This window comes from Phascolarctos cinereus, unplaced genomic scaffold (assembly GCF_003287225.1).
Source record: "Phascolarctos cinereus isolate Bilbo 61053 unplaced genomic scaffold, phaCin_HiC Scaffold_1;HRSCAF=81, whole genome shotgun sequence".
Lineage (NCBI taxonomy): Eukaryota > Metazoa > Chordata > Mammalia > Diprotodontia > Phascolarctidae > Phascolarctos > Phascolarctos cinereus.
Genome location: NW_027555514.1, coordinates 77,151,566 through 77,223,654, shown reverse-complemented (window position 1 = coordinate 77,223,654; position 72,089 = coordinate 77,151,566). Strand labels below are relative to the sequence as shown.

The 72,089-nt window shown below is 36.7% G+C and overlaps 2 pseudogenes; one reads left to right on the top strand and one right to left on the bottom strand.

Annotated features, from left to right (window-relative positions):
- The first annotated feature begins 15,019 nt into the window (after positions 1 to 15,019).
- Positions 15,020 to 17,750, top strand: LOC110211181 (bombesin receptor-activated protein C6orf89 homolog pseudogene; annotated as a pseudogene).
- Positions 17,751 to 21,650: 3,900 nt separating this feature from the next.
- LOC110211204 (stress-induced-phosphoprotein 1 pseudogene) lies at positions 21,651 to 23,443 on the bottom strand (annotated as a pseudogene).
- Between the last annotated feature and the right edge of the window lie 48,646 nt (positions 23,444 to 72,089).

The following is a 72,089-nucleotide window of genomic DNA, read 5'->3' as shown; positions in this document are numbered from 1 at the left end:
AAACTTACAGACACTTTCATCTTGCCCTTGCTCAGTAATAAATTCCTTCTGTCTTCCTGTGAACCTGGGATACTTAATTGTGTGCATCTACGAGGACTCACTGTGACATGCACATATGAGCTCAAAGTGTATACCATGTTTAGATTGCCTGAGAGTTATGCCTGGTGAGATGGAAACTAATATTTTCTGTAGTCTTTTTAACATTTCTAGTCTTTCTTAAAATGACTCTGCCCTCTTTGGAAAGGTTTATTGAAACAGAGGATGGAACTCAAGGAAGATCTATCTGCCGAGGCTCCCCCACTCAATCATCTGCGACTTTTCCCTCTTCCTCACTTGCCACATTCAATTAGCTCCCAAATATTGTGGATTTGCCTTCGAAATGTATCTTGGATCCTTCCCTTCCTTTTCATGTTTACTATAGTTACCTCAATTCAGGCCCTTATAAGCTTTTTTCTGATTAGTTGTAATCATCTCCCACATGACATTTTCCATGGTCTCCCATCTCTCTCCTCACTATTCTGTCATCTCCACCACTGCCTACAGAATTTTCCTAATGTGTGGATCTAATCATTTGACATTACCTTTTTCAAAACCATCAGTTGTTCCCAACTGCTTAACAAACAGAGTACAATTTCCTATCCTGGCATACAAGGCCCAACACAATCTGTCTCCAACCTATTTTTCTAATCTAATACAGCTGTTCTTTCAAAGGCATTCATGTTGTATAAAAGGCCCCAGGACACTCTTCTTTCTTCACTTTTTTGTTATGTTATCCCACACAGACAATCTGGGAACATAACTAACTGGCATCATCCAATTTGTTGTTCAACAATTCTTCTGCAAGCAAAGGGTTCACAAAATCCAAAAACTGAAGAGGTTTATTTCTAGGTCAAAGAAAACAAATAGGGACTATCACAGACAGAGGACTGGACCCGCGGTGTATAGGGAATTCTTGAGTGAGAAAACTTCTATCAATATGGGTTGAGTAAAGGTTCTTAACCTGGAGTCTGTGAACTTTTAAAAAATATTTCTTGAGAATTTTATTTTGATGTAAATGGTTTTCTTTGTACCCATATGAATTTCACTTTATTCATTTAAAAGCATTATTTTGAGGCTTTTTTCAGATTGCCAATGGTGTCCATGATACAAAAGAAAAACAAAAGTTTAAAAAAATGTCTGAGATATTCCTAGAGTGCTGAGAAGTTAAGCAATTTGTCTAGGGTCACACAGCCAGCATGTGTCAGAGTTGAGGATTGAACTTCCTGCCTTCAAGGCTAAGTATCCTTTATGACACACTATCTAATTACAGAGTTTATGTAAAATAATTACACCTATGTTACTACCTGTATCCTTCTTTACCAGTTTCTCTACCATTCAGTGCAGAGACACCTGCCTGTATTTTTTTTTTGTTTGTTTGTTTTTGGTTAGGCAGTGGGGTTAAGTGACTTGCCCGGGGCCACACAGCTAGTAAGTGTTTTGTATCTGAGGCCACATTTGAACTCAGGTCCTCCTGAATCCAGGGCCAGCGCTGTGCCACCTAGCTGCCCCTAAAGTTTCTCTGATTGCATGGGAGCTTGGTTAGCTAACAATTGGCCATGCCCCTGGAGGTTGTTTGTTTGTTTGGTGAGGCAATTGGGATTAAGTGACTTGCCCAGAGTCACACAAGCTAGCATTATGTGTCTGAGGCCACATTTGAACTCAGGTCCTCCTGACTCCAAGGCCAGTACTCTATCTACTGTGCCACTTTAGCTGCCCGTGTGCCTGCAGTTTCCTAGTGACAGCATTGGCCTTCTTTTTCAGCTTTCAGTGAAAAGTGTCCTAACCAAACCCCCTCCCAAAGCTTCAGGAGATATTCAAGAATTCTTTTGCTGGCCAAAGACATTTCGTTTCTTTGTATCTAGGCCTAATTTAAGGGCAAACAAAAAGATCTATTCTGGATTACTCCCCCTCCTTTTTTTTTTTTCACAGTTTTGCCAACTTCTGGATTATATGAGCCCCAGTGATCAGAAACACACCTTCCTCTACCTATTCTAAATAGGATTTCATTCCCTTATACCCAATTGACTGAAGGTAACTCCATGGTCCTATGTCTCCTCTCCCTAAGCACCCAGATGGTATGAATGCTACCTGAAATAACAGCTCCCATAAATTATAGTTTCAGTAGAAACCCTTTTTTCCTCACTGCTGACATTCATATATTTGAACCAGTAACTACTAGGAAGAGTTATTCAAATTACTTAGAGCAATTGATCTTGATATCCAGGATAGGGAGGTTAAGTAGGGTTGAAGCAAATTTACCAATATACAATTGATATATTTCCCTTACTCCCACAATAAGAATCAAGAAAAGAAAACATATTTTTGGTCTGCATTACGTTTATCTTCTACTTTTTTATTGTCAAATACTTTATGCTCCAAACAAACTGGACCACTCTCTAGTCTCATGTTGCCTTCTCCCATTTCTGGGACGATGTTCTCACTGCTTTCCAAACCTATAGTGAATTCCTTCTTCCCACAATCACATTTCCACCTACTGACATCTTTTTCTTCATTCCAGGCCTATCTTATGTTCTCTGATTCCCCCAACCAGAGATATTTCTCCCTTCTTAAATTTTTCACAGTACTTTGATAATATTTCTCTTTTGGAGTTGTCACATTGTATCGTATTGTATTGTATTACATTACATATTATATTGCAGTATATTTTATCATATCATATTATATCACGTTATTATATAAGAAATTGTATTCCATTGTAGTCATTTATGTCACATTTTCCCTATAAGATTGTAATATATACCATACCAATGTACCATGATGACCTCTAAATTCAACTCTCCTAGTTCTAAAGCAGGTAATTTGAAAAGATCAAGAGAAAAACCACACTTCTATTTGTGGGATTAAAAAGAAAGACATTAGGTCATGTTTTCTACATAGTCCAAGATATACTCTATCAGAATTACCTAGATCCTGAAACAGAGATTTAGACTTAGACAATTGGGAAAGGAAAATATTACTTTGAATAAAGAAATGTATTGCCCTGAAAGAGATTTGAAAATTAAGTTAAATTTTTCTGATTATTTTTACCAAAATCATACGTTAGGTCCTGCATTCCTTTTCGACACAAAATGACTTCAGTCCTGAGGATAATGAAAAAACCAACAGGCTCAGCACAATGCATTATCTTCAAATGTATGAAAGTCTTCTTTTAATAATGTGATCAATATGTTGCTTGGAACAGAAACTCCACCTTGTAGCCTCTGGCTTATTTCATCAAACAGCCAGTTAGCCATATGATACACAGGAGAACAAACCTATACTAGTGAATACCATTCCAATGTGTTTTTTTTAAATGTCCCTCCCCAAAATGCCTGTCCAGTGACTTTAATGTTAGCCTCTATAATTTCATAACTGTATTATACTGCTTTCCAGCTTTCCTCAAGGATATGATTGGATTTTAATTGGATTAAGTCAGAAGGACCCGAAATGAGCAGGAGTGGTATCTGAAATTTGCCCAGTTCTTCAATAGAAAAGATGGACCCCCTCCTTCTCCCTCTTAAGAAAAACATATTATTACTTGGCCTTGAAGTATTATGACCATAAACTGATAAAATTATCCAGAAAGGCTGCGGAGACATCAGAATATTCCCAGTTTAAATAGCAATATGTTGAAGAATAAATTTCCATTTTTAGTAGCTTGGTTCCACTTTCAATAACCCCAAAGGGCGATGCTGCTCAATATATCTTTGTGGGGACCAATTCATGGCTCTTTAGTATGTTTCTTTAAACAGCTAATGTTCACTGGCTTATCTGCCTTTTGAAAACACAAATGCTGTGTGATATCAAATGTCTTTGGTTGATTGGTACCTACAGGGAAAGGGGTGGGGGGCAGAGAGAGGCTGGGGGGTTCTGCACAGTTTGTTGGAAGCCCTTAGCTGGCACATTTTCATGATAAATGGCTTCATGAACAAACAGTTAAGCTCTATTCTTAGTCATTAAAAAGTGGGAGTGTTTTAAATTTATTGACTTTTGAGACATCTCATACTTCCAGTGAAACAGGTATTATTAACAGGTTGTAGTGTTTCTCTGCCCAAGAAATAAGTTGTGGCAAATTGTCCCTTTAGGAACACAAGCTCAAAATCAGACCTAAAAGCATTCTCAAGGATCACCTACTCCAGTCCACTCATTTTACAGAAAAGGAACCTGACACCAAGATATTTGAAATAACACAGGAATGGAGACTATAACATTGCAATTCATCAAATCTAGTCATAATTTAGCCAGCAAAAATATTAGAGATGTTTATATCCAGTTATTTAGATTAAAGACATGAATTCCACAGCCATCTATCAATCAAATATCATTCTCCACAGTTTAAAGTGCTATAATAAATTATTCAGGTTATCCCTAGTGTGATTAACTGGGTAAAGCACAGTATTTCTCTCTTGAGTTCAACTACTATGGGTGGGAAAACCTGAGACATGGAGAAGCCAAGTGACTTCTCTTAAATCACACAGTTTTTTACAATACTTGAAACTGAATGCAAGGCAAATTCTTGCTACTGGACTCAATGGGGCATCCATCTAAAGGGGGGGGTCTTAAATTTCTTGTGTGTCATGAACTCTTTTCCAGTCAGAGAGAAGCTATGGATCTCTTCTCAAAGTAATGTTTTCAAAGGCATAAAATAAAATATACAACACAACAGAGAAAACCAAATATACTGAAATGCAGTTATCAGAATGTTTTAAGTTCATGGACCCCTAGTTAACCTTGCTCTAAAGCAAAGGTGAAAAAAAAAAAGATTTCATGCTATTTAAACTTACACATACTGGAACTTCACTATAATATGGTTTTTATTTAAAACCTTAGTTTAAAAACTTAGATCCAGTCCATAATAGATTCTCAGTTTAATAAATAACCAACCAAATGAACAAACTTTAGAAAGTGGCTTTGAAAAAAAAAACTACTTAAAAAGAAAAAAATGTCTAAAAAGCTAGAGCATCATAATGTTCATTTCTCTCCACTGACAATGCATCCCCACTAATTCACACCCTCAGTGCCTCTCTTGTGGAATATTGATTCTTAATTAATCTCTCTTATTCCAATCTCTCCCTTCCCAAAGATCTGGGGTGTGTGTGAGTGTGTGTGTGTGTGTGTGTGTGTGTGTGTGTGTATTTCTGTTTGCATTTCAGAAAGAAAGCTAACTTATCCAGATCATATAGTACAGTATGAGGAGTGATATCAAATAAAACTGGGGACTTAGATTTGGACAAGTTTGTGAAGGGCTTTAAAAGTTAGAGAGGAGGCTTTTTCCCCTTGAGACAACAGGAAACCAAAGGAGTTTAGTAAGTAGATAATTGACATTACCAATTATGTACCTACAGAAAATCAGTAGAAAGAGTAGGCATGCATGTGTTCTCCATAGGTGTAATGCCTCTGATGAACAGGTCATGCCTTTGCTCTCCTTCTGTAACCTGTCCTTTGAGGTTCACTTGCATAGCTAAGGCTCTCTGTTGGGGATGATTTCTCCTATTGGTTGAGGTGTTACAAGACAGCATCAATACTAGTGGAGGAGGCAAGAGGAATCCCCTCCATTGTACTCTACAGGAGACTCGAGGGAAAAAGAGAAGGTCAATTATTCCTAAAGAGCTGGCTCTCCACCCATAACTATCTTTTTGAAAATTGCTTTTGCTTTTTTTTAAATAGGTTTTTATGTCTATTGTTTTCTATATTATCATAGTTTTCCTCAGTGTACCTCTTCTTCCTCCTTCCTAGAGAGACAAAATTTATAACAGATGGTATTTTTGAACCAAAGAAAATGAAAGAAAAAGGAGAAAACCAGCACAGAAATGTGTCCAATATGCAAAACTTTTAGACTTCTTACATCTGTGAAGGGATGGTTTGGGAACCAAGAAAACTGAAGCAACTCCATTTGTCTATAATTCCTCTATTTTGTCTCTGACCCTATTTGCAATGTAGCCCCTGCCCTTGCTTATGATCTTCCTTGTTGATGAAACAGCAAGTATCTGGGACAATTCTATTGATGAAGGCAGGGTTATAAAAAAAACAGCTAACTCAAACCACTACCTTTGCTGTTACATGTCCCCAACTTTATCCCCAAGTTCCCAGTAAGAAGCCCTGTCTAATCAAGAGGTGTCAATAACAAATTCACCTCCTGCCTAATTAAAACCTATATAAGCCTTATCCTTTTGTTCTTTCAGGGAGCCTCTGACCCTACAGTTTGGGCTACCTTTCTGGTAAACTCAATAAACCCTCAGTGGTTCCTAAACTTTCTGGTTCTGATTTTGGTTTGTTCCAGGACCAACAATTTTACCCAGAGAAGTGTTCTCCTCTACCTCTTTTTTCAAAGAATGCTTGTTTATTATTTTGCAAAATTCACTTTTGATTTTTTGGTGTGTGGATGATATAGTTACTGGGCATATTGTTTTCTTGGTTCTGCTGTAGTTCATTCTGCTTCAGTTCATGTAGATCATTCCACTCTTGTCTTTATTCATCACATTCATCATTCCCCTATAGTAGAGTAATATTCCATTACATTCATGTACCACAATGTGTTTAGCCATCCCTCAATGAATGCAATTCTTTGCAATTATAAAAAGTGCTGCTATAATAAGGTTGGTATTGGTGTATATAGGGTATTCTTCCTATCATAGATTTCCTTGGGGTAAGAGCCCAGTAATGGAATCTCAGGTCAGAGTAAAAACATTTTAGCTAACTTAATTTGCATAATTCTGAGTTGCTTTCCAAAGTGGTTGTACCAATTCACTGTTTTACCAACAAGGCATCAATGTGCCTATCTTCTGACAAGCACCCCAATATTGACTACTGCCATTTTTTTTGTCATCTTTGCCAGTTTACAGAGTTGAATTGAGTTGAAACCTCTGGACTGTTATAATTTGCATTTCTCTTACTTTTAGTGATTTGCTTGTTTTTTTTTGAAAGGCCACTAGGTGCATGGGTAATCCTTCAACCAGCCAATAACCAGCCTACAATCAAATCAAGTGGATTGAGAAATTTTCATCCCCTAAAGGAGCAGAAAACTATAAATACTTTTTATACTTCCTCACTTTCCTCAAAGTATGAAAAAGGTACAATCTGTAGAATGTGCAAATTGACTACTTCAGAGTCTCAAAGGAAAGGACTCATTCTTGGGTTTACCTGCCTATTGCACACAGAAATCTTATTACTCAGTCAGTCAACAAACACTTATTAAGTGCCTACTATGTGCTACAGAACTGTGCTAAATCTTAAGGATATAAAGGTAAATGACAGCCCTTGCACTTGAAGAACTCATAATCTAAGGGGAGAGATAACATACAAATAATTATGTACTGAAAAGCTATATTTGGATTAAGTGAAACCTACACATAGGGAAGATTAGTAATATAAAGTAAAATTGGGAAGGTAGAAGAGAACCAGAAAGCAGAAGGTTTTGAGTGCCAAAATGAGTTTGTATTTTATTTCAAGGACAATTGGGAGCCACTAAAGATTTCTGAGTAGGGTGGTGACGATTCAGACCAGTGTTGTGAAATACCAATTTGACAGCTGTGAGTAGGGTAGATTGGACAGGAAGGAACTCAAAACAAGGGGATGAATTAGAATGCTATTTTAGTAGTCCATTGGAGAGTATAAAGACAAGGTAAGAAAGGTAGAAGAACCAAGGGCGATTGGGCCACAGAAGCCAAAGAAGATAGGGGAATGTAGACAGAAGGGGATGTTGAGGAGCAGATAAAGAAAGTGAGACCCTGAGAAGTTGAATTTTACATAGGTTCACAAATAGCCCAGTACCTAACCGTAAGTCCAGTTTTCTAACTCCTCATGCTTCTTCTCCAAATTCTATATCATCAGATCTTTAGGTCAAAAAATGGATATGTGAATATACTAGTGCCACCAAGACTTTTAAGCAAGCTCCAGGCAAAAGTAACTAATCATTTACCTGATTCCATACAAGATTTACTAAGGTTCAGCCAGTCTTAACCCATTCTCCAAGGCAGCTAATGGCTTCCTAGTGCTAGTTTGAATGGTGCTTGATTTTTTTTTCCAGACACAGCATTTTTATTTCCAAAAAGGAAGAAAGATTCAAAGCTATTTTTTCCCATAATTTTCTAAGTGTCTGTAATGGATTGATGATGAAAAAAATCCTTATGGTAAACTTCTCATGAGTTTACCTGATAATAGGTGTTTAACTTGAATGATGTTCAAAATCATTCATTTGTAATGTAAAATGTAAAGAATATATGTAAACTGCTGATGATATTTTCTCTAGTTAATCATTGTTACCAAATTCATCACCTCTCTTCAAAACCATTTTGAATTATCACTATTCAAATGTAGATATATGACTTTCTCTAATTATTATGTTCTAGTCTTTTTTGCTGACTAATGCATTTAACTCCTCTATAGAATATTAAAGTTTAAGCTGTTAGAAATTTTGTTAATATTTAAAATGTTTCAAGAGTGCTGCCAATGAACCAAAAAAAAAAAAACACTGCTAACCAAAAAAGAAAAAAAAGCAAAATTGAGAGTGTTTAGCATTAATTCCTGCGACAAGTGTGGGATCCTATTTTATTTTACAGCTGACAATAGTAGAACAGAAATAGCTACAATTGATTTGCAAAAGTTCAAGGGAGCACAGAAATGCTCTGCACCAGAAGGGTGAACAATTTTCTTTCACCTCTTTTGTTTTCTGTGCTGTCTCTCCTCCAACTAATCTATGCCGCGTGACCACCATCTGGGAAATTTTGGCTCTATCAAGACTCCCAGTCAAATGTCAGGTGTGGATTGAGCACCTACAGGGTGCATGACATTGTCCTAAGTATTTGGATTAGGAAAAATGAACATCTCCCGGTCCACAAAGGGAAGAGAAAGATGCTCCTTCAAAATTATATACAACTTACTTTACCAAGATCTGGAAGTCCTAGGATGATCACTGAGAATGGCAAGTATATGATTCCGGGAAACTTTGTATTTAGAAGATATCAGTTCACATTCTAGCTTTGTTACTTGCTAGCTGCATGATCTTGAGTGAATTATTTCACATCTTTAAGCCTCTATTTCTTCATATGCAAAATTAGGAAGTAGGATTAGTTGACCTTCTAAATCTATAATCTTAGTTTTCATTGAAGGGAATTGTGGGACAATTGACAGGAGAGGAACTGTAGGGTAATGAAAAGAACTGGCTGTCCTTGGAATCAGAATCAAGAAAGAATCTAGTTTGAATCCTACTTTTGAACAGTGATAGGCTTGTGATCTTAGGCAAGTTACTCTATCTCTGTGACATCTATAACATGTACCCACGAGGGTGATAGTGGGGCTTCAATTAGATAAACTACGTGAAATATTTTGCAATGCATATAATACAATATAAATACAAGATCAATCTAACTATCCATAAAGGAACAAAAAAGTGGATAAAGAAAGAAAAATAGTATATAGTTGGATGAATAGCTAATAGTACATATGTGTGTATGTATGTGTATATATATACACATACATACACATACACTATATATATATGTGTGTGTATATATATGTATATATATATATATATATATATATATATATATATATATATATATATATATATATATATATGTCTATATCTATCTATATATGACAGGCAATGAAGATCAAAAATGAACTTGGCCTAGAATTTAAGTTGAGGGAAAAAAAGCAGGATAGATTTATACTGGGGAAACTGAGTAACATGCTCAATTAGCCTAAGCACTACCCTATACAGAAATGTAACTTTTTATTTTTTCTTCTTTTTAACAATTGATAGTCTTCCAGTGATGGCATATGGACAAAATCAGCAACTTTATAGTCTTTAAGGAATAAAAATTATGAGTCACTCAAAAAGCAAGGGAGATATAATTGAAGAGAAGAGTCCACAACATATTACCAACAACAAATTATACTCAAAAAATTATGCAAAAAATACCAAAAAAAAAAGATGTATGAGTTAAAAAGGAGGTAGGGTAACAGATGGACAGCCATTACTACATGGGTACCCATATAATTTCAAGAGACCTAGAGGAAGGCCCTACATCATGTTGAGTGGACATTATGTATCCCCTGTGTAAGATTTATGGGAAAAAACATGAATAAAACACACACACATACACACACACATATATATATTACACTCCGTAGTACTGGAGAGAGGGCCTTAAAGCTATGAGATCACAAATTCATTGAATTACTTAACGCCAGCTTTTATAATTATTTACCCAACTGGGATAGTACCATGTTTAATATGAAGATTGTCAAGTCCTGAGATGCACAACATTTTCTACTGGGATTTGGATGGGTCAAGTTAAAAAATATTATCCCACCATGGAGACTTAAATTTTATGTGCGGACAAAATACTGGCTGTGGAATCAGAGGCCTGGATTCAAATTATGCCTCTGGTGGTTACTGCTTGTCTAATTGACAGTAAACCACAAAACCTTTCTGGATCTTAGTTACTTCAACTATGAAATGAGGAGGTTGAATTAGATGTTCCCTAAGGTTCCTTCTGGTTCTAGATTTATGATCCTATGACTGAGCATGAACAGGGATTAAAGAAAAAATTGTGTTTCCTTAAACAGGAGAGAACTGAATTCCAGAAGAACCCAGAATAAGAAAATGAACTAATTCCAATGACCAGACCTAGAAGAGCTTTAGTCAGATAAAGGGAGAGGGGAAATGAGGAAGATAAAGGCTTAGTTCCTTTCACTTGGTTTGCAGGACCAGGGTCATGTTTTGTATTTATCTGTGGGAAAAATCTGGTGTTGCTAGTAACCCATTCTTAAGGTTTAATGATTTGTTTTGTTTTGTTTTATCAGATTTGGGATTTTGTTCATGTAATGAGCTTTCAGTGAGGAACATATCTCTACCAAGGGAGATCAGCACTTTCTTTGAAATATATGAATTTAGAGAGTTACCTGAGGCACTGAGATATTAAGTGACTTGGTTCAGTGACCTGAACCCAGGTTTTCCTGACTCCAAGGCCAGATTTCTATCCTCTTCGCCATGTTTACTTTCTATTATCTGCCATCAATTACTGATAGTTACAAAAAAAAAAAATGATTCCTGAGTCTACTAGGTTTATAGTGCCACAAGGAATTGAGATCTAAGGAAGGAGCTGGGAGGGAAGAGCCTTTACACAGATTAATTCATGGCAGTCACACTGTGTTTCTTCCTTTGTCTGTATGATTTGTCTTCTCCTCTGATGGCATGTTTTTCTCTTTTCTACACATCTCAGGCACTAACTAGCTGTGGACCTGTACATACCAAAACCACTCCTGGCCTCAGTGGTACCTATTAAATGATTAGGGTAGGTTAGATGATCCCCAAAGTCCTACAAATGACAACAAATAACAACAATGATCCTAATTCCACTTGCTTCTTTTTGAGCACTTTTGATTACAGAACCCTAGTAGCATCTCCACGAACAGCTGCACAAAACTCCTGAAGCTTGGGAGATTGCACCTTTCACCCTGCAAGCAGAATCCTAGGCTGGGAAAATAAGCAGATAACAGAAAAAAAAATCTGACCATAGGAAGTTACTATTGTGACAATGAAGATCAAAACATACACTCAGAAGAAGATAATAGAGTCAAAATTCCTATATCCAAAGCCTCCAAGACAAATATGAATTGGTCTCAGGCCATGGAAAAGGTCAAAAAGGATTTTGAAAATCAAGTAAGAATGATAGAGGAAAAATTGGGAAGACAAATGAGAGTGATGCAAAAAAAAATGAAAAAATAAGTCAAAAGCTTGGTAAAGGAGACATAAAAATTGCTGAAGATAATAACACCTAAAAAACCAGACAAGGACATATGGTAAAAATGGTACAAAAAGCCAGTGAGGAGAAGAATACCTTAAAAAGCAAAAGTGGCCAAATGGAAAAAGAGGCACAAACATTCATTGAAGAAAAAAAAAAACTCCTTAAAAAGTAGGAGCAGGCCTTGGGAATCACTGAAGAAGATAATTCCCTAAAAAATAGAATTTAGCAAATAAAAGTTAATAACTACATGAAAAATTTGAAAAAAACAATAAAAGAATAGAAAAATAATGAAAAAATAGAAGATAATGTGAAATATCTCATTGAGAAAAAACAAGTGACCTGGAAAATAGATCCAGGAGACAGAATTTTAAAAGTATTGGATTACCTGAATGCCATGATCAAAAAAGCCTAGACATCATCTTTCAAGTAATTATCAGTGAAAAGTGCCCTGATATTCTAGAACCCCAGGGTAAAATATAAATTGAAAGAATCTACAAATCATCTCCTGAAAGATGTCCCAAAATGAAAATTCCCAAGAATATTATAGCCAAATCACAGAACTCTCAGATCAAGGAGAAAATATTGCAAGCATCCAGAAAGAAACAATTTGAGTATGTTGGAGTCACAGTCAAAATAACATAAGATTTAGCAGTTTCTACATTAAAGGATCAGGGGGCTTGGAATATGATATTCTGGAGGGCAAAGTAAATAGGATTACAACCAAAAATCACATACCCAGCAAAACTGAGTATAATCCTTTAGGGATAAAAGTAGATATTCAATGAATTAAAAGGCTTTCAAGAATTCTTGATGAAAAGATCAGTGCTGAATAGAAAATTTGACTTTCAAATACAAGACTCAAGAGAAGCATAAAAAGGTAAACAGGAAGGGGAAATCATAAGGGACTTAGTAAGGTTAAACCATTCACATTCCTACGTGGGAAGATGGCACTTGAAATTCATAAGAACTTTCTCATTATTAGGGCACTTAGAAGAAGTACATGTAGACACAGGGTACATGTGTGAGTTGAATATGAAGGTATGATATCTAAAAACATAAAATGCAGGGGTGAGAGAGAAAGGTACTAGGAGAAAGGGAGCGAGAGGTAGAATGGGACAAATTATCTCACATAAAAGAGGCAAGAAAAAGCTTTTACAGTGGACAAGAAGAGTGGGAGGTGAAGTAGAGTGAGTTAACCTTACTCTCATCAGAATTGGCTCAAAGAGAGAATAATGTACATACTCAACTGGGTATAGAAATCTATCTTAACCTACAGGAAAGTAGGAGTTAAGGGGACAAGAAAAAGGGCAGAGCGATACAGGGAAGGCAGATTTGGGGAGGGGATAGTCTGAAGCAAAACACATTTGAGGAGTGGCAGAGTGAAAGGAAAAAGAGAATAGAATAAATGGAGGGGGGAATAGGATGGAGGGAAGTACAGTTAGCAATAGTAAATGTGGGAAAAAATTGAAGTAAGTTTCTCTGATAAAGGCTTAATTTCTCAAACATATAGAGAACTGAGTCAAATTTATAAAAATAAGAGTCATTCCTCAATTGATAAATGATTAGAAGATACCAACAGTTTTCAGATGAAGTAATCAAAGCTATCTGTAGCCATATGAAAAAATGCTCTAACTCACTATTGATTGGAAAAATGCAAGTTAAAACAATTTTGAGTCACTACCTCATTCCCATCAGATTGGCTAATAGGACAGAAAAGGAAAATGACCAGTGTTGGAGGGGATGTGGAAAGAATGAGCCATTAATGCATTGCTTGTGGAGTTGTGAACTGATTCAACCATTCTATAGAACAATCTGGAAATATGCCTAAAGGGCCATAAAGCCATGCATGTGCCCTTTAAGCTAGCAATACCACTATAAGTCTGTATCCTCAAAGAGATAAAAAAAAGGAAAAGGTCCCATATGTACAAAAATTTTTATAGCAGCTCTATTCTGGTGGCAAAGAATTGGAATTTGGGGGGATGCCCATAGATTAGGGAATGGCTGAACAAACTGTGGTATGTGATTATGATGGAATACTATTGTGCTGTAAGAAATGATGAACAGGATGCTCCCAGAAAAACCTTTAAAGATTTACATGAGCTGATGCAATGTGAAATTACCATGTACAAAGTAACAGCAACATTATTAGATGATCAGCTGTGAATGACTTAGCTATTCTTAGCAAAACAATGATCCAAGACAACTCTGAAGAATTTAGGATGAAAGCTATCCTTCCCCAGAGAAAGAACTGATGGTATCTGAATACAAATAAAAACACATTTTTTTTACTTCTTTTTTTTGAGATTTTGTTTTTAGTCTATGTTTTCTTTCACAACATGACTCATATGGAAATATTTTGCATAACTACACATGTATAACCTATATCAAATTGCTTGCCTTCTCAATGAGGTGGGGAGGTGGGAAGAGAGGAAGGGAGAGAGTTTGGAATTCAAAGTTTTAGAAATGAATGCTAAAAATTGTTTTTCCATGTAACTGGGAAAAAAACACCAAGTAAATTAAAAAAAACCTGCCAGCAGACTGACAGACACATAGAATTGAGTTGAGTTGAAGCATATCACCAGTTCCAGCAGCATTTTAGAGAGACCTAGTTCTCAGCAAAGTTCTTTCAATAAGTGAATAAATACTGACAAAAATAGACCATACCCAGATTAACAGAATAAGAAATAAAGAATCTAAATAACCAAATCTCATGGAAAAAGTAATTGAACAAGAAACAAATGAATTCTTATGGAAAAAAAAGAAAGTCTAGAGCCAAATGGATTTACAAGCCAATTCTATCAAACATTTAAAGAACAATTAATTCTAATATTATGGAAAATTTGCAAAAATTGGAAACAAAAGATTTCTACCAAGTACCTTCTATAGCACAAGCATGTTCTTTATACCTAAATCAGACAAAGTCAAATGGATAAATGAAACTGTAGAGCAATATTCCTGAGATATATTCCTGCAAAGGTTTTAGGTAAAATATCTGCCTGACTAGGAGACAGACTGCTTACCTCCTTCCATCTGTACTAGCAAAACCTTGATGTTTTCACTAATCCAAATAATAATATAGAAATCCAATGAAAGAAGTGAGTACTTCTGGCCCAGCATTGTATAAAACAGCCAAATGCCAATGGCAATAAGGAAAGGGAACCCTGTCAGTAAAATGACCAAAAACACAACAAGAAACAGGACACCTGTAGCTTGCAAGGCTTAGTGTCATGAAGCAGCAAGAACACAGAATCCCCCTGAGAATGCCTCAGGGTGATCAAAAAATGCTTGAGTCTGGACAATGGAAGTCAGCACAACAAAGTAAGATCAAGCAAGGCAAAGCACTCCACCAAAAGTGTAACCATGCCCCTGACCTGATGCCATAATTTCAAGATGAATAAATGAAATAAATTAGTCACACACACACACACACAATAGCAACTGCAAGCAGTGACTTAAAGAAAATTTAGCAAAGACTACATGAATAGTTAGAACAAATGAAACAAGGGGTAAAAAATGAAATAAAATCAGTTAAGAAAAGAACTGGAAAGACAAGTAGCTTAGAATAGATAGTGATAAAAATTACCCAAGGAATAGAATCCTTGAAAACTTGAATAGGAAAAAAAACTACAGAAACCTAGAGACCACAAGAAGTATTAGATCAAAATTAAGCTTGTTTCATAGAAGAAAATGTAAGATATCTGATTTCAAAATAATTTAACTCTAAAGCAAGTCAAAGAAATGTTATCTAAGAATCACTGGACTTTCTGAAAGTAATTAAAAAAAACCTGGATGCTATATTTCAAGAAATCACAAATAAAAACAGTTAAGATTTTTTTAGAACCAGAGGGCAAAATGAAGAAAGTACTTTACAGTTATTTTCTGGAAAAAAAAACACAGAAGAAAATATGCAAGAAATTTCAGTTGCAATGCAGAATTCCAAAAGAAAAAAAAGAAAATTTAAAGAAAACATTGGGCAAGCATCTGGCAAGAAGTAGTTCCAAGTACCAAAGGACCACAAAAGGTACCATGTAAGACCTGGCAGCTTCTAAAAATAAGAGGAAATCTTAGAATATGATATTCTGAAAGTTAAAAGAGAAAAAGTTAACAACCAATAATAACTTATCAGTTACAGATGAATATAATTCTACAGTAGGGAAAAAGATTGACTTGTAATGGAATAGGGGACTTTCAAGCATTTCTGATGAAAAGAACAGAGCAGAATAGGAACAATGAAATACAAACAGAAGAATCCAGAGAAGTCTAGAAAGTTAAGCTTATTTGAACAACAGAAAGGAGTTATATGATAACATAGTGTTGAAATTAGAACGTTAATGTCTTCAATGGCTATTGAGGAAGTTAAATAAGAGAGAAAAACAAACAATTCTCAAAGTGAACTAGTTCTGTTTTGAGGCTTTGAAGAAAGGAAAGAAGCATGATGATAAAAGGAGAAAGGTTAAAGGAGAACTAGAAGTGGAACTTACTATTTCTCATAACTGGGGATCATTATAAGAGGAACATATAAATGCGGAGGAAGTGGTAGAAAAACTGGGTATCAGAAGAGGGTAACTCTTATTTGAAGCAGACAAAGAAGGGTTGAACACACACATATATCACAAAAAGTTTGATACAGAAATACATCAAACTCAACAGGGGAAAAAGTAGATAGGAAGTAGAGGTTAAAAGTATGATACACTAGAGAGAGAGAAAATTGAGCTCCCCAAGAGCAGGGACAGTTGTTTGTTTTGTTTTGTTTGTCCTTGCTTGTTTACTTGTCTTTCTTTTTATATCTCGTGCTTGGCACATAATAGACACTTAACAAATGTTAAGTCACTGACTAACCAGGCAGACCTTCCAGCTAAGGGGCCTGGGTGATCTCTCCAGGCTCCTGCCAACCCCCAAGACAGGAGGCAGCCCCAGGGACATGGGGTGAAGTGGGGCTCTGTGTGGTTTTCATATTGGAAGAGATTGATCTTGCTGCCAATGAACTCAGCATCTATGATAAATTTCAGACAGCATTGCTTTAGTGAGCCAGATAGGACATCAGTGTGGAATGTTTATTGAGCAGCTGCTAAAGAAGAATGGATCTCAGAGGGGACAACCATAACATATTCTGCTCATGGTTGCTTACAAGGTCCTGATGGCAGAGGGGTTAACCCTGCTCACTGCCTACTTTGTGATTCAGCCCTACAGCCCTTTGCTGCCTGAACCAGTGTCCTCTGGGACTCGTACCTGGTACTCATATCTGGCACTCTCTGATCCACCAGGTTGTTGAAGTATATGCTTGAAAATAAGGAATTTCTTCCTTTGTCTAATTATAATGAGACACTAAGTGATGACGAATACTCAGAATGTGATGACTGGTGAAAAATAGACTGCAACCCAAACAATTCTACCTTTCCTCCTAACTGCACTGGCTGTGCATTGATTATAGGCCTCCAGGTGGTGCCAACCTTGGCACAATTGCCCCCCACCAAATTTGAGAAACTCTAGCCTTTGTTGATCAAGACTGACATCCAAGGAACTTTTCAATGCCAGTACCCAGAGTTGACAGAAAAGAATATTAGCCTTGTGGTTGAGTTGTTTTCCTCATCAACATTTCCCTGAGTTTCCCATGGAGCAAATCTCTACATCATTCTACATAAACTCTTCCCTGTGTTCAGTTCCTTGCCATTTCCCAAAGATGTCTCCTTGAAAAGCTGCTTTGTTGCCCACCAACCACCTGTACTAGGGAGTAAGATGCATGTAGTGCACAATCTATTTGTCACTGGCAGTGGTGAAGGCATCATGTACCTCTCCCCTCCTACTGAGTGCAGAAAGCACTCTAATGCTGTGATGATGCAGCAGGAGCCAGGGGACATTGGCTATGCTAGTGTGGATCACTGGAAGATAAGAATTGGGCCAAGAGAAATAGAACCCCTGGTGATGTGTGATGGAACCACACAATCAGAAATATATTGAAACAGGATTTTATCCCAGGAGAACCTGGTAGAGCTGAAGAGATCAGGCTGATTGGGTGGATTGGGCAGGAAATTAAAAAAAAAAAAAGAGCAGAACAAAAAAAGCGGGATTAAAAGGGTCAAGGAAGGGGAGAAAGAGAAAAGAAAAAAAAAACTAGACACTAAGAAAACACCAGGTGGCATCTTGGACATTTGAGATTGTCTGAACAAATTGTATTATATAGATGCAATGGAATATTATTGTGCTATAAGCAATGATGAAAGAGATGGCTTCAGGGAAGTTTGTTTAGTATGGACTGATTCAGAGTGAAGAGAGCAGAACCAAAAGAATAAGTTTTATGATTTTTACACTGCTGAAAATATAAATAGCAATGAAAGACTTAAGAATTCTGATCAATGCAATAACCAACCATAACTCTGTCGATAGATGATGAAGAATGCTACCCACTTATCCACCTCCTGACAAAGAGGTGATAGACTCAATAGGCAAAATGAGACAAACATTTTAGACATGGGCAATGTGAGAAGTCACTTTCTTCAACAATAACCATTTGTTACAGAACTTTTTTCTTCCTTCTCATGGGGTGGGGGGAGAAACAAATTCTTGCCAATTGATAAATAATAGTAATAATTTTTAAAATAAGTGGAGGGCAAAGAAGAGGAAATGCCAGCCTCATCAAAATCATTGTCACTTCCAACTCAATGTATCTACCATTGTGTTCCTGTTGGAAATGACAGTCAATCCTCAACATTTGCATGTTAAACTTTTGGGACTTCAAGCATTCCTGTGATTTTACTAGTAACCTCATTTTCATTGATAACTATGCACATTTATGGCTATACAGAGTTAAAGGTTAAAAATGATTGTGGCATTCAGTTTCCAAGCTTGAAGGGTGGCTTGGCATAATTAACCAGCTGGGTAGAGACACTGAGGCTGACAATTTCATCATCAGTTACACCCTGAAGGTTAAGTATCAACTTATTTTGGCTATGGTTCCACACTCCAAGACTCTTAAGAATCTCAAAACTGCACAAAAAGCAGACGTTGTTGATAGTTTATTTCAAATTGGTGTGTCCTTCACCATCTCCAATGCCATCCACATGCCATGAAGGACAGAGTGTTTGGAATGATGTTGAGACCTCACCAGTCTAGGAGCCTTCTGGCAGCTATACCAGTCCCAGAGTCTCCCAACAGCAGTGACTAAAAAGCCCAGCAATTTCTCTCTTGGTTTTCTGAGGGCAGCCAGGGTAGATAGGTTTACAGCAGTACATATATATATACACATTACAATGCCCTCACACCACCATCTGATACACTGGAAGGTAAGATTCAGTTTTTTTAAAAAAGTTTTAGTTTTAAAATTTTTTCTTTCTTCAGTGTTATGGTACTATAGATTTCATATGCTATGAAAAGGGAATATTATTTGAAATTTTTTTTAATTGAGATACCACAAAAATCACAGAATTCTAGGGAATTACTAGTAAGGAAAAATGTTTTACATGTTACTGATTTTATTTTGTCTACTGCATTTTATGGATTATTTCATGGTTACTGTTAGAAAAAGTTCATATTATCAAAACTAATTTGTTTTACAAAGAATCATATGCAGAAAAGTGTATTTTCAGCAATCACTAGCAAAAGACTATCGTTTCTTTGGGAACATAATCCTCTATTTCCCATAGGTTCAATGTTTCAACATTCATATATTTGACCTTCAGTCCTCTTTCTAGGAATGTTACCCACTTGAAAGTTGATGATTGACTGTACTTTCATCTCCCCATATACATCCAATGCACCAAAGAAAATAGTGTTATCTCCATGTCCAAGATAAATCCCTATGCAAATTAGGATGAGGAAACGACTGCCCCCTCCTACAAGACAATAACTTCCAGGATGCCTAGCCAGCCTCTGGATGGCTTCTCTTCAGTTTGCAAAACAATTGGCCCCTCTCAATTATGTAAAGTCATATAGATACTTTTGATTATATGAAACTGAAAAGTTTTTTCACAAATCAAACTAATGCAATGAAAATTAAAAGGAAAATGGAAAAAACTTTTAAAAGCAAGTTTCACTGATAAAGCCTCACTTTTCAAATGTATGAGGAACTGAGACAAATTTATATAAATAAGAGCCATTTCCCAGTTGATAAATGGCCAAAGTATAAATAGTTGCATGAAAAAAAGTGCTCTGAATCACTACTGATTAGAGAAATGCAAATTAAAACAATTCTGACATAACCACTCATACCTATTAGATTAGCTAAAATGACACACACACAAAAAGAAAATGACAAAAGCTGTAGGGGATGTGGAAAAATTGGGACACTATGGCACTGTTGGTAGAAATGTGAACTAGTTGAACCATTTTGGAGAGCAATTTGGAACTTTAAAATGTGTCACATACAGATGCATACACACATATATACACATGTGTAAATATATGCACATATACACATACATATACATGCACATGTGTACATACATATATGTGTTGTTTGTATACATATGTGTGTATGTGTGTGCATATATTTATATTTGTATGTATATATACATATGTGTATACATATGCATACATATATGTATATGTATATGTGGGCATGGGTGTGTATATTCAAACAGCCAGCTATTAAACATTTACCAGGACACCTATCAAGCAACATAATGCAAAGTATTGACTTTTATCTAATAAATTCAACTGGTACTTAAGCATGACAATTGTATGATTCGTATAAACATTATCTTCCTCAGCAATTGCTTTGGTAATTTAAACCAAAGAAGAATTTTATGTTCGAATAATTCAGATCTTGGTTTATTTTGACCCCAAAGACATTAATTGAGACATGGTATGCACATATGAGAAATGGAAGGCATAACAACTTTTTTAGAAAAATTATGGCACAGTATATAGTATCTAACTAATATTTACTCTTAAAAAGAAAAGATGGAGGATGGGTTCTTGTTTTTTAGGGAAAAAACTACTGTAACACATATGAAGTGTTGCCTATGTAATATAGGGGACTCACACCTCTCATGTGGACATGTGGAGACCTACTTGCTCTCAGTCTGGCTTAATCTATTTGCACTTCTAGATTCTCAGATAAGAACCACCTCCAGTAAAATTACACATTTAAATTCTCTCAGAACCGTAAAGGTAAACCTGTTGTATAGGAATATACCCTCCCTACCCCATAATCTAGCTCTTGAGCCTCCCCCTACAAACTTGTACTTACATCAGGGACTATTGCCAATCATCTTGACCTTTGTCTTGCCATTAGACTCAGATGACTCTAAAGAAGTGAGGCTGATGACTTTGTACAGCTCTGCCTCACTCAAGTCCAATTCACTTACAAGTCAAGATATCACCCTCTTGATGTCATTAGTTCTCTTAGAGAATAAAAGACAAATAACAATCTTGAGAACTAGTAGCTGCCCCTGGGGAACCCAACTGGCCAGTTCCAGTTAGACAATACTACTATTTCCTTCTCCTCCTCCTTCTCTTCTCCCTCTGTCTATGTAGTGACTCACACCCTTACATGTGTGTGCTCTATCCAAAAGAATACAAATTTTGATCACCTCTAATTCACAGAGTACCTTGGGATTTGGGGGCTAGATTTTTTTTTCTCCTTCCCTGATTATTTATTCTATCTTCAAAAAAAAAAAACACTGTAACCTCTTGTGTAGTTCTCATTTATGATTTTTTCTTTCTTTTTTTTTTTTAAGCCATAACCACACCGACTGGCTTTATTTGGAGGTGATGGTGGTATGGATTTAACAATGAGCAGGGGCAGATGGGGCCCAAGGGAGGGAATGGGTTCCCTCCCCTCCCCTGACACACCCACTGCCCCGAATTAAAAAAACAAAACCAACTAAGGTGGAGGAGAAGCAGACAGAGACGGGGGAAGGGAGGCCATGGGCTTGAAGAGGCAGCAGTGAAGAGAGAGACCATGCATGTGCTGGGGGAGCCCCGAGGCAGCAGCAGCTGTGCAAACGAGGCGAGGAAGTCTGTGTCTTCTACATATATATGCATGTATATACGTATAAATATATAGAGAGACAAGGTGTGGTTCTATTCTTTCCCCTTCTCTGCTCCTGCCGCGGTCCCAGCTTCTCTTTCCACAGATAAGGGGGAAGGGACGGGGGTTCAACAAGTCATCACTGAATTGCAGTAAGACCCACGTCCATCAGCTTCTGGATCTTCTGGGCGATTATTGGGTTCTTTAAGTGTTCACTGAGTGCCTGCGGGTCCTTCTGCATCTGCTCCAGGATGAGCCACATGGCCAGGTTTCTCATTATCTGCTGCACCTCGGGGTCAGCCATGGCTTGCAGCTTCACATCCTCAGGGTTGTCGTGACGGTTGTACTGCGACATGACACATCGCTGGTAGCCATCTGCTGCCTTCTTACAGTTGGAGTCTAGGTCTAGGGACTTCTGGTAGACGTCCATAGCTTTTGTATAGTCCTTCATGGCTTCGAGAGCAGCCGCTTTCCGGGTGTACCCTTTGATGAAGGTTGGCTCCAGCTGGATGCATTCCTCACAGTCCTTGAGTGCCAGCTGGAACTCCAGCAGCTTGGTGTAACACGCTGCGAGGTTGCTGTACAGATTGGCATCCTTCGGGTTCCTTCTGGCGTCTGTATAATGCTTCATGGCTGTTCTCCTCCAAGGCCAAGTCTGGGTTGATGTAAGCCAGCCTGTCCTGCTTCTTTAGGATTTTCTCAGCCTGCTGGCATTTCTTGAAGACGTCTGGGGTCCTGTGCTCAGCCAGGGGCTTGTTGTAGAAGTGGATGGCCTCCTTGTATTTCTCCTCTTTGAAATACGAGTTGCCGACTGGGGCATAAGCTTTTGTAATTTGCCGATAGTCCTTCTGATTCTCTCCCCCCGCCTCGACAGCCTTCTCACGGAGCTCTCGGCACTTATTGTAGTCACCCTGTTCGAAGTACACCGCTGCCTGATGGGTGATGTAGGTCATGTTCGTCGGGTCCAAGTCCTTGGCTCAATCATAATGCTTCAGGGCCTTGGCAAAGTCTTTCTCCTCGTGTAGGCATCATTCCCCAGCTCTTTTTCTTTCAGAGCCTGCTTTTTGTTCTCAGGGAGATCTTCCTCCAGGGGCTCGAGCTTGGCCTCCTTCTTGGGGGCGAGGGGGTGGCGGTGGGGACCCCACTTCCTCCTCCTCCTCATCCATGCTGCCCAAATCCACGCCGAGGAGCACGCTCAAGTGTAGTCATAACAAGGGGGTGCTGCAGGTTTGTTGCGGAGCTGCTTGATCAGCTCCTTGTAGCTGGGGTCATTCAGCAGGGCCCTCGTCTGAGGGTCGTTCTCCAACTTCTGATACAAGTGGGGGGTGTTGAAGGGGTTCATGAACTTCTCGGCCAGGCGGGCCTCCATGTTCTACAGCCCCTCCTTGAGCTAGGAGTTGCTGGCTTCATGCTTTAGACCCTCCTCGTAGGTCCTTGAGAGCGGCCGCCTTCTGGGAGTAGCCCTTGCCCCACTCTGGCTTCAAGTTCAAGGTCTTGCAGCCATCCTCATAGGCCTTCTGGGAGTCTCCCTTCTTCGCATAGGCAGCAGAATGGTTGCTGTAGAGCACATGGTTCTGGGGGTCCACTTGATGGCTTCCGAATAGCACCTCAGGGCATTGTAGATGTTGCTGGCTCTCAGGGCCTTATTGCCCTTCTCTTTCAGCTCATTCACCTGCTCCATGGCCCGGGCCGGAGCCGAGGCAGGCACAAATCCCTCCGCCTGCCCGCCCTCGCCCAGCTCCTAGCTGCTGGTGCTGCCTTCTGGAACCTACTAGAAGCTTTCATTTATGATTTCTTGAAATATATTTCTGGAAAACCAGGCTTTGACAAAGCCTACTATGATTCAAACACAGGTACTTGACTATGCCTTTAAACCCAAATCACTCTGGTTTTCACTGATTGGCCAATAAGTAATAAGTTCCAGCCCAAGCCTCACTTGCTCATTGTTTGGGTTTTGATGGCTCAAAGTTGGTATAAATAACAATTGGTTTCTGTTCTGGCCAGAAATTCTGAGGTTCTTTCCCCTCTCAGATTGATTCTTTTATAAGGGCAAATTAGGCCATTTTTTTGCCTCAATTCTTACCTAGCCTTTAATTACTGAATGGGCCTTTCCTCAGACAAATTGAGAATTAGGAAAAAGCTTAGCTTAAAAAAGCCAAGGTCTCCCACTGTATCTGGGGCCATCACCACTCTTTTTGACCTATGTATTGCCACTGAACTCCCATAACTCTGGAGGACAGAGTGAAGCTGATGACTGCACAACTCAGCCTCATTAAATCCAATTCAGTTGCAAGTCAAGACATTACCTACTGATGTCATTAGTCCATTCAGGAATATCAACATCGCATGAGACCACTTCTTTGCTAAAGACTTTTTTGTTGAGCCTCACTACACTCCACCTAACCAAAACTTCTCTTCTAAACACAAATGCAACATTTAGAAGCTCTTAGAACTTAAAAATCATCTTTACAAAAGGAATTTAGAAAGTGTTTTGCTTTCATTTTAATAGCTGGTCCCTTTAAGTCAGGGAGCTATAAAACTTATCAGACTGGTTATGTCAAGGCTAACATGTGGTCCAGATAGTTATACACTCATCAGGATGCTACACTGTCCAATCAGAACAGAGGTCACAACCAACAGCACAGGCGACTTTCTGGACAAGGCAAATCACCATAGCCATTTCTTCTTATACAGCAAGACAGCTACAGGACCCTTCTTTCCCCTTTCTGCTTTGCCTTCTATAACGAGAGGGGGAAGAAAAGGGCCACAGACAGACACATTAAACAAGATTCACTCTCCTAAGTCCTAAATAGTGCTGAAGTATAATAGCTGGAACTAGAATCTTTATTCAGTCAGTCAGTAGCTATCGGCCAAAACTGCTTTGTGTAAGCTGACTGGGATTAGAGTTGGTCTCCTATAATTTTTTTTATCTATATCAGCAGCCTGTATCCTATCGGCTATACCTTTTAATGGCTTAAATCAGAGCCCCCTGGCTTACACTTAAAAGGTAAAAGCTCACCAAACCGCCTCTATGAAATCAATATTACTCAAAATTACACTTTCATTTCCAAATATTTACAAAATGGTTATATGCAGATTAGTTCAGAAATATAATTTCTTTGCAACTCAAAAATCCTCACCTTGTTTCAAAATCTCATTTTGCATCTTCAAAATGGTTTTAATAAATTTTTCTGACCCTTTAAACCATGAAATGGCAGACATGCCCATGAAACATCATTTTGCATCTTCTGAATTTACAGTGATTCCATCCAATATTATTCAACTACATCTGAAAACTTTGTTCATTAAACCAAATTTTTCCCTATCCTTTTCAGATATCAAAATGGTCAACTATAACAGATAAATCTTTTAATATTTGTTTTAGTTTCATTTCCTTTCTTAAACAAACAAAAAAGCATTTGCTGCTCTTTTCAGCACTGAAGGGATCCATCTTTAAAAGGACATTCATGGTAGATAGGCCACACTGGGATATGGAAGAAATGACAACTTTCAAGAAAGTCATAGCTACATAAATAGGACCTAATTTGTTGATAACTTATAAGTGGTCTCAAAAATGTTTTAAATAAAGGAGAAGGAAGGCTTCTTATTGAAAAAAAATAGCATAGCAAGGACATGGGTGCTCTGCAATTACTGAAGTCTCTCTGCTGAATATTTACCTGCTCATTTTTGCCAGACTTTCTGAAGAATTGAGGAGAGGATGGGGGTGGATGGGCAGGATATTCTGACCTCAATTTCATTTCAGAGCAACAGACATTTATAAATTTTCAAGTAAAGTTATTCAGCAATAATTACCTCAGAGCATTGCCATAAAATTTTTCTACCTCACCTTGATGCCTCCTGCTTCCATTTGAAATTACAGACACTAGATGGTACTTTCTTCATAGATGAAGCTTTCTATTAGAAAGATGGCAAATCACAACACAATCATTGTGAAAATAGCACAAAGTGCAAAGAAATTAAGACTGAATATGTAAACAATGACTTTTTCCCCTTCTCATTTCCTGCTGTGTATATTATGCTATTTTCAGGAATTACCTTAATTTGCTTGCCCTTTATTTTCATTCAAACCAGGAAATAATGTTATTCCCATAGGTGAGAACTATCATTAAATGCTCCTATGCCTGCCAAGTCTCTCTTTTCAGGAATCTGACTTCAGTTTTTAGCAAGTTCTTTTAAAAATTTTACTTTTCTGACCTCACAAGGGGGTGTATAACAAACACTTTTGCTAAGTTACAATCTATTTTTTAGAAAAATAAAAGAGGAAGAAAAGGGGAGATAAAAATATTTTCCAGTTGTATTGGACCAACCTGCAGATTGCCACAAATGTCTCTGACAACCTCTGGAAATGTTCATAGAACATGAATTTTCAGGAGTCGACAGCAGGTGACATCTAATAAGAATTCTGACAGACCAAGATCTCCAGTGACTTCTTAGTTGGTTTCTTTGATATTCATTTACTGGGGAAATAAAGTTCCTGGTATAATGTTTTTGAAAAAAGCAAGTTTTTTGAAATGGTACCCCACTTGTCAGAAATAAACCTGATGGGTACCATTTGTTAATGGCTGTTTATGTTTACTTTCCTGCTTGCTTGTTTGAAGGAAGGGGGAAGGATTTTTTTTAAAAGAGTTTCTTATTATAATACATAGAACACTCTGTCCAAACCACCAAAAAGTTCTATGAATCTAAGCAAGTGACATAAACTGCTGCCACATTTTTTCCTCCCAAATCACAACACATTGCTCAGGTTTTACATTTATGGCTGAACTTGAGTTGTGATCAGAGAATACTGTCAAATTAATAGAATGATAGTAGGCAAAGGAGAAAAAAAAATCAGTATTTTTCTTCATACGGCTTGAAGCTTATATAGTTAAAGCCCTAGGAAGCCATTGTGACATATAGGAGAGGGAAAGGAAGAGTGGGAGGGGGAGAAACAATGATGAGGGAGGAGGGTGTGGAGAAGAAAAAGTTTATGCATTGGCTAGCCCAGCTAGTAGATGCCATGAGAAACACAAAAATGTACGCACTCTCTTTACATCATTCTCTTACCATGATACACAAAAATGTTTCTTAAAATGAAGCAGATGAGGACATATAATATGTATGAGTGTTACAAAGAATGAAGACATCTTTTATGTTCTCAAGGGCTTAAAATCTGACAGGATTTAAAAATCTATCCACTTTGCCTTGATCAACAACTTTTAAGTACTGGGGTGAGATCTGTATACTATATTTTGGTGCAGATATATGTCTTGGGGAGGGTCCCCACTATCTTGAGAAAACTGAAGATCATGCTTTAAATGAATTAAATGAACAAACTGAGGATATTTAGCACAGAGAAGGTAAAAATTCAGGGTCATACAATAATAGTCTCAAACATTTTGTTTCCTGATATGGAAGAAGGAGGTGTGGTGTTATTTAGAGAAAAAAATTCATAGAATAGTTTGGCTGTTGCACAGAATATTAAAAAGTGAGTGATCTGAAATAAGGTTGGAAATATAATTGTGAGTCAAATTGCAGAGAACCTTCTTCATTGCTAGGCTGGGGATTTAAAGTTGAGGAGATGACTTGTGAGATTCCTTCTATTTCTGAGATTATATGATTTTATACATGTTAATTAATTCTACCATGTTTTAAAGTCTAGATTAAGATTTTATTCCACTTGGATGAATAATGTATTTTGCAAGCTGACCAAGAACATTACAGAGAGATAGGTATCCTTACTCGCTGTACTATCTCCTCTCATGTTGTTTTTTTGGTTTGGTTTTTTTTTTTGGTGAGGCATTCAAGGTTAAGTGACTTGCCCAAGGTCACACAGCTAGTAAGTGTTAAATGCCTGAGGTCAGATTTGAACTCAGGTCCTCCTGACTCCAAGGCTGGAGCTCTATCCACTGTGCCACCTTGCTGGCCCTCCTTTCATGTTGTTGCAAGGATTCTTCAGTGTAATTAGAGGTGTGGGGCATTTATCAGGAGAAGTTTCTGAGCGGGGTCCAAATGTTAAAAATCCAAGGTTTCTTTCACTCTTTCCTTCATTATTGATCCAAAATAGTACTGACTATAAAAGACCAGGTATGATATCAGAGATTCTGTGAAATGCTAGCTCAGCTAAGTACCTGAAATTACTTTGTATTTACTTTCCATATCCCTAAATATGTTCAAATTGTGTTCCCCAATGAAATGCAAGTTTTATGAGAGCAAGTAACATTTCATCTTTGCTTTGTATCATCAATATCTTGTACGATGCCAGCAATGGAATATGTGCTTAATAAATGTTTGTTGATTGACTTATTAAGTACTAGGTAGAGTGGTATCTATAAATGAACAAAGGTAGAAGAGGACCCAGAATTAAATGATCACAGATTTAGAGGTTGTTGGTGAGTTGTTGCCATCATATCTAACTCTTCATGACTTCATTTGGGGTTTTCTTGGCAAAGATACTGGAGTGATTTGTCATCTCCTTCTCCAGCTCATTTTACAGATGAGAAAACTGAGGCAAACGGGGTTAGGTGACTTACCCAGGGTCACACAGCTTGTAAGTATCTGAGGACGGATTTGAACTCAGGTCTTTCTAACTCCAGGCCTAGCACTATCCGCTGCACCACCTAGCTGCCCTTAGAATCAGAGAAGATCTTAATAACCATCAAGTACAATTCCTTTTTTTATAGATAAGAAAATTGAGGCTCAATAATCAATAAACATTTATTAAGTATTTACTATGTGCCAGGTATTGTGTAAAACACTGGAGATACAAATATGGAAAAAATAAATATGAAATATGAAAAAGCCTGCCCTCAGGTTCAGGAGGTTAAGTGATTTGCCCAGGGTCACACAGCTATCGTCTGAGTCAGGTTGTGAACTTGGGTCTTCCTGACTCAATCCATTATTCTATCTACTGTACCACCTGGAGGAGATTAAAAAGTAAATCATGTGGCTTGGCTATAGCTTAAAGTGCACAAAGAAATACTTTAAGAAGGGTAGATTGAAACTAGACCACAAAGAGCCTTAAAGGTCAGTTTAAGAGGTTTGTATTCTGTTTGGTAGTGGGGAGACACTGAAGTTATCTGAACAGGTAAGTGACAAATGCATTAGCTAGCTGTGTGAAAAAGATAACTTGGAGAGGGAAGGCACTGAAAAGAGGGCATCTAATTAGGAGGCCATTTAGGTAGTCCATATGAAAGGTATTATAGACCTTAAATGAAATTCAAAGTAGCAGCTGCTAATTTGATTTTAGCTTACTGGTTTGTCAAGAATGAGGTCAAGGAATATTTAGGTTCAAGATTCATGAATTCCCAAATGCCTGATGGAGCCCTTCAAGAAAGACTTTTTCTCAGTAACAACCATCTACCATGTGTAAATGGCCACTTCCTTTGAGTATCCAATCCTGGCTTAGGTGAGGTTGTTTTTAATATTTACCGATTTAGTTCTCACTAACACCAAGTAGGGATACAAAAAGGTTCTACTTACAGAAGATGAGATATGTTTAATGCCATTTAACTTAGAGGTATAAAGGAATCAAGAGACTTAGATCCTAGTCACACTGTGGCTAAAATGAGCGACAAGACTTTGAGCATGTCACTTTTCTAAGGACTTCTGTTTCCTCATCTCCAAAATGAGGAAGTTAGACTAAATCTTAAAAGATCTTGCTGGCTCTGATATTTCTCGTAATTATTTTCTTTATGAATCACGGAACAGGGCTGATGAAATGATACAATCAAGTTACCCCCACACCACTTAAAGTGATAAGATGACTAATCAATCAATCTCAATTGTAGGCTTTAGACTAAGTGGAAAAATCCTTGGAATTAGAATTATGTTGTAAAAAAAAAAGTTATGTTTAGATAGGCTGCAGAAAATTGAGTCATTTATAAATTACCAAGCTAGTTTAGAACCAATCACAATGATGAGTTTGGAGCAAACATGGCATCTTAATAAGACCAAAGCAGGAACTGCTGGGGGGAGGGAAGAGTAGAAAGAGAGACCTTGCCTTTGGACAGGGTAGGTCTCCTCCTCTACTCTTCCTTCGGACAGAGGAGGACTTTGACAGTTTCAAAAGGTCTGGATGCTATGAGACTTCTCATCTTTCCAGCAGTATTCTAACATCAACCCAAGATTAGCTGATGTCTATGTCTGCTTTGGGAGACAAGGAAAGACTAGATATAGATTCACAGCTCCACAAGGAGCCCAGCAAAGAAACCACACCATGGCTAAAGGAAATTTCTTGATCATCCAACAAAAGGGAGCAAATGACTTTGAACCATCAGGTATTGTCATTTCCTCTTTGCCATATGTGCTAAGTCTAAACCCGCCTTTCCCTGGACTTCTTATGTGATTGTGAGAGAATGTACTACAGCCTTTTTGAAAGTTATGTTTGTAACAACTGTTCTCACTATACAATATCACCTTAGTGAATACTTCTTCCTAAAAGCTCCTGAAGGTTGGCTGACTAAAGTAATTCTCAACTGATAATTATGGATGGAAACACACTGGCGGAGGGCTGGGCTGATAGCATCCCTAGCTCCTCAGGGGTGCAACTAGAACCCTGAAGGGGAGATTTAGTCTTTCTTCAGGACCTAAGATTCATCTCTAAAAGTAGGAATTGGGAGAAGTATCCTCAAAAATATGGGTTACATATTCAGAAATGATTGTTATAATTTTTAAAAATATCTATGGTGCCTGATCATAAAGCTAATGATTTTTTATATGCTGACAAAATAATTATCTCTTTGATCAGGATCATGAAGGGGTTTGTGAACTATCTATTAGACAGCCTCCAAGAAGGGAGATTGATACTCATTATTTTAACCTTTGCCCTTTCATAAATAGACCTGGAGTGCTTCTTAGAGCTTTTTCCATTCCTCTTTTGGATATATTGTTCTAAAATAGCGTAGAAAAATGTACCAGTTCAGTTTGTCTCATAAGATCCCATCCATGCAAATGTCTTTGCTTAATCATGTGTTAAATCTTCTTTAGCTAATCACCCAGCATGAAATAATGTTGGAAATATATGAATGCCTGGGAAACCTGTCTAAAGGACTGTCTATCTAAAGATATACAAGTCTGAAACTCTACGTAACTTCATGTATACATCAAAATAGGTGACAAAGCACTTTATATCAATTATCTCATTTCATCATTGTGGAACAGAATACTAACTTAGAAGTTAGAAAACTAAATTTAAATACTACTTTGTTACTTAACAGAACATTTGGTAAGTCATTTAGCCTTTTGGGGCCTTGGGGCCTCTGGAAAAAAGGAGATGGTTGGGTTAGGTAGCCTCTAGGTTCCCTTCAAAATTCTAAATTTAAGATTCAGGGCCCTAAGTTCTACTGATCAAACTATCTACATACATATGTAGACATATTATATGTTTAGCTGTTCATTTGCTAATTATCACCATTTAGTAAATGAGACTATACTGAGGCTTTAAAGTTAAAGGCTTATTTGAAATTTTAACATCTCAAAAGTGTTAAAAACAATCAACCACAGGAAGAAGTGGCTAAGTATAAGCATAATTTATCACTTATCCAGCATGAACCAATACTTATAATATACAAATGGCTTCCAATAAAGACAACAGTACATATGTAGAGTGAAGAAAGTAACTGATTGTACAGCAATCTCAAGCTAAACACTTCATTAATGTATTGATCCAATTTACTGATACCTAATTCACTGGTAGATATTTATATTTATCCACGTTTGTTCTTTTGTATCCACTGTGCTTAGAATAGTGCCCAGCACATGGTAGGTATTTAATAAAACCTTGTGAACTGAAACCAGAGATGAGACAAAGGCTCTGGTAAAATTTTCTGCTTAAAAAGAAACCTTTAAAAAGCATGTAGACTTCCCATTTTGAAACATAAGCAGGAATCTTTCCTTGGTTTTTAAGATCCACCAACAAAGTTTCATACAACTCCAGTTACCACCAAAAAGAAATATACTACGAACATAACTGCCTTAAAGGAAAGACAATCCAGACACCAGTACTACTTGTATCCAAGCTCAACACATTACTTGTTTCTTTTATTTCCTCAATAAACAGGGAGGAAAATCAATTGAAAGAAAAAAAATGACACACACACGAAAAAAAGTACATTACATTTGAACACATACTTTCTCCAATATAATACAATAAAAAAGTCTTTAGTGCTCTACTTTCCTTTTGTCTTAGATTACTGCAGCATTCTCTTTCACTAACGGCCTAGTAAAACAAAAATAAAATGATATTTTTCTTTGAAATGTGCTTAGTGAATTTTAATTTTTATCTTCACATACTTTTCCACATTTCTTTGGGAGACCAACAAATACATGGCATCAGTCAAATCCTCCCTTCTTTTTCTGCCACTTTTTTTTTATTTCACTTGACGTTCCATCATGAATGGAGGACCTATAAAATATAAAGGTAGAGGAAAGAAAAAGCAGTATGGAATTGGCCCAGCCTTTTTGAACATTAGTGGTGTAGTTAGATGTGGAACCTGCCATCAATATATCTGCTCTCTACCTTCCATACTCCCCTACCCCTGAAGAAAGACAGACAAACATTGAGAGAGTGATTTTTTTTAATTAATAAAATGCCATTTTATTTAAAAATCTCAATGAATTCATAGCACCCTTAGGTCATGATGTTTTCTTAAAGGATACTAATAGTGTGATTGTTATTGTGAAGGGGTTTTTTTGGTTTTTGTTTTTTTTACATTAAAAAGAAGCAAGCAGAAAATGATTTTTTTAAAGAGAAGGAAAAGATTGCTTACAGAAAGAAAATAACCATTTATATTTGCCCTCAGCATCTTGGTATTATTATTATTATTATTTTAGAAATACTATTATTTCAGTGTTTAGTATAGTATTATTATATTAGTATTTAGAAATACTATTATTTTAGAAAACAAAATGTTTATGCAATATTAGCCATGTAAAATTACTCTAGAATGAATCCATACTATTTGTGCAAAAATCTTGAGGCAAGGGTTATTCCTTTAGAACCTCTCTTCTCAGTTTCTTGATTTCTGAATCCCAGATACTGTTGCCACTAACTGAACTGTCCTCAGTTTGTATTGATAGGATCCTTATTCCGACCAAAAAATATGTTCAAGGTTTTTAAGGCAAATGTAGGCTCTTTCCTATCAACCTGCACAGATGAAAAACTCTGCTTGTACTTAGGGCAATGCTGGCTTATCCAACCTGTCTTCTCTCAATTTACAATGCCGCAGCTAAGATGCTTCAAAAACTTCCCTGCTCCTCTAACACTACTCAACCCCTCCCCTAAATGAACTGCAAAGTAGTTGAAAATTCTTGCAGAACAGAGGACTAAAGAAATTAAGTCAAAGCAGTTATTTCCTAGAATGTGTTCTAGCTTCCAACACAAAAATTTTTCAGTCTGAAAAATGAAGAGCCTCTGTTGTCAAATGTAAATTTATTGTTAATAGTCTCCTTTGTAGCTTATAAGTGACTGGCATTCCACAGCACCACTCTTAATGTCATCAATTACATCATGAGAATATCTGCCATCAATGTTGCAGCCCACAAACTGAGCTGTTCTAAGTATCTCTTTAATGGTTCTAGAAAAATCTCTTGCCAGAGATTGTTGCCACATCTGTTGAGCAATGTTGATAATCTCATCAAAACTGATGTTTTCACTATGTTTAATATTTTTCTGCTTCTTTCTGTCCCAAGGAGGTTCCCTTTAGGGCTTTGATAATCAAGGCATAGGCAGGAGACACAACCTCAATCTGGGTCTGTCTATTCTTAATGTAAGTTTCACTGTGATCCTTAACCCTCTCCAGTCACCAGTTGCCTTTGTGATGTCATCACCAACCTTTTTGGAGACAAACCCAATGGACCAATTTTGGATGCCAGATCAGATGTGGCGCCAACTTCACCACCAATTCACCTTAAAAACATTATTTTTACTAGGGTCAAATTTGGGTAGTATGATGGTGATGGAAGGTGGAGGTCCAGTCTGAATGCTGCAGGGTGGCTGCTGGTGTCAGATGAACTTGGATTCTAGATGAGCTGGGAGCCCAAAGCTTGGTATTATTTTTTTTTTAACATTTATTGATGCATCTTACTGGAAATAATACCAAAAGCACCCAAATAATCCACCACAAAGGTCACTTGCCAAAAAACATTTAGACAAAGCCACCTAATACTATAATTATGACTGACTGAAATAAATCATCCCCATTGCTGTTTAATTCAATCAAATGTGTCAGGTCATTTTTTGTATTTTGTTTTAATATTTTATATTAATATTAGAATTTTTTGTTTTGTTTTTAAGACATCCCTGAGTAACCTTAATACTTCTTGCTCCATGAGGAAATCTAAGATTTCTCACACTGAGAGATATTTAAGGAAAGTATGGGATACTTTTCTAAACTTCTAGACCTCTGGAAGGCATCCTCATATCTGACCATCTTGATTCATGTGAAACTGTGCTGTCGCCATGATCCAAAACTGGGGGAGGAGGGTGAAACCCCCAATAGCTAGCACACGCACATGCACACAAACACAAACACATATGTATGTATGTGTGTATACATGCTTGCAAGTAATTTACATATTTTCATTCCTTTGATCCTCATAACAGCTGTGGGAAATAAATGCTATAATTAATCCCCATTTTACATGTGAGAAAACTTTGACCAGGGTCACACAGGTAGTAAGTGTCTGAGGCAGGATTCAAACACAGACCTCTCAGATTCCAAATCCAGTGCTCTATTCATTATGCTGCCTAGCTTCCTGGGAAGGCTATGAAGGGGATTTTTTTGTATATGATCCTGGAAGCCAGAGGAAATATTGTAATACAACCAATTTCAAAAACAAGAGTTGCTGTTTTAGAGGTATGGTATATCCTTCCTGCGACCCTAGAGAAGTGGTTCCATGGAAATGTGGCCACCATGTACCAGAAAGTGAGAAAAATGACGACGTGTATGTTACAGTAAGAGCAATAAAGGATGAAGAAAAGAAACCTGAACAAGGAGCAATGATCAGTGCCACCTCCTGTTGCAGGTGGGAGCTAACACAAAAACAACAATGCAAAAGGTATCAAAGAAGTCAGGGAGGGAGGCGCTATCAGAATAAACCATAATGTCCTCCTACTTCCCCACCCGGGAATTCTATCCAGGAAAATCTGAATAAGAAGACAATCCAATTTGGGGGGGACTCCTTGCTCCCAAGGATTATTGTTAATTTCTATGCATTCTGATATTAATTCTGTTACTTAACCAGGAAATGCACCTGTTCATTCTTTGAGCCTTATCAACCTATGTTTGTTCTTGGGCGTAGAGAAGGCAGAATGTGCTATTAACCATCTTCTCAAAATGAAATATTAATCCTGTCCTCAATGAGTTTGCATTCTATAAATGTCAGTGGCTAAACACTCTCTCTCTCTCTCTCTCTCTCTCTCTCTCTCTCTCCTCAGAGCCTTTCCAAGAGTTGAATCTGACAAAGCTCATACTATGCTGGTGTGGCTTTCTAGAACTTAGGGTCACCTGCCCAATGAACTATGGAGCCTTGGAGAAGGGCTGTAGTGGAGGAATTGATCAATAAAAAAGATTAATCACATAATTTTTTGCTCCTTTCATCCCCACAATTAAGAAAGGTCTTTTATGTTTGATGCATGTATCATATGGCATCTGTTGCCACTCAGACTGATCTTATCTATTTTTTGTTGGTTTGTTTGTTTTCTTCTTCTATACATTGGTTCTTTAACTGACTCCTGCAGGGTGGGTGACTTAAGATATATATTGTGAAAATGAGAACTGAGAATTAGTAGATACTCTCAATCCATTTCCATAGACTCATAATAATTAAAAGCATTAAATGCATTCCAAAAATACTATTGTAGCCCCAAAGAACCATCTTCTCCTTCAATCTTCTGTCATTCACATAGAAAGATGATATGAACTTTGAGTTTGTTCTGGAAGTGATGATGAATTTTTGATGATCTCTCTATACTCTGTGTCCTGGTTTTCCTTATAATCAATAGCATGTAATTGCAAGATTGTATGGTCAAGATTAGAGGTGCAGTCTCACTCCTTGCAACACAGCAAAGATATCTAGGCTATCTAGGAATCAAATGTGTGCTTTTGAACTCATTAACCCCAGGCCTTAACTAACTGAACTGAAATCAGACCTCATACAGAGCCATCAATATTAGTGAACAAAGGATCCTTGCTTGTAATAGGGATTTCTAAATGAAAATCAATAGCACAATGGAATCCTTTAATGCAGGCATTCTCCATGGATAAATGGGGAGGGGGATCAGACCCATTAACTATTTGAGAAGGTAGAATGTACAGAAATTATGGTGTGCTTTTTTAAAAAACAATGATTCCACTTGCACGAGACAACTGGATAAGTTTCCAATTCAGAAATGTCCAGCTTCAACAGAATCTGTTGATGTAGAAACAGTCTCGCACCATTAGTATAAGGGATGCATTTCCTCCCTAGCGATCAGTAGCAGTTACCAATGTCACTCCTTCCCTCTAGATTCATTAGAGTAGGAAACAGCCACAAATGAAGCCAAAGCAGCGCTAACCACAGTCAAATTATCCAGGTGAAGCCTGACCAGTGGAAGGAACTAATTTTTTTCCTGCTAAGATGCCTCCAACAAATCGTCTATTGATTGCTGCTGTGAACTTTCATTTAGCTGTTCTTCTTTCCCAGAGATTCCTGCCCCTTCAGAGTGAAATAATGGCTCTCTGCTCTAGTAACCTTTCTGTATAGGCCTTTTCAAACACTTATGTACCTTTTTGAAGATTTACAAAAGGAAAAAATGGCTTCATATTTTATTTTCCTTCTACGTATACTATGCAAAGAAAAAAATACAAGGTTTTGACCTCATCTTAGATCCCAAAGGACTTGCATTATACTTTGGGGGCATAATCACAACACAAAACTTGAGGTTTAAAGGCAAACGAGGAACATATGCAATGAATGTAAGGGGATCTCTTTACAAAGTTAGGGTGAACAGGATCAGTGTAACATCTAATTAAATGATTTGTCCAGAGTCACAGAACTGGAAAGGATCTAAGATAGGGTTTGAACTCAGGTCTTTCTGACTCCAAGTCCAACACTTTATATACTACTTTACCTTGCTGTCTCCAAACTGATATACATTCCCAAATTAGACACCATTAATGTTTGTAACTACTGTCAGGAAATAGAATATTTGAGTACAAAGAGAGTGATTCACATTTTCAATAACTTAAGGTAAATAATGAAAATACAGATAAAACTTAGTGAATGATCTTATGTATCAATTCAATAGAATCTAAATATCTTGGTACAGTGTAAGTTCCTTTGGGATTACAAACATTTCATTTTTTGATTGGTATAGTGCCTTTAAAAAAGAGAGAGAGACCCATAATTTCATCAGTAAAGGGAGCTTCTTCTAGCAGTGATGATCAATACATGTTTTTCAGTCTTAGAGAGTTGACTAACATAGTTGAGTGACTTACCTAGAGTCATACAACCATTGTTGACTCTCTATCCACTCTGCCACCATCTATTGCCTTGTGACCTGGGAAATGCATAGTAGATTTTTGTTGAATTTAATTGAAGGGGTTAATCCTTGTCTGGTATTTAGCTGGAATATCCAAAAGCAACAGCTCTGATTATCTGGGAATACCTTTGAAAGTTTCTATTTTCTGAGCTATGAGAGTAGCTTGAATAACAGAACACAAAGGTGGCATCATTTCAACAATTAGAAAACGTGTATTTAGCATAGTGCTAGATATAAAACCTGTTGGTAAGTACTAGGGATATAGAAATGAAAAATGACATGGTCTCTGACATGAGGGAACTTGTGGGGTAGGAGAAAAAAGTTGAGACATGCACAAATAACCAAAAGTTTAAAAATAATTAAATGCATAAGAGAGGCCAGAGTAGTCTAAGAGATTTAAGAAGTAATTACCTTTAATGGGAAACTTGGGGGGAGAGAGAGCATCAGAGGAGACTTCCTCAAGGGGATAGCATCTGAGTCAAACCTTGCAGACAGACAGAGAATTAGATTGGAGAGAATCTGCTGGGTTGGGGAGAGGAGGGAGTGGTAGTATGTACAAAAACATGGATGTAGAAGAAAGCAGTAAGTAATCCAAAACAAGAAAGAAGCACAGTTTGCTTGAAATTAGTATGCAATTAGCTTGAAAAGGTAAATTGGAGTCATGTTGTGTAAAGCCTGAGGCAGAAGAATAAGAAGACTATCTGCTAGGTCTGGAGAGAACTTCTTCCCTTATCACTGATCATATTTCTTTCTCCTGCCTAGTTTTCAAGATTTATCTCATCCCGGCTCCAAATCTATCCCACCACCAATTCCTGGAATGCTAGCTAATCTTAGTTTTCTTAGAAAGCATGAGAGTAAAAGACAGTCAGATGGGAAAGAGTAATACCTCTCTGAAGTATATGTGACAAGTTTCTAATGTCAAAAACAGAGAAACTCCAATGAGTTAGGCCTCTTAACAGTGGTGGAAATCTTAGTTGAGGCTTCCTATAAAGAACTGATTGATGAGATTTCTAATGATTAAAAACCACTAGTTCTTACATCTGCAAATGAAATTATTCCATGTCAGCTAGAGGTATATTTTTTCAATCTTTTCCCCATCTATAAACAAAGATATCCAAGTCTATATTTCTTGCTTTTTCATAAACTCCATGATATTAATTAGAGCATTCCCAACCATGCATTGATTTGATTCACCTCAACTAATGTTTATTAAATAGCTACTATATGTCTGTCCCTGTTTTTTAACACTAACCATACAAAGACAAAGTTAAAATGGCTGCCATCTACTATCAATTACATAAAATCATAAGCTCTATGTGTTAGGATCAGAATCAATGGATATAAATGGTCTAGGAAATGAATATGAGAGCTGTAAAAGATTTAAAAGAATACTCTTGAGAGAGTTTCCTTCGTGCTAAATGTTAATCTCAATGACCTGTGGTTTCGCTGTATTCTGTATTTGTATTCCATTAAGAAAAAGTGCCAAGTGTAAAATGATTGCAATTTTCTTTAGTAAGTGTACATTTTTCTGTTGCTGTTTGTGAACTTTGTGTTCCTAAATGTGTATTTTATATAGCTTTTGCCTTGGATCTTCCTTGTTTCAATCCTCTAAACCTGTCAAGAATAACTCCACCTGTTTTATTGTTCCCATAAATTCATAAGAAACTCGTAGCTAAATCCAATTTGGGTCATTCTGTCTTTCTTTGCAGCCTATTCTAAATCTCCCAGCATGTTTCACAAAAGTAGAATGCTATTAACACCAAATAACCACCTCTGTATTTTATTCTATAGTTATTACAGTCCCTCCAATGTCACAACTCTTAAAGAATCTGCTCTCTCCATGAATCTGTTATGACGAGAATCTTCAAACTCATTATCCTGTGAGGGAGAAAAAAGTTTGCTATTTGTATCAAACATTATTCAAGTTTTTCTTAATAAGCTTATATCTTTCACAACCTAAGCTGAAATATTTTGACAAAGAACTTTCAAATGGTATACAGTCTAATAAGGCTCAACATTTACTTAAAAGAAACATTTTAATACTTTTTAACCGTTCCTTTTAAAAATATGAATTATATAAAAAATGCAACCTGAACAATCTTTAGCTTTCAAGTTAAAGTGATGGCTTTATTTACATAAAAGGAAGTCAAAAGACAAATTTTTGAAGCACAGAACAGCAGCATAATCCAGCCATTCCATTTACAATTTTAAAAGAACAATAAATGTGCACTTTAAAACTGGTATGCAAATTTATTATGAACTCCATGTTTTATCTGAATTGTCCACTAATGGTATTCAATATACAGTCAATACTTTATAAATCTCTAGCACTTAATACACTGCCTGGCACATAATGATTGCTGAAATATTTGATTGATTGGTAGATGAAATGTGTGTGTGTGTGTGTGTGTGTGTGTGTGTGTGAGAGAGAGAGAGAGAGAGATTAATCCATCAAATATGTACATATAACTTGAATCAATAAGTTAAAATAATTAAGAGTAATATTCTGAATTTGAATTTTACAATCTCAGAGTTGGAGTTATCTACTCTAATCCATGAGGCAGCTAGGTGGCTCAGTGTATGGAGCACTAGGCCTGGAGTTAGAAAGAACTGAGTTCAAATTCAGCCTCAGACACTTATTAGCTGCATTATCCTGGGCAAGTCACTTAACCTTTGCTTGCTTAACCCGTTGAAGAAGGGAATGGCAAACCTCCCTAGTATCTTTGCCAAGAAAACCTCATGGACAGAATTGGCATGCTATGGCTTATGGGGTCACAGAAAACATTCACATTACTAAATGACGGAATAACAACCACTCCAATCTGTACCTTAATAGAATCCCCTTCAACAAAACTCTCTGGCCCACTTCCAACCCAATACCTCCTCCAAGTCATCATCACAGGGGCCAACTCCTATGGAGAGGGGTCTACCATCTCCAACACCAATATCAACTGCCACAATCAGATGAGGAGAGAGACAGACAGATGGACACACAGAAAGAGACAGAGAGAGAGAATGAGGAGGCCGATGATAAGTGGGTCACACCACAGACACCAACTCTACCACCACTTAACTCTCACACCCAGGAGTAGACAACCAAGAAACCAGGACTCATTTAGTTTACTTAGAACATATATTCCTTTCTGTTTTTAATATCTTCCATTTTATTTTCCATGCTTATGCTCAAGGTTTTTATCTGAGTTTTCTTCCTCCTTATATCTTTGGTAATTTTGATCTCATTCTTTTTTTCCCCTTCTATTACTCTATCACTCACTTTCTGACTCCTTACCCTTTGATTGTGATTTCCCTAAGTACTAGAACTCAAAGCTATCTCAGCTTCTTCCCATCCTAGGGAATTCCCTTTTCACCAGCCTCAGTCTGTTCTTCATGTAATTTCTTGAAGGATAGAAATGGTTTTGTATTGATGGCTGTCCTTTTTCTTCCAGGCCTTGCAGAGATCAACAACACTCTGGATCCCTGGTCCAGTTTCCTCTTCCTCAGTTCTCTGGCTGAGTGCCACTGTACTGCAGCCCTAGGAAAATCAAGATTATATTTTCCTGTACATCCACCTCCTTCTCTGCTGATGAGCCTGGGCAGTGGGGGAGGGGTGGCTTATTTAAAAAGGACAGGGGGCAGTTGAGTTCTATTACTTATTACTTCAGAATGGTAGGCTGAGGGTTGAGGGCAGAAGGAGGGGTAGGAGTGGATGGATTTATACTATCATAGCAGCAAGGGAATTACTGAGTGGATTCCAGATCACAAGCAATCCTGCCAGTGCATGGAGGCTCATGGGAGATATCATGCTGAATGAATGTGATAGGGATTAGTTTTTTCTGCTATTAATTCAATGGGTTGTAAACTCAAAAGGATTAGTTTACTTCATGCACATAGTCTTATTTTGGAGAATTTTGAATTGTTGTAAGGATTGGAAAAAATGTCTACTCCTCCATCTTATTGGTCACAAGACCCACAAGTTTCACTAAGTCTTAATACAACTAAAACAACAATTGTTACTACATCATTCTATATTGCCTGGCAATACATATATGTATATATATATGTGTGTGTGTATATGAACGTGTGTGTTTGTGTATGCAAAAAGTACCAGTTCTATAATGGCTACGATTCCTTAGAACTTTAATATTCTTACCTGTCAAAAACCTAAGGCTTCCAATATCACAGGGTCCCTTGATGCTCTGCTAAGGGGTTATTTCAATGCTGAGGAGACTGTCACTTGCTCATTTGCCAATACAATTATGGCTTTCTTTGCATGAGTGAGAAATTTCTTATTCAGGTGCTAAAATAAATGAGCTCTGCTTAGTTTTAAATCCTTATTATGTCCACCACCTAAGACAGAATCTTGCAGTAGATATATGGAATAAAAGTCAGTTTGCCTGATGGTTTTCCAATTACAGATGGTGACTGTACAAGCAGGTTGTAAAATTCACTTGGTTCAGGTCAATGTGACTGTCCTATAGGAAATCAGAAGTGCTGGTCTATTGCTCACCTCAGTTACCAGTGAAGTGAGCAATTCTCGAATGTTTCAGTCCTGAATTACTTATGTGATTTGAGAGACTTCATGCTTACTTAGCCAATTTCTAATGCTGGTCCTTGTCCTGAATTTTCTCTTATCACATAAGTACCTTTCTACAAGATTTGCTATCATTGGATAGGTTTGGATTTGCACGTCTAGACTTTCTGAGGCTACCATAGCCTCCAGTGTCTCCCATTTCCACACCCATCCAATCAAGTGACCACCTGATGAGAATATCTACCAACATTCTGAAGTAGAACCTTATGGAGAGTCAGGATTGTATAATGGAATTAGTGTTGGCTCTAGAGACATTTGTCTATATTTGACATTTATGATCCTCTATAACTTGGCTCTAATCTATCCTCCCATTCTCTTTTCCTACTTTTTTCTTCCATATCAAATGGAGTATTTGAAGATATATTTCACTTTTTTGCCTCCATGTATTTATACAGATGGCCTGTCATAATTGGGATATGTTCCTTCCTCATTTCTACCTTTTAAAAATCCTTCTCTTCTTTCAAGGTCCAGAAATAATCTTCTCTATCAAATCTTCCCTGATCCCCCTCCTCCCAAGCAGAAAGTAGTCTCTTTCTTCTTCAGTTTTTAAGAGTAACCTGTCAGTCCTTGACTCTTATCACATCAAATATTATATCATACTAATTATACTTATTTATGTGTACATCTTATTCCTGTCATTAGACTATAAGCTACTTGAAGTGAGAGACTTATTTTTTGTCTTTAAATCCTTAGAACCTAGTCTAGAATTTTGTACATAATAATAACCTAATAGATCTTTGTTGAATTGGATAAAATTTTCTCTTTTTAGGTACTACCTAAGTGTTGACCTGGTGGTAAACTCATTAATATGATGATGATGATGATGATGATGTCACTGGAAGAACCATTATATTTATGACATTGATTATCAAATGGTAGGCTTTTCAGGGTAGGTTTTTCTAGTTATAACAAAAACAGTCAGTTATGGAAGCTAATTTGACACTGGACTTGGTGTTAGGAAGATCTGGATTCAAACTCTAACTCAGATACTCATTACCTGTGTGACCCTAGGCTAGTCATTTAACTTAACTGTGCCTTGGTTTCCTTTTCTGTAAAAGAAAGGGATTAGAATGAATGGTATAGACCCTTTATAACTATAAAATTATATTCATATGTTCTAACATATGATTAAGTAAGTCATCTGTGTTTCTTTAAATAGTACCATAAATACTTTAGAAAAATAAGGATACATACTATCACTAATTATAGTAACTTGCTTAAATTTTTAAGATTTTAAGTTCCAAATTTTTCACCCTTCCTTCCTCCCCCTCTCCCCAAGATGGAAAGCAATTTGTCATAGGTTATACATGTGTAGTCATGTTAAACATATTTTCATATTAGTCATGTTGTGAAAGAAGAAATAGAACAAAAGGGGAAAACTTCAAAAACAAAATTTTTTAAAAAGTGAAAATAGTATGCTTCAATCTGTAGTTAGACTCCATAGTTCTTTCTCTGGATGTGGATAGCATTCTCCATCACAAGTCTTTTAGAATTGTCTTGGATCCTTGTATTACTGAAAAGAGCTAAGTCTGTCATAGCTGATCATCGCATAATGTTGCTGTTACTGTGTACAATATTCTCTAGGTTCTGCTCACCTTAGTCAGCATCAGTTCATGCAAGTCCAGATTTTTCTGAAATCTGCCTGCCCATCATTTCTTATGGAATAATGGTATTCCATTATATGCATATACCACAATTTCTTTGGACATTCCCCAACTGGTGAGCATTCTTTTAATTTCCACTTCTTGCCACTACAAAAAGAGCTGCTATAAATGTACACATAGGTCCTTTTCATTTCTTAAATTTAACAAAATCCAAAAACATAGTACTATTTGGTACATCATTACCAAAACACCAACTATTAGCATATACTAAAATATATACTAAATGAGGGTTATAATAATATGACATTTTATAATAACATGACATTTGTGAATGAATTAATAAAAGGTATTTATTAAGTGTTTATTATGGGCATACCAATAAAATTGCCAAAAATATTTTGTGAGTGAGAAAAAATAATAACAAAATTCATCTGTAAGAACAGGAAGTCAAGAATATCAAGGGAATCAATGAAAAAAATGAAGGAGTTTGGCTTAGCAGTACCAGATCTCAAAATATATTACAAAGCGGTAATTACAAAAACAATCTGGTACTGGCTAAGAAATACAGTGCTGGATTAGTGGAATAGATTAAGTATGCAATAGATAGTAGTAAATGACCATAGTAATCTAGTGTTTTATAAACCCAAAGTTCCAAGATTTAGGGACAAAAAGAAATCACTATTTAACAAAAGTTGTTGGGAAAAATAAAAAGCTTTTTGGCAGAAACTAGGTAGAGACTAACATCTCATACTGTATACTGAGATATGGTCAAAATGGGTAGATGATTTAGACATAAAGAGCGATATCATAAGTAAATTATGGGGAATATGGAATACTTACTATCAGATTTATGAATAAGGGAGGAATTTATGACCAAATAAGAGATCAAGAGCATTATGGGATATAAAATGGATAATTTTGATTGCATCAAATTAAAAGCCAAATGCAGCCAAGATTAGAAGTGAAGCAGGAAACTGGGGGGGGGGAGGGAATTTATAGCCACTTTCTCTGCTAAAAGCCTCATTTCTCAAATGTATACAGAACTTTACCAAGTTTACAAGAATACAAGTCATGCCCCAGTTGATATATGGTAAAAGAAAATGAACAGGCAATTTTCAGAAGAAAAAAATCAAAGCCATCTATAGTCATATAAAATGCTCTAAATCACTATTGATTAGAGAAATGAAAATTAAAACAACTCTGAGGTACCACCTAACACCTATTAGATTGTCTAATATGACAGAAAAGGAAAATGATAAATATTGGAGGAGATATAAAAAAAAATGGGACACGTACTATTGGTGGAGTTGTGAATTTATCTAATCTTTCTAGAGAGCAAGTTGGACTTATGCCCAAAGGGTTATTAAACTGTTTGTACCCTTTGATCCAGCAATATCACTACTAGGTCTTTATTTCAAAGAGATTTTTTAAAGGAAAAGAACATATTTATAAAAAATATTTCTAGCCACTCTTTTTGTGGTGGCAAACACTTGGAAATTGAAGGGATGCTCCTCAGTTGGGGAACGGCTGAACAAGATGTAGTGTATGGATGTAATGGAATACCATTATGCTATAAGAACTGACAAACAGGAAAATTTCAGGAAAAGTTGGGAAAACTTACATGAACAGATTTAAAGTGAAATGAGCAAAACCAGGAGAATTCTGTATACAGGAACAGCAATTTTGTATGATGATCAACTATGAATAACTTAACTATTCTCAGCAATACAATGATCCAAGATAATTCTGATGGTCTTAAGAAAAAATGCTATCTACCTCCAGAGAAAGAACAGATGGAGTCTGAATACAGATTGAGGCATACTATATTTACTTTCATTATTATTCTTAGTTTTTTTTTGTTGGTGTTTTCTTTTGCAACATAGCTAATATGAAAATGTTTTGCAGGAGTGCATATGTCTAATGTATATCAAATTGCTTGCCTTCTCAAGGAGGAGGGAGGGAGAGAGGGAGAAAGAAAATTTGGAACACAAAAAAAACCCAGATGTTAAAAATTATTTTTGTTTACATGTAATTGAGAAAAATAAAATTAAAATTTAGTGTAGAATAAATAAAAATGAAAGATGATATTATTTAAAAAGCATTTACTATGGGCAAAGCACAGTGCTAAGCACTGGGGATAGAAATACCAAAACAAGAAATCTCTGCTTCTCAAGAAGTTAATATTCTAATGGTGGAGACAATGTACCAAGAGTGCTAGCCAGGCAGGGGCACTTTGGTTCAGAAAGTTTTAGGAGTGATGAATGGGGCCGTAGGGAAATACATGGACAAATTCTATTCAGAAAAAAATTGAGTAGATTTGATCTTGGTCCATAATTCCAGAACTGAGGCTAAGGTGGTGGAAGGGGAAAGAAAGATTAAGAAGAACACAGTGAGAGAGTAAGTAGTTCCTCTAGAGAATATGACCTTGTGGGCCCCATGGAAGAAGTTTCTCCAGATCAACCGGGTGATCACTACAGAGAAGATGACGAGGAAGGAAGAAGTGAAAATACACACTTAAAATTGACAAAATACATTTTTAGGTAATCCCAATAATAATTCTATGAGAGGAAGAGTTTCACATTATTACCCCAGTTTACAAATGAAAAGGGAAATTGTAGTTCATAGAAATGAAATGACTTGCAGAGGGTCATATCTTCTAAGTATCGGAGAGAATTTAAACCATCTTCTTAAACCAAGTCCAGCAGTATATCCATCCTTCTTTTGGAAGAATCAAAACAGTTAAAATACAAAAACTGATCTGTAATTGTAAAAGAATATCAGTCAACTACTATTATCATCATTGAGCCTGTGTCATAAGCATTAATGAAGCATTATTTCTACCACCTAATAAGCTTATACTTGAAAATCCAAGGCATTGATTTAAATTTTTGTCCTTTCTTGTGTCAGACTTTCTTTCCCTCTACAATTTGCAATCTGAATAAATCAAATCATTCTTTATTCTCTTTCCCTTCACTAAATACTCCTTCAATCACATCCTTTAGTTAAATGGCACACACGTGGAAATATAAAGTTTTCCATCACCTGGTTTTATCTGCACATATTCAGTGGCCACACATGTAGTAACCAACTCCCAGCAAGAGCAGAGATGCACAGTGAATTGACATCTTCATCACCAATCAGCTAGTAAGTTCAAAAGATAGTAACCTACAACGAGTTGCAGGTTCCATGACCTGTAGTGAAACAGGCTCGTGAACTTGGGCACAAAGCAAGGATAGGAACAGCACTGAAGGGAAAAGGGAAGCTATCTCAGAGAGTGATCAGTAGAAACAAATTGGATTTTTCTCCCTGCAGCACATTTTTTGCTACGTCATCCATATGCCTTGACTGCTGGATACACAGAAGCAGACCCTCCTTTAAGGTAAAGAGAGTTTCCTTCAGGTGAGCCCACTTCAAATGGGAACCAAGTGAATTTCCATATGACAATGAAGAGGACCACCAAGCCTCCTTCACAGAGTCCTCCCGATGAATCTTGAATAGAACCTAATTAAGGTGCTTTGTGTCTGTGTCTGATTCTTTCCTTTAACCCAGAGGTGCTCCACTTACATTCATTGTTCTACCATCAATCTCTCTATGTCCTCTGGGGGAAATATAGAGAAAGCATACACAGTTTGCCTCAGCATTTCTTTCTTTAATGTTTATTCATGTTTTATATAATTTCCTATGCTCCTTTCAAAAAATCATATTAGATTTCTTCCCAGAAATGGATAAGAGACCTATGAAAGGCAGTTTAAAAAAGGTTCTAAACTATACAAATAATTTCACCAATGTAACTTATTGTTCTTATTGTGGGTCAGGTTTGACAGGAAACCTTTACATCTTATGTGGTTAGTGGAGGACAATATAAAGGTGTGATAAAGAGGATTAAAAAAAAGGGAAAGCAGTGTGGTCAAGTGTAAGAAGGAATGATTCTTAGTGAAATAGTGTTCCTGGTTAAATTGCAATTTTAAAATGCTCCTACTCATATTATGTCTCATAACATGGTCAAACATGCAGATGAAAACTATGCCAATTTGCCAGTGTTCAAGTATTTAGCATTACATGAACTGAAATCTGGATCTAAGGTTGATTTTATTTTTTAGTCAATACTGTGTTGATAGAACTTTAATTTCATTGTAATTATTGGTACTAAATAATGCCCCCTTCAATTCTCTGTAGGAAAATGTCCCTGAAAGCTGTTAAGAACAGAAAAAGATATTACCATAAACTTGTCCAGGACAGCCATAAATAGCTTCATTGTGGTTCTTCTACATTAAGAAATACAATCCAGAGTAAAGCTCCCTCCCAAAAAAACAGACACATTTTTCTGTAAGAAAATGAGGTTGCTTAAAGATAATACACTCTCTTTAATTGAGTGATCTTAGACTCAGATAGAAACTGCCTTAGGATACGCTTTCTTCATAGTATCTAGAATCCATGACTTTTAATGTGGTAAAGTGGATAGAAAAGGTCTGTGTTCAAGCCCTTCCTCAGACACATACAGACTAACTTCCTAATCATGGGTCATAATAATTATAACAACAACAACAACCCTAGTAGCTAACATTCATATAGTGCCTACTATATGGGAGGCAAGTCATTTAAATTCTCAATCCTCAAGCTATTCTCTAATCTCAATCAGTAGAAGGAGTTGCCACATAGGGAGGACTGAATATGAATGAAATCACCAGTCCAGACTCTCCTTCCTTACAATGCTTGGGGAAATAAATTGTTATTGATAAGGATTTCTCATTAGCAGAATCTTTACCTCTCCTAAACATCATTTAAAAATAGTTCTTATGGATTATTAAAATGTTTATTAAATGTATTACATGCTTTTTTTTTTTAGTTATTAGACCCTGTATGAGGAACATAATTTAACCTCCTCTGGATGACTCAGTATCACCATTATGAATCTCAATTAATGTTCTGTGCTGTCACTTTCTGGCCACTTCTAAACCACATATTGAACTCTCCAAATGTCCTCCTCTGACTAGATTCTGAATCCTTCTTGTTCAGATACTGTGCTCTGATAGGGGGGATTTTATTTTATTATGTCCAGAAACAGGTACCTGTATCACCTCCTAGCCATTTTGATACTTTCATCCGCTCACACCAAAGTGGAATTCTGGCCCTGGGACCCTAGAGCCCTGGGTTCTGGTAAGTTCTCTTTCACCTTATCTTACCCAGAACTAGATCTTCACATGACTTGGTCCATTTGCAAACTATGGAGCAGTGCAGTATATACTACTCCAGGCTACTTTTTCCCATTAGAATTGAGGGCAAGAGCCATCTTGCTTTAATGTATTTATATCCCTGATACTTAGCACAGTTCATGGCACATAGCAAGCCTTAATAAATGATCATTCATTCATTCATTATAAGATGGTGACAGCCTCTGGGTACTCAAATTCTTAGGGCAACGTACTCCTTGCAGGAAGTGCTCTACAACAGGTTTGCTTCTGGAGTTTTTTTGCCGATTTGTTTTTGACCTCTCTCTTCTTTGATGTACGATATTTGATGTCTTGAAGTGCATATTTTTAAAAGTCCAAAAGTCCATATTTTCCCTTGTAATTGGTGATTTCTGATTTACTTTGGATGCTAAATTTGAGTTTTGCTCTACAAAGGAGGTTTTTGTAGTCGAATCATTTCAGTCACATCTGACTCTCAGTGACCCCATTTGAGATTTTCTTGGCAATGTTAATGGAGTGATTTGTCATTTCTTTCTCCATCTCATTTTAAAGACAAGGGAAATGAGGCAAAGGGTTAAGTGACTTGTCCAGGGTTACACAACTAATAAGTGTCTGGAGATGAATTTGAACTCCAGTCCCCATAACTCCAGGACCTGCACTCGATCCACACTGTACAACCTAACTGCCAGTCAAAAGAGGGTCATTAGGCTCTAATTATGGCCTGAAGATCCTGTAAATTAAGTTCATGAGCTTTGGTGTATGAACTTAGAGGCAGCTATTCTGGATGTATCATCATCATCATCTTCATCTTCTTCTTCTTCCTCTTCATCCTTCCCCTTCCCTGTCCTTCTATGATAATAGTTAGCATTTACATAACACTTTAAGCCTTGCCAAGCACTTGATAGATATTATCTCATTTTATCCTCACAATAACTCTTGCAAAGATGAGGCCCTAGTATTATTATCCCCATTTTACAAAAGTGGAAACTATGTTGGGGGGAAGGAAGGGAACAGTATTTATAGCAGTTTCTCTGCTAAGTACCGCTCTGAACATTTTACAAATATCTCATTTGATCCTCACAACAACGCTGAGAAGTAGGTGATATTGCTATCCCCATTTTACATTTTAAGAAATTGGGGCAGAAAGAGGTTTCTCAGGAAGTTTCTAAATCCAAATTTGAACTCAAGTCTTTCTGACTCCAGATCCAATGAACTGTCCTTTGTACCATCTAGCTGTTTATTTGGCTATAATTATTAGGACACTTTCAGTTTCTCAGCTATGTTGTGGATACATGAAACTGCGAGAAAGTTAAGTTCCAAGTAATAAAATCATTACCATATAATGAAACATGGCAGATGTAGATATAGAGCCTCTGAACTGCTTGTTTCCCTAATCTGGGTTTGTGTATCTCCAGTGCTGTACACACATACACACACACACGCACACCCAACTACTTAATTCTTTCCCATCCTTTAAGCATGGTTCAAGTCTTACTTTTTCAATGACATTTTCCCAAACTATACCTATGGCTTGTACAGTGATTTGGCACTTGTCATTTGTTGTTTTGTGTTTGTGGTTATGTGTGTTTACATGTAGTAGCTTAACTCATTGCCCTAACTATGGTCTAAGTTCCACAAGAGCAGTTGTCTTTATCTCCTTCACAGTGCCTAGCCTGGAGCCTTGTGCATTGCAAAATATTCAATAAACATAGTGATGCATTAATTTGTTGTAAGGAAGGGAGCACTGGTTAAAGAAGTTTAGGGATTGAGCTTGTATTTCTGATTCTATCTCCAGTAGGCCATGTGACCATGGGTCAGTCAAGTGACCTCTCTGGGTCTTACTTCCTCTTATAAAAAGTGGAGATACTAATATGTACCATGCCATGGGGAAAACAAACAAACAAAAACAAAAAGCAAAATAAGCCATGGGAACAAATTTTGAAATCTATGAAGTACATTCACAGATGTATACCATGAGGGTTTTTTAAAAAATAATCCCCCAAATCAGTTGTTTTCTTTATCAACACATCTTTTCTTCCTTAATAATCACCAAAGCTGTTTAATCACACACAGCTTTGACCATGTACTTTTGTTGTTGCTTCATTTCTTATAAATATAATCTTTCACTTGACTTTTGGAAAAAAAACATATGACTTATGGATTGTAAACAGGATCATCCCAAGAACATGACCTTGGACAAATCTTATCTTTGCTGGCAAAGCACAGTGCTGGGACTTTTCTTTCTTTTTTGCTTCTGGTCAGCCCTTTTACCAAGAGTGACAGCAGAATTCAGAAGCCCTCTGGACACTGCTCATCCTGATTTACATATCAATACCTAGAATCCTATTATGACTTGCAAAGGAATGCTATAGTCAGGGCTTTAGACTCCTAAGAAAAGTTAGGATTTAAAAAATATTATCATTCAATTAAATCAATGTAGTGCCAGGTGCTAATCAGAACAGAAACAGAAAATGCACTTTCTGCCTGAAATACTTCCAACTGAACTTAAGGATATTACTAACTAGTAAAATTGAGAAAAGCAGGAGCACCTTTCAGCAAGCTTAATTTTAAAGACAATTTACTTTATTTGTGATGAAAGAATGACAAAGTATTTAAGTGCTAGTTCATGGCAAACACAGTACTACTTGCTGGGATACAAACACAAAAGCCACATAGTTCTTGCCCTCAAGGAATTTACATTCTAATATGCAGAGACAATATTCATTGGACAATTTTTTTTTACCATAATTATTTTTTCTTACTTATTTTTCTCAAATGTTCTGTCTGGAATGTCAACATAAAATGACAATACGGCATATAGTCAGAATAAATGAGTAGAGGAGGTGACAGGTAAGAGAAAATGAGGTCTATTACATTCAAATACCTGCAATATCTTGATTCAAGGTAACAGATATTGCCTAATGTTTGGAGGCTGCTCTAATGAAAAGATAAAGAAAATATATTACTACACAACCTATTATTCATATACAAGAGATAGACATGAGCTATGATGACAGGAAGTCAAGCAAGGATTACCAGTTTGTGACCCTTTCCCCTACCACACAGTACCTCTGACATCTGCCTAAGGTTATCACACCTTCAAAACACTTTGAATGAAAGGGCACTAGTTATCTAGGCTAGAGAGGATAGGGAGTCATGGTAGAAGTTCCAAAAACCAAAGAATAAGGGTGAATGTATTTATCTACACTCTCAGATAAAGTTTGAGATTCAGGCAGTTTATGTAAACATTTTGCCCATCCTCTGTGGCAGAGAAAAGGTAAGAGAAAGTTCCTCTAACTTAGATAAATATAAGAATCACAGACCCTTAAGAAAGGGTAATGAAGGGGCAGATAGGTGGCATAGTGGATAAAGCACTGGCCCTGAAGTCAGGAGGACCTGAGTTCAAATCCACCCTCAGACCAAATGCACAACACTAACTAGTTGTGTGACCCTCGGCAAGTCACTGAACTCCAATTGTCTAAAAAAGAAAAGTAATGAAGAGAGTTTTGGGGCTGCTCAAAAGTCCCTTTTGTATACTACTAGGGTGGAACTAAGAGACACAGAGATGACCAGCTTTAAAATGTGGTGAATGATTAATTTTTTAAAATGAGCATTTGTTAATTGCTTCCTCTGTATATTAAGTACAATGTGTGCCATACTAATAGTCTCTAAACCCTGCAATCCTAGTCATCTGACCTTAAGAGAGGTAGTGTATTTTCTCAAAGGAGCAGCGGCAAGAAGTTGGCCAGAGCTTTGAGAGATGGTGACTAATACTCCAAAAGAAGCAAGAGAGAGTGGCTTTGGGTCGAGGTCTGGGGCAAGAGTCAGAAAGACCTGAATTCAAATCTAACCTCAGATACCAGCTGTGTAACCTTGGAAGAGTCATTTAATCTTGTGTCCTTCAGTTTCCTCATCTGTAAAATGGGGATATTAGCAGCATATATATATATATATATATATATATATATATATATATATATAATATATATATATATATATGGATGTGTGTGTGTATACTTACATATATATGCTTAATTTATGTATAAATTACACACACACTTAATTAATAAGATCTACCTCCTAGAATAGTTGACATAATATTTATAAAGCATCTAGTACCGGGTTTGGCATACAGTAGGTACTATAAAATGCTAGCTATCATTAGTGGTGATGACAATGGCAGTGGTAGTGGTGGTGGCGGTGGTGATGGTGATGGCAATGGTGGTGGTGATGTTACATAATAATGTTACATAAATTGAGAAATAATGAGCAAAATTAAGAGGAAATGAAAGGAAAGGCTAGTTTGGGTGGCATGGAGACTAATTTTGCTATATACTAAGACAGTATAGGGTAGTGCTAGGAGATTTTAAAAAAAGAAGCAAAAGCTTATAATCTGCTTTATTCTCCAAGAGTGGAGAAAGAATTGGGGAAGAAAAATAGTGGAAGCTGGAAAACCCGTTAGAAGATTGTTGAAATCATCTTATTCAGAAGGGATAAGCACATGAGCTGAGATATGGGCTGTGTGAGTTCAGAGGACAGATTGAGAGATGTTACAAAATTAGAATTAAAGAGATTTGGCAACTAATTGGATATGGGAAATGAGAGAGAGTGAAAAATTAAAGATAACACTGAGGTTTTGGACATGGAAGATGACACTCTTGACATAAATAAAGATTTTTTTTAAAGGTCAAGACCAGAAGGAAAGATAACATGTTTTGTTTTGGACAGGTATGTAACTGGATGTACACTGGATATCCAATTTATGTGGAATACACTGGTCATACCACATACTTGACCAGATACTTACTAGTTATATGACTCTGGGCTTGACATTTAACTTCTGAATCACATTTTTCATATCTGTTAAAATGGGTATAATAGCACCTACTTAACAAGGATGTGGTGAGGATCAAATGAGTTAATATATGTAAAGTGCTTTGTCAACTTTAGTGAACTTCAGTTATTATAATTATTGGAGTATCCAGGTGGTGAAATGGATATAGGGCTGGCCCTGGAGTCAGGAAGACTATCTACCTAAGTTCAATTATGGTCTCAGACATTTACTAGCTGTGTGACCATGGACAAGTCACTTCACCGTTTCCCTCAGTTTCTTCATCTGTAGAATGAGATGGAGAAGGAAATGGCAAACTATTCCAGAATCTCTTGCCAAAAAACGGCAAATAGGCACAACAAAGATTTGAACACAATTAAAAAACAATGGAATATATTATAATTAATATTATTCACCAAGTGTAGATGTCTAACAAGTAGGTGGTGATGTGGGACTGAAAGATGAGACCTGAATGTATGTATAGTTTTAGGATCCAAAAAAAAACCAGCTAGAAAGATGGTTTGGATGATTCAAACCATGTCAAAGATTCATTCATAGAAATGCTTATAGGGACTTACTCAGTGTCACAGAAATCTAACATGTCTAAAGACTTAACAGATCAAATCTTCCATGTCTCAATTCACGAGTGACTACCAATTCCTCATGGCGATGACCAAGGATGTTCCAGAGTCAGCTTAAATTTTCAAAATAACAACTTTATGAACAACTCAGAAACTGGTGAACACTACATCATCTGTTGGTTTGGTGATTGTCTATACTTAAGAAAATGATGGAGAAAATATTAATAAAAATGCTTAAACTTAAAATATTGTCCGGAGTGCATTTTTTTAAAAAATAATCAAAGCATTGATAATTAAATATTTACAGCACCCCCTGGTGATGGTATGTATCATCATATTACTGTGGTTATGCTTTTAAATCAAAAATAATTAACCAAGTGTGAGCTGAAGACTTGTTCCAATTATTTGGTATAGACTTATTAATTTCCTAGAACAGGGGGGAAAAAAATTATTCAAGCCAGAAGGTGATAACGATGCAAAGGACAGAGGCAGAAGAACTTTTTTTTTTTAATTTAGAACCCTGTGTATTCAGTCCAGATATTTTGTCTTCTGCCATCCCCTTGGAACTTGTTCTTGTAGAGAAGGACACGTTAAATATCTATCTTTCTTACACTGCTTAACTTTCTCTCAAGGAACATTTTGCTGTCAAAAAATGAACCTCACCACTGGTTCAGAGCACCTCAGTGTAACCTACAAATCTGGGTAATTACCCAGAGTGCTCTCCTTTAAAGGAAGATTAAGTTCATTGTAAAAGACTGTCCTTATATTAATGTTTTCCTGTTAGTTTATCTTTGACTGTAGGGTTGGTATGATTATTTCACTGTAGTATATTGAGCATATTTTACTCAATTAAATCAGCGACCATAAAGTTGGTTTGATTCTTCCATGGCAGCTGAGATAGCTGCTGAATGAGACTTTTTTCTTCTATTGGCAGGAGATAATCCATTCATATGCTTTTCAAAATCTTTCACTTTCCAAAATCAGGCATAACTAAACTACTCAGAATGGGATTAAATAAAACATTCATCATGTTCTGAATGACTGGTGAAAGGTGACCTGAAACATTTGATCCAAATAAACAAAAACCCAATAATTTGTGAGGTTGGAGGGAGACGAAGTGGAAAGAGAGGGTAAGGGAAAGAAAGGGGTAATATTGTGTGCCTATTTGGTGGTGTTTGATATCAAGTTGCCTCAGTCATGCTGTGAACCACGTACCTAGAATTCTCTGGGGAAAATAATACAAATATATTGTTATCCTAAGCAAACTGGTATGATACAGCTGTCATTGTGGCCTATCAGGAAAGTACAATTCCAGAATACTACAATAGCCTTGTAAAACCATTCCATCTCAAGTTTCCCATCTGGTTTTGTCCTCGTCAAATTCCATTTTAAAAAATGATCGGGGCAGCTAGGTGGTGCAATGGATAGAGCACCAGCCCCGAAGTCAGGAGTACCTGAGTTCAAATCTGGCCTCAGACCAAACACTTGACACACTTACTAGCTGTGTGACCCTGGGCAAGTCACTTAACCCCAATTGCCTAAAAAAAAAAAAAAAGATCAACATTGAAAAACCATTTAAAAATATTCTGAACCTGGATTTTAAATTTAGTTGAAAATCCCATTACAACTGGGCAAAAAAAAAGTTTAAACTACGTGAAAAAAAATTTCTCTTAATTTTTAAATAGACAAAGTTAAAGTATATAATAGGATACCGACAATAGACTAAGTCCCACAGATTTGTGGGGTTGCCTAGGGGAAAGGTGATGCTAATATTTTCAAATATCTCCTTTTAAGACAGAAATCTTTCTAATATTGAACAAGGAAAGTTTTTTACAGAAAGAAAGATAGCAATATAGGGTAAGGCACACAGCAGGTACTCAATAAATGCTTAACCAAAAGCAGGGAACAAATATATTGTTCATATGCTATCAGAAACCATTGTTATGCTGGTTGGTTTTGCTGAACTCATTATTGTTGGTTTTTTTCCTCTTCTTTTTTAAAGTATTCTTTGCTATAAGGGATGGCTTGTTCAGTAGGAATGGGGGGGTTCAGAAAGGAAAGTGAACTAAAAACAAAAATTATTTTTTTCTGAAACAGCCTCCATTATTTCTTTATCCTGTCACTGTTTCTGACTTAATGAAGATTTTGCACATATACATGAATATATACAGATATGCTTATGTATTTATATGTCTTTTAAAACTTTATTTCACTATGGTGAATTTTAAAATTTGCATTACTGTCATAAGCTCTAAAGCAAAGAACAGAGACTCCATTCTTCTCAGATTCACTATGGCCTAAAAATATGAACTGTCTCTTTATATCATAATCCTTCACAGAAAGGTTTTTCTCTATCTCAATAAGCTGGAAAGGAGGCTTCTCTATTCAAATAGAGATAATGTGATTTTCAAGTCTCTTTCATTCCTTCAGATCAGAAGGTTTCCATTTCATTCAGCTTTCACCCAGTATACAGCAACGACTTTGTCAGTGTCCTACTTGTCTTAATTTTTTTTTAATTGATGCTTCATTATTTCTTACTTAGATCTTCAATTCAATAAAAGACATGATGGCTTTTCCCTCTTGCTTGCTAAAGGGTGGACACAACCCACACTAACACAACTTCCTATTTAACCTCCCTTTTCTTTCTTTCATTTTTTTCCTAAAGTTGAAAACATAATTAAAAACAAACTACACTCATCTCCACCATCTTCCCCACTCTCCTCTTAAAGAATGTGACCTACATTGATATGCCTGTGGTAGATTCAAGCTACATGTTAACATTGTTACTGTGGCCAAAAAAAAAAAAGATTTTTATTTTGGAATTATATTAAACTGTCACCCCTGATGCTTCCATTTGCATATGACTACCCCCACCCCCTACTTTTCTGTCTGTATTAAGTTCGTATTAAAACTTGTCCTCTTGGGGTCTTCATCAACTTGCACAGAATTAAGAGGATAATGTTCATGACTTGAGGTCTCTGAAGCAATGAATAGCTTTGGTACTTCATTAAATGCTGAAGAAAAGCCAAGACACTTAATAAGCTCCAAGCCCCATTGATTCTGTCATACGCTAATGCTGGGCACAGCATTAAGAGCATTACCATAGATACACGGAGGGAAATGTGGCCCGATATTTGTAAATGGATTGAGCCCCAGCCTCCAAAGGAGTCAAGTATGTTTCCTTGTAGAAGCAAAGTGCTCACGTATTCCAGGCTTCCTTCAAGAGAGACTGTATCTTCCTTAGGGAAAGTGTTTGAGTCACCTTTCAATTTAATTCAGTTCAATAAGCACTCACCAAATCCTATGTGCTATGTTCCAGGCACAGTGCTAGTAGTTGGTGTTAAAAAAATTTTAAAAAGACACAATTTTAGCAGTTATTGCTCCCTAGAAACTAACATTCTACTGGGGAGGGGGCCAAAGGGGAGGGAAAACATGGAGACAGAAAAAGAAATACCAAATGTATGCAAACTAAATATAATTTTGGGGGGCAAAGAGCACTATAAACTGGGGGGATCAGCTGAGCCCTAAAGTGGATGAAAGTTCTAAGAGGTGGACGTGAGGAAAGTTCTAAGAGGAGTAACCATATAGGACAGCCACTGCAAAGGCATACAGATAGGAGATGGAAAACTGTATTGTGGGAATATCAAAACTAGTTTGGGACACAATGCATATCTATGTGTTATTTTGAGTTCCTAAACTACTGCTCATTTTAGATTACAAGTCTCTTGAGCAAAGAGATCAATGTCCAGGCACCTTATTTTCTAGAAGTACAACTTCGCATCTGCTGTTCTTGTGAGTTTGAGGATATCAAAGAACAAAGAAAAACATTCACATTAAATTAACCAATATATTGGATAATGTACAAGCTACTTGGGTACACACACAGACATGCACAGGCACACACACATATGTATGTATCATAGATACATTTTATATATATATATATATATATATGTATATATATATATACATATATATATATATATAAAAGTATAGAAGATACATATACATACTTGATAGACTTTACTGTTTCTTGCTGATTCCCCATTTTCACCTTCCTTGGGGAAATAAAGCTACATGTGTACATGCTCCCAGAAGGTTGCACTATGCAAATAATAAGAACGCAACCACCAGGTATCCCGCAGGTCTTGAGGGATGAGAAATTTCATGTTGAAATGGGCAAAGAGACCTAGAGCTTCTTACAGATTCAGCCATCTTAGGCAAATAGATGAGGCTAAACAAAGCACATATAGAACCTAGTTGGAGTCAAGAGTTAAATTCATGGATATTTATTAGTAACTCTAGCTATTTCTATCAGTTCATTCTCATCTAAACAAAAGGTAATGTATGAGAAATGTATGAAAATAAGGTAGGTTTTTTTTAATACTACAACTTTCTAATATTTAGAATACTGCAATAATGGATTGAGCTGATCATAAGATAATGAGATCCCTGTTCTTGGCACATCCAAGCAAAACATCTAGCAAGGGACAACATTCCTGCCTTGGGTTGGAGGTTGAACAAGGTGATTGGTAAGTGGTTTTGAAGTTCTAAGATTCCATAGTCCTGGGTTTCCAAATAATTGTTAGAATAGTTACTCATCTCTACATAGCATCTCATTTCACCTGATACTGCTACCAAAAAAAAAAAAAGATCTTTATAGAATAGGAACTCATCTCTTTGGTTTACAAAGGGTTTTCCTCACTACTGAATTTTAAGGTTGTCAACAAAGGGGCTTCACTTTAAATACATCTACATTTTAGATCAGGGGAATCTGAAGCTGAGTAATGACCAAAGTAATACCACTAGTGAAAGATGTGTGGCACCAGCCCAAGTCTCCTAATGCCTTGATCCAGCACTTTCCCCATCATATCATGTGGCCCATTTCAATAATGAGGATGATGGTGGTTGTAGTGGTAATGGTAACGTTGAATATGACAATGATGATGACCATGATGATGATGATAAGGATGTCAACTTTGGAAATATTTTATTTCATATAAGTTTACCTCCCCTGTGACTGCAGTACTATAGAAAAAAAAACCTAGTGGTTTTTGTCCAGACCTCTATATTGATGAGGAAATGCTTTCCACCAAAGCATATTGGCAAATGTTCTATAGTTTATAGTTTTAGAGATTTGCCTGTAGTCACTGAGAGGATAAGTAATTTGTCCAGTGTTACGCTGCCAGTCTGTTTCAGAGGCAAAACTTGAATTCAGGTCTTCCTGATTCTTTACCCAGTACATCATCATATGACATTTCACCCATTAGGTTATGAAGTGAAATTCCAAACTGGATCACTAAGATGACAGCTGCTCAGCAATACTATTACCTGGGAAGAGCTGGCTTAGTGAAAGCATGTCTATCACCTCAGATCTTACATTCATATTATTACAACTTATTTAGGGTCAAAATCTAAACAAATGCTACCCCAAATTCCATTTTCCCTGTCTAATTCATCCATGACAGATTAGAGATTAATTTCTAGACATTATAATAATACAAAATAACACCAACTTAAAGAAGAATTGAAAGAGAAATAACAAATAATAAAATTCAGGCCATATGCCCTCTTACCCACATATCATAATTCCTTAAATTGAAGTAGGGGTATGTGTGTGTGTGTGTGTGTGTGTGTGTGTGTGTGTGAGAGAGAGAGAGAGAGAGAGAGAGAGAGAGAGAGAGAGAGAGAGAGAGAGAGAAAGTGTTTGTGTGTGTGTGTTACAACTTGCCTGGTCAAACAAATAATGAAATTTCCACATATATCAATGAACTGGTGAAGCTTCCAGTTTATGCATGAAAGGGAGCATGCAGAAGGCTCTAGATCTATAGAATGGTATTGCATCTATATCCAGACATTTGATTCTGTTACAAATGAGGCAAACTTCCCATTGATAGAGGCAGGAGACCAGCACAGCTAAAGTTTTAAGATTATAGGATCAAAGATTCAGAGATAGAAATTAACTCTGATTATCTGGCTTAATACTCTTAATAAGCAGATGAGGAAACTGAGGTCCAAAGAGGTTAAATTATTTGCTCAAATTCAAGCACACAAATAAAGGCAGGGTAGCAGAGTTGTTCTGAGGTTCTGAGTCCAGATCCAGCATTCATTTAATTACATCACACTTCCTCTTAAGTGTAATGTTGGCACAAATGGGGAAAGTTCATTTTTATAAATAATATTTTATTGTATTCTCCAATTATATATTAAAATGATTTTTAATATTTTTTTCTAAAGTTCTGAGTTCTAAATCCTATCCTTCCTTCTCTCTCTCTCTCTCTCTCTCTCTCTCTCTCTCTCTCTCTCTCTCTCTCTCTCTCTTTCTCTCTCTCTCTCTCTCCCCTCTTCCTTCACTTAGATGGTAAGCAATCTGATATCAGTTATACATGTCATATCATGTTATACATTTCCATATTAGTCATTTTGTATGAGGAGACTCAAAGCAAAAAAAAGCAAAAAAAAAGAAAGTGAAAAACAGTCTGTTTCAGTCTGTGTTCAGATAATATCAGTTCTTTCTCTGTAGGCAGAGAGTAAGTATCATCATAAATCCTTTGGAATTGTCTTGGATCATTGTATGGCTGAGAATAGTACTATGTACAATGTTCTCTTGATTCTATTCACTTCGCATCAGTTCATGTAAGACTTTCCAGGTTTTTCTGAAATCATCATATAACACAACTTGTTCAACCATTCCTCAATTGATGGGTCTCAAATGGGGAAAGTTCTTGCTAATAACAGCCTACTTGGAATGTGGCCCATGAGAAGCCCTTCTATATCCATTTTCCTCTTTCTCTCTTCAATTTCCCTCTCGATCTTGAATCTTCCCACATTGATCCTTTTTTCTTAAGAGAGCTCTCTCCAAGTCCATGCTGGTCAGATGACACAATTCTGTTCTTCTTCCCAACAAGTTCATGGGCCAGGCATACCAGGCTGTATAAGCAAAGTGAGATAGCAAGACCTGTTGATTTGATTACTGTCCCAAAACTAAAGGTAGGAGGTAGGGAATAGGATGCCCTGAAAGGCTACAAAACAATATGAGCTGAAGATTATCTCAGCTCAGAGTAGCATGGTAAGTCTGGGTTTCAGCTAAATATGAAGAACTCTCACCCATAAGGAGCCTAGAACCTCAGTGTCAGAGTTGGAGTGCCATGTAGGAAACTGGAGAAAGAATCATTGGTGTGAATAAATCCCTGAAACCATATAAAACTAATGAAGACAAGTGTTCCCATCTGCTCCCCACAAACATCAGTTGACTGACTGTGCTTTATAGCTACCACCAGCCTCAAAAAAATAGATGAGGTATTTCTAAATGGGTGCTATAGTTTTTGGAGGTGATCAGGAAGGAGAATGCAAAGAGGTCAATCACAAACTATGGCAACTTAGAAAAGAAAACTCAGTCTAAAATTCGGTCTAGATGCCCCAGTAACAGTGCATTGAGCATATCAAATTATTCAGGTTGAATAAAATTTGTGCTTTGTTTTTTGAAGTTGCACACCATATAATCTACACTCCAGTTACTTCACCAACCTGTTATAAGTTTTAAGCTGTTCTAGGTACACTGGCTATATTTGGAAAACTCTAACTTGATGCTATTTCTACTTTACTAATTTTAAAAGTCATGAGTAAAGGTGCATAACTTGAAATACATTGCTTTTGCCTTAAGCAAAGACTTAGGAACTTTCTATTGAAAATATAAATTAGTGATGAAAAATTCCTAAACATCTGTTGGATTTTGTTTAGTTTCATGTAAAACATCTGAATGTTTGGATATATTTTCTTTGGGTTCTTGACACCTGACATCCATTTCCTCCACTTTCCAAATGCATTATTTGTTAACATCATTAAACGTGAATGTTATTTTTAGAAACTCATAATCAAGTCTGAAAACTGGCTCATTTGAAAATAGGAATCCCTGTCTGTGAATCATCGCTGAGTGGAGAAAAACAAGTAGAAGGACTCTCAAAACCCTTGTTTTTGACAATTTGGGGTACCACTGTATCTCTCTCTCTCTCTCTCTCTCTCTCTCTCTCTCTCTCTCTCTCTCTCTCTCTCTCTCTCTCTCTCTCCCTCTCTGGTGTCTGCATAAGGCTTATGTATTTGTAATGTGTTCCATCTTGTACAATTTGATTAGTTTTTGCTTGTGTGTATATGTACACACACACTTTTGTGTGTTGCATCACTTGCTAAATTATGAAGGCTATTTATTTTCAATTTCCTCCATTAATAACATGGTGTTTTCTATGTAACAGATACTAGGTTTTTTTTTAATAAATGAAGGAAAATCAATTGAAATAGCAATCTATTTTTAAAAATCGTGGGTGATCAATGTATTAGTTACACAAATGCAAAGCAACCTGTACTTGGGATAAGCATGATAAATGAAAGTGGAACAAGTTGAAAAAAAACTTGTGAGACACTAAGGCTTCGAAGAGCTGACTTTGATGGATTAGGAAACCCAAATCAACAAAAATTTATTACATGCATCCTCACCATGCTAAACAGAGGCTGCTAGGTGGCACAGTGGATAAAGCACTGGAGTCAGGATGATATGAGTTCAAATGTGGCCTCAGACACTTGCTAGCTATATGACTTAGGGCAAGTCCCTTAACTTCTGTCTGCCTCAGTTTCTTCATCTGTAAAGTGCAGACAATATTAGCACCTAGTTCATAGGATTGTGAGGATAAGATGAGATATTTGAACAGTGTTTTGCAGATCTTAAAGCACTGTACAAATGCTAGTTATTGTTGTTGTCTATGCTGCTGTGACTGCTGCTGCTGTTATTCTTACACGTTGGGCAGATGTGTGATACCAGGGATGTAAATAGCAGTGCCTGAAGCCATTCGTTATCAAGGATCAATGTAAATTGGGAAAGTCTATCAAATAAGCATGGCACTTATTGTATACACCACAACATCAAAGAGTGCTCTTAGGTTTTCAATACAGCCCTAGCATCTCCCTCAGGCTCTAAAGCAGGACTTTAACTCTCCTCTTTGGCCCCACATCTCATGGGTACTGTCACCCATTCTTCTCCTAGTTTGCAGGTTTGGTGTGGACTTGTTCAGTCCATTTCTTAGCTTGCAATGTCCCCAACCATTAGAGGAAAATCTCTGCTCCATATCCCTTCCCTATTGCATTTCACTTGAGGTCATTCACAAAGACATATAAAACTAAATAGAACTTTATTCATTATATCTGGAAGAAATAGAAGTGAACACAATAATTCATTCGGGCTACATCTCTCCCATTCTATGAATCCTCCCTACTTAGATAAATATCCCACTTTGAACAGGAAATCCCATATCCAAGAACTCAAAGACAAATCCTGAGCTTCAAATTCAGCTGGCACGGAAGAAAGACATGAGCCACTCATAACATTCTAGAGCTAGGCCAACTACTGGGGGTTCTGCGGGACCCCACCACATCACTCCTTTTCTTCCTTCTACCCTGCTGAAATCGAAACTCCTACTCTACTTGCTTCCATGGCTACTAATCTCTATCTTATAGGCACACCTCTTATTTCTTGCTTAAATCTCCTTCATTCACCACTTTTTCCACAGCCTGGCTCATTCCAAAAGGTATATGACCTCACTGTTGAAGTACTCTCTGAAGGAAATGGTTAAAGTACCAGGGTCAGGCTGATTTCATGCAGAAAGGTTTTTGTCTCTTCCTATTCACTACCATCAATGTTTGTGACATCCAGTATTCTCTTCCTCAGGGTGCCTCTTTGCACAAACAATAGACAACTGTGTTCTATTAGTGGGGGATAGTGGGAGGGAGTAGCAGAGACACCCCCTACTGCCCAGAGATGAAAAACCACATAATCCCTGCCATCTAAGAATATAGAGTCTAATAGAGGCATTACAATTGGTCTACAACTAAGTATATAATGAGGTAGAGCATGTGAGGAACTCAGGAGAGATTCAAAGTCTAATAATAAAATCTGAGCCTTTTTAGCTAAGGATTTCAAGAAAAGCTGGGTGGGGAAGGTGGCTCCTGAATTAAGCCTTAAAAAAGGAGAAAGGTTTCAACAGGAATGTGGAAGTAATGAGCTCCAGCTCTAGGTATTACCTACCTAAACACTAGGGTGATGAGACAAAGTGGACTGAAATAGAGTACATGAAGGGGAATAATGTGGAGTAAAACAATAACAGTAAACTGTGGGTCAATAATAGAGAAAGATTAAAGATTAAGTTCATATGGAGACGAGTTGTTTACTCTTGTTACATGAGATAGAGGTGACAGTACTAGCTGTTTTCAATGGTCCCAAATTTCATAGGATCACAAATTCTTCCTGACTTGGAGTCAGGAAGATCCAAGTTCAAATGTGGCACCAGATACTTACTAGCTGAGTGACCCTTGGTCACTTTCTGCCTCAGTTTCCTCAACTGTAAATCTGGAGATAAAAGTAGCATCTGCCTCCAAGGTTGTTATGAGGTTTAAATGAGGTCAAAACCTTTAAGTGCTATAAAATACTAACTATTATTGGCTATTTCAGAGTTAAAAGGGCATCAGTGCCTATCTAGTCCAACCCATTCCAGAAAATGTATATTCTTCAGAGCACACACAACAAATGGTCGGCCATCCAGTGTTTGCATGGAGATCCTGAATAAGGGAGAAGACCCTACTTTTTCATGAAGCCCATCCCCCTTTAGGATAGCTCAGTTATGGAGTTTTTTTTCTTTGAAAAAAATATGTTTTCATCTTTCCAGCTTCTATTCTGTAGCACTTGTTCTCCTCATTTGAGCAAAGTGCTCCAGGAAGTTCAACAGCCCTTTATAAAACAAAGGTAGCCCTATGTTCTCGAAGATGTCACTGAAACACACTGTGGCAGGTCCTCCCACAGTGGAAAAGCTCCGATTGCAGTCCTGAGCTCAAGCAATGAGTCTGTATCACAGGAGCTACCAAGGTTAGAGAAGGAGGTCACAGGAAGCTTAGCCTTCAAATAATGATTTTTACCTTTTTTTTTGACCTTTCAATGAAACCTCAGCTCTTTTAAGCATTGAAGTTTGTTCAGGGTCATTTGGCCTACTTGCATATAAGGACACCTTTCTGCAAATTCAATGTTATCAACCAAATCCAGCAATCTAACCATCACCAATATGCCTGGTAGGCTCTAGGGCTACACAGACAAAAATGAATAACACTTCCGGACCATGAGAAGTTGACCTTCTACTGATCTTGTTTCCACAAAGGGGTAGAAAAACACAGCATGAAATATACTTTTAGATTTATGCCGGTCATTAGTAGTGCTGTCTTTCATAATATAGATTCATTTAGGAAGCTAAGACAAACATATATGTACACACATATACATATACACATGTGTATGTGTGTATATATGGGTGTGTATGTATGTGTATACATATGTGTGTATAATATATATATAATACATATATATATGAAGACAAATGCCACAATTATGGAAAGTGGATTAAAATATCTGTATTATTCAGGGGTAGGAAACATCATACACTCAAACATATGTGTTGTCCAAACATATGTTGGAGCCAACTTGAACTGACTTATAAGAGGCAACTGCTAATTTTCAGTATGAGGATTTACACTTTAGAAATATACAAATCAGAGCTTGATTTATTATTTTATTGATTGTTTAGAGTTAAGAAAGTGATGGAGAAAATGTTAACAATCCATATTAAAGTGAAAGGTATATTGTAGAGCCTTAGAACCAGTTGTTCAACATTTTATTAGCACATGCCTATCTATATACATAATTAGAGATAGACCATTGTCTTTGCCTATTGAATTTTTTCCCCTCCTTCAACATTCAGCTCATGTGTTGCCTCTTTCATGCAGCTTTCCTTGACTCTCTCACTTTTCCCACCCTTAAGGGAAAAAAAAAGTTTTCTTCTTTCTCAACTTATTCAGAGTGCTTTCTTTAGATCATTCCTTTCCCCCTCTAATACTTCACCTTTGCTTGTATATAAATATGAAAATTGCAAAAAAAAAAAAGTCCAATTCCCTAAATACCAACCTAAGCACATTGTGTTCTTATTCCTAAGGTCTCCTCTCCCTCTCATTAATGACACTCAGGATCTTGAGTGTGGTTTGCAGTTTTAGCCTTTTATGATTAGTTTATAAAAGTACAAGAGGGGAAGAAAGCTCACAGAACCTCTAATTAAAGGAAATATCACATTGGCAGCAAAATAACTCAATTAACTGTCTCTAAGTGGCACAAGGCAATTAAGGGTTATCTCATCTTACTCAACAGGGGTAGATATAGGGCATTTGAATCATAAAATCTATAATGCTGCTAGTGGGATAAAAAGATGAGAAGATCAAGGTTAGATGGGTGATTTGATCCCATGTCATGTAAAAAGCCACGGAAGAAAAAAATTCAGTATCTCAAGGTAGTGTGTCCATTTGGTACATGTCATTGTAGTTCCATTTGAAATGAGGCAGAATAATTTCAGAGGTTAATCAACATTAAAACTTGACTATGACATTCCTGTAAGTTTTCTTCCTGGGATCTCTTTCAGGTGATGAATAGTAGACTTTTATTTTTCTATTTCTACTTTACCTTCTTGTAATAGAATTTCAGGGCAATTTTTCTTAACAATTTGTTATAATATTGTGTTCAGATTCTTTTTTTATCACAACTTTCAGGTAGTCCAACAATTGTTACATTCTCTGTCTTCAATTTGTTCTCCAGATCAGGTGTTTTACTAATGAGATATTTCAGATTCTCTTCTATTTCTAGTTTTATTATTTCTTGTTGTCTTATCATGACTACAAAATGCAGCAATGAAAACATAGGAATAGGATTCATCAAGTCAATACTTTAATACTCCATGGATATGGGCATTGGCTCCAAGATGCAGAACAAAACCCATCTATGCCTCCTCATCCTATTAGTCTTTCACCTGGGTGTTCTTATAAATTTTCCATAGAGGGAAAACTCAATATATTGGGGGGGGGTTTCTATTCATTTCTTGACATCTTGAGGATATCAAAGGAATATGTTAGATGTTCATCAGGTACCCTTTGGTATCCCTACATTTTGGGTGCATGTTCTTTTTTTCATATATTTTGATGATATTCTTTACATCATTTCTTTCATTCATAACACCTTGTTTGTAGTATGTTGTGGCATGAATGAGTGAATGATGAAAATATAAGGAGGTAGTGCTCATATGACCTAATTTCATTTTCATATTGTATACCAGCATAACTTTAGAGACTGTCAAATATCTTGCTGAAATCAAGATATGTATTTCTATTTAGTAACTTTATCTACCAGTCTAGTAACTTAATCAAGTCACCTCTTACCTATAAACTCTATGACAGCAAGTACTTTTTCATTCTTATTTTAGTCCATAGAGTGTAGATAGTCAAATAACTGCTAATTTTTTTTAATAAGGCAAGATTTGGATGACTTGTTTTTAGTGGACCTATGTTTGTTTCCAGCAATCTTCCCCCTTTCTAAGCCCTCATAAACATTCTCTTTAATATTCACGTATAGAATTTGATTGTGGTTAATGCAATGTTTATTAGCTGAAGTTTCCAGAATTCATTTTTCCTATTTTGTTAAATCAGAATATTTTTCCATTATCCAGGCTTCCAGCATTTCTCTTGATCTCCAAGACTTCTCAAAAATTACTGAATGATTCTACTGTAGATCAAACAATTTTTTTTCTTTTTGATACCATGACATGAATTCATGTGGAATGAGATATAAACTCATTTCAAGGTTTCAACTAGTTTCATATTCTTTTTTCCCTTCTATCAAAGGTTTCAATTATCTCTTAATCATTTTTGTCCTACCTTTTCAAGTTTGAAGACTGTTCTTGGTTTAAAGATAGAAGGAAAGTAGGGGTTAACTAGTATTTTCTCTGTTCTGTTAACATCATACTATTGTCTCTAACTAGTAGATACTTGGAAAAGATCATATTGGGATTATTTATCTTTGTAAAATTGGAATCACAATTTGGAGAGCTTCCAGGAAAGCCACATCAAAATGAATAAAATATTTGCTGAAGATATGAAGAGAAGCTATAGAACAGGAAAAATTTATTAAAAATAGATGGCCTACACTAGAAAATAACAACTATAGATACTTTTGAATGCCTATTATAGGCTTATAACTGATTGAGAAAGTGGGATGAATTATTCAAGAAGGTATAAACTAGTGACTTTATGATAATACAATCAATCAATCAACAACCATTTATTAAGTACCTGTGATATACCAGGCACTGGGGAAATATAACAAAAATGGAAAATCTCTGCCCCAAGGACTTCATATTCAATTTGGTCAAGGTTTTCACCAGCTTCTAAATGTTTCTACTTCTCACTTAAGCCAACTATAACTTTAAAAAAATGATACTGTTTGAATTTAGAAATATAGAACCATGGCATTGGAAGAGATCTTGAAGATGAGGAAACAGTCTCAGAGAGGTAAAATGATTTGTCCAGGGTTCAACATCTAATTAGTGGCAGAGACAAAACTAGAACCCATATTTCCTTAATTCCAATCCAATTTTCTCATTGTCCAATTTTGAAATGTCTTTATCTGGTATCTTTAATTGGTATAGGTTGCTTACATAACAGGTTTTAGCCACACATGAAAATAAGCATGGAAAACTATACTCATTGATTAGCCAAGCACATTGGTCTCAAAATCTGTAAGGTATGTTATTGTTTAGCTTCTGGCTAATGTCTAATAATGATCAACAAAGTAGATTATTCTCTTTGTTAATCAATCTGTCCCCAAGTTGATGAAATATGTATTGACCTAATTGCTGGTGTTACCATTAGTTCAGCAAAATTTGTCATTTACTTTGCAAGGGAACATTTTTTTTTGTTAGGCAACTGGGGTTAAGTGACTTGCCCAGAGTCATACAGGTAGTAAGTGTCAAGTGTTTGGTCTGAGGTCAGATTTGAACTCAGGTCCTCCTGACTTCAGGGCCGATGCTCCGGCCACTTTGCCACCTAGCTGCCCCAGGGGAACATTTTTGGATTTTTAGAACCCTACTTCCCAGTTTTAGATATCAATACTCACTGTACCCCTAATCTTATGCCTGGTACCAATTAATAAAGAATTCAGAAGTAAAATATGAACACAGTACTGTTAATAGCTAATCATTGGGAATGCTTAAATAGCGGTAAAAATATACTAAAAGCTTGCCATAATTGATACACTTTTAGGACACTATTCCCAATGAAATTACTTATCTCAGAATTGCAGTCTGCATGTCTTTAACACAGTGGGAGATCACACAAAATAATTGGACTTGCTACATTATCAAAATGCAATTCTAAAGATAAACTTCCATGCTCAATCAAAAAAGGTAATTAAGACCCAAATCTAAATATATTCAATTACCTCCCCAGCATCACTCGCCACCCCATACAATACTTGGAATTGAGCTCCATGAACGGACCTCAATTTGGTTTTGGAAACTTTCTGCAAAGCCCAAATGATTTATGTGAGGAGGAGTTTAAGAAGCTATTAATCTGGGTACAGATACACATCTTTAGAACCTCTTCATATGCCTGCATATTCTAGTACCCATAGAATTATAATATATAGTTAACTAGAGAGTGATTAAATCTATCTACATTTCTAGATAGGCAAATTTATAAAAGTAACCTATTATCTTTAAATTCCAAGTTTAGTTGCTGATTTGGTTAAATGTAAAACAATTAAAATGCATGTCTTTAATGTTGAAAACTAATGACAGAGAAAGAGACTATGCAATTTGGGATTGTGCTGGTAAGAAGAGATAATGGAAATTGTACAGGGACTTTAAAATCATAATAAAAAAAAACCTGGTGATGGGTGACCCTCTTCAGAACTGGTAGCTCAGTTCTGAAAATAAAGAAAGCAAAATCTCATTTTCTGCTGTACTATTGACTTTGGTCTACAGTAACATCTTTCATGACTTTAAATTCCACCTCTGCCAAATGGTGAGGAGGAGATCTCTCTCATCAAGGAAAGTCATGAAAATTCAAGTTCAAAAATTGCTCAGAATGTGGTTCCCAACTAGTCAATGACTATGACAAATTCCCACTTCTAATGTCCTATTATTTCAGTAAAGGAATCTTATCAGCAAAAAGACTTTTTTACATTCATTTTTTTTATCAACAGTATTTGGTTTGAAAAAGTAGATATTCTAATAAACATGCAATGCCTCAAGTATATTTACAGACAAGAGTTTGCAAAAACTACATAAAAGAATAGTTCTGACAAGCAGTACATGTCATTTCCATTTTCTCCTTTGCTATTTGTTAACAGAAAGGAAGGTTGTGTGATTTAAATCTTAATGGTGTTATGCCAATCCTTGTTCATTTTATTTGGCCTGAGTTTTATTGTCTTATAAGACAATAAATAAAATTTAAAAATAAAAAAAAAATAAAATCAACATCTTCATTTGCATTATTTAGTCATGGTGTAGAATGTCCTTTGGGCTCTTACTCTCGAAATAGAAATCCCATATAAAAGGCAAAATTGAACATTAAGAGGATAAGAAATCCATTTATTCATTTTCAGTAAGTCATTCAGTCAACAAGCAATTATCAGGAGCTCTCTATGTTACAGACACTGTGCTAAGTGCTGGGGATACAAAAAAAGGCAAAATATATGAAGATGTAGTTCTCAGGGAAAGAAACTCAACCAATTTATCCACACCCAAAAAAAGCTCCAAATCACTAAAAATTAGAGAATGCAAATTAAAGACACTCTGAAGTTTTGCCTCAAACTGATCAGATTGACATAGCTGACAAGAAAATAAAATAATGAATATTGGAGGGCCTTATGGGAAAACAAGTATACTGATAGGGATAAGGGAACTATGGATTGGTCGAGTCATTCCAGAAAGGAATTTGGAATTGTTTCCAAAAAGTTAAGAAACTGTTCATTTACTTTGACCAAGAAATACTAGAAGTAATAGGTCAATACTCCCAAAGAGATCAAAGAAAGAGAAAAAAGATACAAACACACACACACACACACACACACACACACACACACACACACACTTTGTGTAGTGGCAAAGAACTGGAATCAAATGGGTATGCATTAGTTGCGGAATGGCTAAACAAATCAAACTATATGAATGCTATGGAATACCACTGTGCTATAAGACATGAAGAAAGAGACATTTTCAGTGATCTAAGGGAATATTTCTATGAACTTATGCAGAATGAAGTGAGCATAAGAGGAGAACAATTTGTATAACAAGAAGATTGTAAAGATAAACAATTCTGATAAATGCTGATGAACAAAATGGTCAACCATCGTCCCAGAAGAATGAATATTAAGAATGCTGATCACATCATATCCAAGATAATGGACTAAAAATAGATGGATGCTCAATAAAGAGAGAGATGTTTGAAGCATTCCTACAAAGAAAACCAGATCTGAATTAATTATTTGCATCACCAACATTCCAGATGAAAATGTAAGAAAGGTATCTAGATAGAGAGATACACACATGTCAACAAAGGATAATAACAGTAACAGCAATGTAACAACAGAGACCAATAAAATATTGCTTTCTAATAGTACCCAAGGATACAAGAGTGAAAGCAGAAGTCAAAGAAAAGTGTTTGAGAAAGGTCTGAAACAGAGGCAACAAGGTGTCATAGTGGATCAAATTCTGACAAGAAACTTCCTAGAGTCAGGCAGACCTGAAGTCATATCTGACTTTAGTCACAGCCGCTGTCTGCCTACATTTCCTCAATTGTACAACTGGGATAGGAATCACACCCACATCCCAGAGTTGCAGTGAGGATCAAATAAGATGATGTTTGTAATGTTTATCACAATGACTAGTACAGGGGTGAGGAACCTGCCATATGTGGCCCTCTAGGTCCTTGGGTGTGGCCTTTAGACTGAGTCTAAGTTTTACATAACAAATCCTTTTATTAAGGGGATTTGTTCTGCGAGGTTTGGGTTCAGTTAAAGGGCCGTACTTGGGGACCTAGAGGGTCACATGTGGCCTGAAGGCTACAGGTCTGCCCCCCAACCCTGGACTAGTACATACCAG